General features: G+C 48.2%; 5 protein-coding genes across 9 annotated transcripts; 2 read left to right on the plus strand and 3 right to left on the minus strand.

The window, feature by feature from the left end:
• Positions 1-19,715: 19,715 nt before the first annotated feature.
• Positions 19,716-22,516, minus strand: LOC123082441 (agamous-like MADS-box protein AGL66). Of its 4 annotated transcripts, none has more exons than XR_006439033.1 (11): positions 22,226-22,516; positions 22,039-22,092; positions 21,925-21,943; positions 21,775-21,836; positions 21,620-21,647; positions 21,480-21,541; positions 21,294-21,393; positions 21,153-21,206; positions 20,849-21,009; positions 20,343-20,755; positions 19,716-19,976 (listed from the first exon to the last, which is right to left on the minus strand). XR_006439033.1 is itself a non-coding variant. In XM_044504767.1 (10 exons), exons 1-10 carry the CDS (start codon positions 22,408-22,410, stop codon positions 20,419-20,421), a joined length of 1,062 nt encoding a protein of 353 aa, XP_044360702.1. In that variant the 5' UTR covers positions 22,411-22,515; the 3' UTR covers positions 20,186-20,418. The 4 variants fall into 4 exon arrangements, 2 of the variants coding, with proteins under 2 accessions (XP_044360702.1, XP_044360703.1); XR_006439034.1 differs by having other exon boundaries at positions 19,716-19,979; XM_044504767.1 differs by lacking the exon at positions 19,716-19,976 and having other exon boundaries at positions 20,186-20,755; positions 22,226-22,515.
• Positions 22,517-34,380: 11,864 nt separating this feature from the next.
• On the plus strand, positions 34,381-35,017 carry LOC123082443 (uncharacterized). Its single transcript, XM_044504769.1, has one exon. It carries the CDS (start codon positions 34,474-34,476, stop codon positions 34,816-34,818), a length of 345 nt encoding a protein of 114 aa, XP_044360704.1. The 5' UTR covers positions 34,381-34,473; the 3' UTR covers positions 34,819-35,017.
• Positions 35,018-37,063: 2,046 nt separating this feature from the next.
• LOC123082444 (glycine-rich protein 2) lies at positions 37,064-37,895 on the minus strand. Its single transcript, XM_044504770.1, has one exon. The coding sequence runs from the start codon at positions 37,797-37,799 to the stop codon at positions 37,308-37,310; it is 492 nt and encodes a 163-aa protein (XP_044360705.1). The 5' UTR covers positions 37,800-37,895; the 3' UTR covers positions 37,064-37,307.
• Positions 37,896-48,248: 10,353 nt separating this feature from the next.
• On the minus strand, positions 48,249-49,572 carry LOC123087301 (thymocyte nuclear protein 1). 2 transcript variants are annotated; one of them, XM_044509291.1, is made up of 2 exons: positions 48,690-49,572; positions 48,249-48,566 (listed from the first exon to the last, which is right to left on the minus strand). In XM_044509291.1, the coding sequence occupies exon 1, from the start codon at positions 49,507-49,509 to the stop codon at positions 48,709-48,711; it is 801 nt and encodes a 266-aa protein (XP_044365226.1). In that variant the 5' UTR covers positions 49,510-49,572; the 3' UTR covers positions 48,249-48,566; positions 48,690-48,708. The 2 variants fall into 2 exon arrangements, with proteins under 2 accessions (XP_044365226.1, XP_044365225.1); XM_044509290.1 differs by having other exon boundaries at positions 48,249-48,560; positions 48,690-49,565.
• A 6,700-nt stretch (positions 49,573-56,272) lies between these two features.
• LOC123082445 (uncharacterized) lies at positions 56,273-58,442 on the plus strand. The gene is made up of 2 exons (XM_044504772.1): positions 56,273-57,791; positions 58,025-58,442. The coding sequence occupies exons 1-2, from the start codon at positions 56,390-56,392 to the stop codon at positions 58,057-58,059; spliced, it is 1,437 nt and encodes a 478-aa protein (XP_044360707.1). The 5' UTR covers positions 56,273-56,389; the 3' UTR covers positions 58,060-58,442.
• The last annotated feature ends 12,572 nt before the right edge of the window (positions 58,443-71,014 follow it).

Consider the following 71,014-nt stretch of genomic DNA (forward strand, 5'->3'; position numbering starts at 1 on the left):
CCTGCTCCTTCCTTGTTTGACTTATCTGCAGGCAAGTACCTTGTTCCACCGGAGGCCATTCACGCCTACCAAAACCCCACATCAGCTACAGAGCCAGAGCCGGAACCACAATTTGATCCTTCACGACAGTCTGTTTACCAGTGGGATCTGGAGGAGATTGCCAACCAGTGGCAACCCGAGGCTCCTTCTCAGTACGACCCCAACTATTACTTTGGATATCCGCTAGGCCAGCTGTGGCCATAGACCAACTTAGGCCAAAAGCCTAAGCTTGGGGGAGTACATATTTCTCACCGACATTACATTCTTGGTCACACACTCATGCTAGTTGTTGGTGCTCATACTTTTTCACTATATCATCCATGATAGTTTATTTCCTTTTTAACTTTCTCCTTGTGTGCCTTAATAAACCTTAAGAAAAACCAACAAAAATTACTTGTAGCTTTTAGTTAGTTTACTTTCCATGCCTGTACTAGTAGTAATTAAAAAGAAAACCCAAAAAGATTTCTCGTTCTTCTTTTACTTGTTGAGAGCTTTCCCGTGTAAATAGTTTTGTTTCTTTTCTTTGGGGGTCGAGAGGAGAAGACCATAATGAAAATGTTGAGTGGCTCTCATATGCATTATTGTTGATCTAACAAAGAGCCCATATTACCTTGTCTTCCCTCTTGAATTGAATGCTTGCAGATTCCAGCTTAGTCCAATGCACGTGCACTATTATTATTATCCACACTATTCGGTCGTGTAAGTGAAAGGCAATAATGATGATTATATGATGAACTTATTGAGATGAGAAAAGCTGGTATGTACTCGACCTCTCTTGTTTTGTACATATGATTAGTTCATCGTTCCTGATTCAGCCTATTATGAAAGGAACATGTTTGCAATGACAATTAGAGATTATAGTTGCTTATGCCATGCTTAAGTAGCTAGGAGCTTATAATGGTTTACCTTGCGTGCCAACATGCTATTAAAATGGTTGTGATGTGGTATGATAGGGTGGTATCCTCCTTTGAACGATTCGAGTGGCTTGACTTGGCACATGTTCACACATGTAGTTGAAAAAAAAATCAACATAGCCTCCACGATATTTATGTTCATGGTGGATTATATCCTACTCATGCTTGCATTCGGTGTTGATTAATTTTAATGCATGTTCATGACTGTTGTCGCTCTCTAGCTGGTTGCTTCCCATTCTTTTTCTAGCCTTCACTTGTACTAAGAGGGAATACTGCTTGTGCATCCAACTCCATAAACCCCAAAGTTGTTCCATATGAGTCCAGCATACCTGCCTATGTACGGTATCTACCTGCCGTTCCAAGTAAATTTGCATGTGTCAAACTCTAAACCTTCAAATAAACATTCTGTTTTGTATGCTCGAATAGCTCATGTATCAACTAGGGCTGTCTGTATCTTCCATGTTAGGCGGGTTATTCTCAAGAGGAATGGACTCCGCTCCTCACTCACAAGAAAATGGTTGGTCACTGGGATGCCCAGTCCCATGCTTTATGCAAATCAAATCAAAATAACTGCAAACAAAACTCCCCCGGGACTCTTGTTAGTTGGAGGCAGTCGTTGTTTCGAGCAAGCCATGGATTGATGCTTGTTGGTGGAGGGGGAGTATAAACTTTACCATTCTATTTGGGAACTGCCTATAATGTGTGTAGCATGGAAGATATCGAGATCTCTCGGTTGTTATGTTGACAATGAAAGTATACCGCTCAAAATATTATTCATACCTATTAGAAAACTGAGCTCTAGCACCTCTACAAATCCCTGCTTCCCTCTGCGAAGGGCCTATCCATTTACTTTTATGTTGAGTCATCATCCTCTTATTAAAAAGCACTAGTTGGAGAGCACATCTGTCATTTGCATCCATTACTGTTAGTTTACATTGAGTATGACTTGACTGGATCTATTTTACCATGAATTACAATGTCTAGTTAGTCCTTGATCTTTAAAGGTGCTCTGCATTTATGTTTCGCGGTCTCAGAAAGGGCTAGCGAGATACCATCTTGTTATATCATATTATGATTGTTTTGAGAAAGTGTTGTCATCCGAGATTTATTATTATTGCTCGCTAGTTGATTATGCCATCGACATGAGTAAACATGAGACCTAAATGTTATTGCGAATGTGGTTAGTTCATAATCTTTGCTAAAAATTTGAATGCTGGCTTTACATATTTACAACAATAAGAGCAAATGGAGTTTGTAATTTTGAATTTTGAATGCCGAGACACCACGTGATGATCGGGTGTGATATGCTCTACGTTCACATACAATGGGTGCAAGCTAGTTTTGCACATGCGGAATACTCAGGTTAAACTTGACGAGCCTGATACGTCTCCATCGTATCTACTTTTCCAAACACTTTTGCCCTTGTTTTGGACTCTAACTTGCATGATTTGAATTGAACCAAACCCGGACTGACGCTCTTTTTAGCAGAATTGCCATGGCATTATTTTTCTGCAGAAATAGAAGTTCTCAGAATGACCTGAAAATCAACAGAGATTATTTTTGGAATATATAAAAAATACTGGAAGAAAGATCCACGTCAGGGGGCCCACACCCTGTCCACAAGGTTGGGGGGCGCCCTACCCCCTGGGCGCGCCCCCTGCCTCATGGGCCCCCTGACGCTCCACTGACCTCAACTCCAACTCCATATATTTGTGTTCGGGAAGAAAAAAATCAGAGAGAAGGATTCATTGCGTTTTACGATACAGAGCCGCCGCCAAGCCCTAAACTCTCTCGGGAGGGCTGATCTGGAGTCCGTTCAGGGCTCCAGAGAGGGGAATCCGTCCCCATCGTCATCATCAACCTTCCTCCATCACCACTTTCATGATGCTCACCGCCGTGCGTGAGTAATTCCATCGTAGGCTTGCTTGACGGTGATGGGTTGGATGAGATTTATCATGTAATCGAGTTAGTTTTGTTAGGGTTTGATCCCTAGAATCCACTGTGTTCTGAGATTGATGTTGCCATGACTTTTCTATGCTTAATGCTTGTCACTAGGGCCCGAGTGCCACGATTTCAGCTCTGAACCTATTACGTTTTCATGAATATATGTGAGTTCTTGATCCTATCTTGCAAGTCTATAGTCACCTATTATTGTTGGAAATATGCCCTAGAGGCAATAATAAAATGGTTATTATTATATTTCCTTGTTCATGGTAATTGTCTATTGTTCATGCTATAATTGTGTTATCCGGAAATCGTAATACATGTGTGAATACATAGACCACAACATGTCCCTAGTGAGACTCTAGTTAACTAGCTCGTCGATCAATAGATAGTCATGGTTTCCTGACTATGGACATTGCATGTCATTGATAACGGGATCACATAATTAGGAGAATGATGTGATGGACAAGACCCAATCCTAAGCATAGCACAAGATCGTGTAGTTCGTTTGCTAGAGCTTTTCGAATGTCAAGTATCATTTCCTTAGACCATGAGATCGTGTAACTCCCGGATGCCGTAGGAGTGCTTTGGGTGTACCAAATGTCACAACGTAACTGGGTGACTATAAAGGTATACTACAGGTATCCCCGAAAGTATCTGTTGGGTTGACACGGATCGAGACTGGGATTTGTCACTCCGTATGATGGAGAGGTATCTCTGGGCCCACTCGGTAATGCATCATCATAATGAGCTCAATGTGACCAAGTGTTTGGTCACGGGATCATGCAATACGGTACGAGTAAAGTAACTTGCCGGTAATGAGATTGAACGAGGTATTGGGATACCGACGATCGAATCTCGGGCAAGTAACGTACCGATTGACAAAGGGAATTGAATACGGGGTTGATTGAATCCTTGACATCGTGGTTCATCCGATGAGATCATCATGGAACATGTGGGAGCCAACATGGGTATCCAGATCCCGCTGTTGGTTATTGACCGAAGAGTCGTCTCGGTCATGTCTGCATGTCTCCCGAACCCGTAGGGTCTACACACTTAAGGTTCGGTGACGCTAGGATTGTAGAGATATTAGTATGCGGTAACCCGAAAGTTGTTCGGACTCCTGGATGAGATCCCGGACGTCACAAGGAGTTCCGGAATGGTCCAGGGGTGAAGATTTATATATAGGAAGTCCAGTTTCGGCCATCGGGAAAGTTTCGGGGGTAATCGGTATTGTACCGGGACCACCGGAAGGGTCGCGGGGGTCCACCGGGTGGGGCCACCTATCCCGGAGGGCCCCATGGGCTGAAGTGGAGGGGAACCAGCCCCTGGTGGGCTGGTGCGCCCCCCATGGGCCTCCCCCTGCGCCTAGGGTTGGAAACCCTAGGGGTGGGGGGCGCCCCACTTGGCTTGGGGGCAAGTCCCCCTTGGCCGCCACCCCCCTTGGAGATCCCATCTCCTAGGGCCGGCGCCCCCCTTAGGGGCCCTATATATAGTGGGGGGAGGGAGGGCAGCCGTACCTAAGTCCCTGGCGCCTCCCTCTCCCCTCGTAACATCTCTCTCTCTCTCTCTCTCTCTCTCTCATTGGAGCTTGGCGAAGCCATGCCGAGATCACCGCTGCTTCCACCACCACGCCGTCGTGCTGCTGGATCTCCATCAACCTCTCCTTACTCTTGCTGGATCAAGAAGGCGGAGACGTCTTCCCCAACTGTACGTGTGTTGAACACGGAGGTGCCGTTCGTTCGGCACTAGGATCTTCGGTGATTTGGATCACGACGAGTACGACTCCCTCAACCCCGTTCTCTTGAACGCTTCCGCTCGCGATCTACAAGGGTATGTAGATGCACTCCTCTCCCTCATTTCTAGATGACTCCATAGATTGATCTTGGTGATGCGTAGAAAATTTTAAAATTCTGCTACGTTCCCCAACAGTGGCATCATGAGCTAGGTCTATGCGTAGTTTCTATGCACGAGTAGAACACAAGTTATTGTGGGTGTTGATTTTGTCAATTTACTTGCCGTTACTAGTCTTATCTTGATTCGGCGGCATCGTGGGATGAAGCGGCCCGGACCGACCTTACACGTATGCTTACGTGAGACTGGTTCCACCGACTGACATGCACTAGTTACATAAGGTGGCTAGCGGGTGTCTGTCTCTCCCACTTTAGTCGGATCGGATTCGATGAAAAGGGTCCTTATGAAGGGTAAATAGAAATTGGCATATCACATTGTGGTTTTGACGTAGGTAAGAAACGTTCTTGCTAGAAACCTATAGCAGCCACGTAAAAAACATGCAACAACAATTGGAGGATGTCTAACTTGTTTTTGCAGCATATGCCATGTGATGTGATATGGCCAAAAGGATGTGATGAATGATATATGTGATGTATGAGATTGATCATGTTCTTGTAATAGGAATCACGACTTGCATGTCGATGAGTATGACAACCGGCAGGAGCCATAGGAGCTGTCTTAATTTATTTATGACCTGCTTGTCAATATAAACGTCATGTAATTACTTTACTTTATTGCTAAACCGTTAGCCATAGTAGTAGAAGTAATAGGTGACGGGACAACTTCATGAAGACACGATGATGGAGATCATGGTGTCATGCCGGTGACGATGATGTTCATGGCGCCCCGAAGATGGAGATCAAAAGGAGCAAATGATATTGGCCATATCATGTCACTATTTGATTGCATGTGATGTTTATCATGTTTTTGCTTCTTATTTGCTTAGAACGACGGTAGTAAATAAGATGACCCCTCACAATAATTTCAAGAAAGTGTCCCCCCTAACTATGCGCTGTTGCAAAAGTTCGTTGTCTCGAAGCACCACGTGATGATCGGGTGTGATAGATTCTAACATTCACATACAACGGGTGTAAGCCAGATTTACACATGCAAAACACTTAGGTTGACTTGACGAGCCTAGCATGTACAGACATGGCCTCAGAACACAAGAGATCGAAAGGTCGAACATGAGTCGTATGGAAGATACGATCAACATGGAGATGTTCACCGACGATGACTAGTCCGTCTCACGTGATGATCGGACACGGTCTAGTTGAGTCGGATCATGTATCACTTAGATGACTAGAGGGATGTCTGATCTGAGTGGGAGTTCATTAAATAATTTGATTAGATGAACTTAATTATCATGAACTTAGTCTAAAAATCTTTGCAAAATGTCTTGTAGATCAAATGGCCAACGCTCATGTCAACCTCAACTTCAACGCGTTCCTAGAGAAAACCAAGCTGAAAGATGATGGCAGCAACTATACGGACTGGGTCCGGAACCTGAGGATCATCCTCATAGCTGCCAAGAAAGCATATGTCCTAGAAGCACCGCTAGGTCAAGCACCCATCCCAGAGAACCAAGACGTTATGAACGCTTGGCAGTCACGTGCTGATGATTACTCCCTCGTTCAGTGCGGCATGCTTTACAGCTTAGAACCGGGGCTCCAAAAGCGTTTTGAGCAACACGGAGCATATGAGATGTTCGAAGAGCTGAAAATGGTTTTCCAAGCTCATGCCCGGGTCGAGAGATATGAAGTCTCCGACAAGTTCTACAGTTGTAAGATGGAGGAAAATAGTTCTGTCAGTGAGCACATACTCAAAATGTCTGGGTTGCACAACCGCTTGTCCCAGCTGGACATTAACCTCCCGGACGAGGCGGTCATTGACAGAATCCTTCAGTCGCTCCCACCTAGCTACAAGAGCTTTGTGATGAACTACAATATGCAGGGGATGGTGAAAACTATTCCTGAAGTATTTTCAATGCTGAAATCAGCGGAGGTGGAAATCAAAAAGGAACATCAAGTGTTGATGGTCAATAAAACCACTAGTTTCAAGAAAGGCAAGGGTAAGAAGAACTTCAAGAAGGACGGCAAGGGAGTTGCCGCGCCCGGTAAACCAGTTGCCGGGAAGAAGTCAAAGAATGGACCCAAACCTGAGACTGAGTGCTTTTATTGCAAGGGAAAGGGACACTGGAAGCGGAACTGCCCCAAATACTTAGCGGACAAGAAGGCCGGCAACACTAAAGGTATATGTGATATACATGTAATTGATGTGTACCTTACCAGTACTCGTAGTAGCTCCTGGGTATTTGATACCGGTGCGGTTGCTCACATTTGTAACTCAAAACAGGAGCTGCGGAATAAGCGGAGACTGGCGAAGGACGAGGTGACGATGCGCGTCGGGAATGGTTCCAAGGTCGATGTGATCGCCGTCGGCACGCTACCTCTACATTTACCTACGGGATTAGTTTTAAACCTCAATAATTGTTATTTAGTGCCAGCTTTGAGCATGAACATTGTATCTGGATCTCGTTTAATACGAGATGGCTACTCATTTAAATCCGAGAATAATGGTTGTTCTATTTATATGAGAGATATGTTTTATGGTCATGCTCCGCTGGTCAATGGTTTATTCTTAATGAATCTCGAACGTGATGTTACACATATTCATAGTGTGAATACCAAAAGATGTAAGATTGATAATGATAGTCCCACATATCTGTGGCACTGCCGCCTTGGTCACATTGGTGTCAAACGCATGAAGAAGCTCCATACAGATGGACTTTTGGAGTCTCTTGATTTCGAATCATTTGACACGTGCGAACCATGCCTCATGGGTAAAATGACCAAGACTCCGTTCTCCGGAACAATGGAGCGAGCAACCAACTTATTGGAAATTATACATACTGATGTGTGCGGTCCAATGAGCGTTGAGGCTCGCGGTGGCTATCGTTATGTTCTCACTCTCACTGATGACTTAAGTAGATATGGGTATGTCTATTTGATGAAACACAAGTCTGAGACCTTTGAAAAGTTCAAGTAATTTCAGAATGAGGTAGAGAATCAACGTGACCAAAAGATAAGATTCTTACGATCAGATCGTGGGGGGAGAATATTTAAGTCACGAATTTGGTACGCACTTAAGGAAATGTGGAATCGTTTCACAACTCACGCCGCCTGGAACACCTCAGCGTAACGGTGTGTCCGAACATCGTAATCGCACTCTATTGGATATGGTGCGATCTATGATGTCACTCACTGATTTACCGCTATCATTTTGGGGATACGCTCTAGAGACGGCTACATTCACTTTAAATAGGGCACCGTCTAAATCCGTTGAGACGACACCGTATGAATTATGGTTTGGGAAGAAACCTAAGCTGTCGTTTCTAAAAGTTTGGGGATGCGATGCTTATGTCAAGAAACTTCAACCTGAAAAGCTCGAACCCAAGTCGGAAAAATGCGTCTTCATAGGATACCCTAAGGAAACCATTGGGTATACCTTCTACCTCAGATCCGAAGGCAAGATCTTTGTTGCCAAGAACGGGTCCTTTCTGGAGAAAGAGTTTCTCTCGAGAGAAGTAAGTGGGAGGAAAGTAGAACTCGATGAAGTACTGCCTCTTGAACCGGAAAGTAGCGCAGCTCAGGAAGATGTTCCTGTGGTGCCTGCACCGACTAGAGAGGAAGTTAATGATGATGATCAAGGTACTTCGGATCAAGTTGCTACTGAACTTCGAAGGTCCACAAGGACACGTTCCACACCAGAATGGTATGGCAACCCTGTCCTGGAAATCATGTTGTTAGACAACGGTGAACCTTCGAACTATGAAGAAGCAATGGCGGGCCCAGATTCCAACAAATGGCTTGAAGCCATGCAATCCGAGATAGGATCCATGTATGAAAACAAAGTATGGACTTTGACAGACTTGCCCGATGATCGGCGAGCGATAGAGAATAAATGGATCTTTAAGAAGAAGACGGACGCGGATGGTAATGTTACCATCTATAAGGCTCGACTTGTCGCTAAGGGTTATCGACAAGTTCAAGGGGTTGACTACGATGAGACCTTCTCACCCGTAGCGAAGCTGAAGTCCGTCCGAATCATGTTAGCAATTGCCGCATACTATGATTATGAGATATGGCAAATGGACGTCAAAACGGCATTCCTTAACGGCTTTCTTAAGGAAGAATTGTATATGATGCAGCCGGAAGGTTTTGTCAATCCTAAGAATGCTAACAAGGTATGCAAGCTCCAGCGCTCCATCTATGGGCTGGTGCAAGCATCTCGGAGTTGGAACATTCGCTTTGATGAAATGATCAAAGCGTTTGGGTTTATGCAGACTTATGGAGAAGCCTGCGTTTACAAGAAAGTGAGTGGGAGCTCTGTAGCATTTCTCATATTATATGTGGATGACATACTTTTGATGGGAAATGATATAGAACTTTTGGACAGTATTAAGGCCTACTTGAATAAGTGTTTTTCGATGAAGGACCTTGGAGAAGCTGCTTACATGTTAGGCATCAAGATCTATAGAGATAGATCGAGACGCCTCATAGGTCTTTCACAAAGCACATACCTTGATAAGATATTGAAGAAGTTCAATATGGACCAGTCCAAGAAGGGGTTCTTGCCTGTGTTGCAAGGTGTGAAATTGAGCTCAGCTCAATGTCCGACCACGGCAGAAGATAGAGAAAAGATGAGTGTCGTCTCCTATGCCTCAGCCATAGGGTCTATCATGTATGCCATGCTGTGTACCAGACCTGATGTAAACCTTGCCGTGAGTTTGGTAGGAAGGTACCAAAGTAATCCCGGCATGTAACACTGGACAGCGATCAAGGACATCCTAAAGTACCTGAAAAGGACTAAGGATATGTTTCTCGTATATGGAGGTGACGAGGAGCTCGTCGTAAAGGGTTACGTCGATGCTAGCTTCGACACAGATCTGGATGACTCTAAGTCACAAACCGGATACAAGTATATTTTGAATGGTGGGGCAGTTAGCTGGTGCAGTTGCAAGCAAAGCGTCGTGGCGGGATCTACATGTGAAGCGGAGTACATGGCAGCCTCGGAGGCAGCGCATGAAGCAATATGGATGAAGGAGTTCATCACCGACCTATGAGTCATACCCAATGCGTCGGGGCCGATCATTCTCTTCTGTGACAACACTGGAGCTATTGCCCTTGCCAAGGAGCCCAGGTTTCACAAGAAGACCAGGCACATCAAGCGTCACTTCAACTCCATTCATGAAAATGTTCAAGATGGAGACATAGATATTTGCAAAGTACATACAGATCTGAATGTCACAGATCCGTTGACTAAACCTCTTCCGCGAGCAAAACATGATCAACACCAGAACTCTATGAGTGTTCGATTCATCACAATGTAACTAGATTATTGACTCTAGTGCAAGTGGGAGACTGTTGGAAATATGTCCTAGAGGCAATAATAAAATGGTTATTATTATATTTCCTTGTTCATGGTAATTGTCTATTGTTCATGCTATAATTGTGTTATCCGGAAATCTTAATACATGTGTGAATACATAGACCACAACATGTCCCTAGTGAGCCTCTAGTTAACTAGCTCGTTGATCAATAGATAGTCATGGTTTCCTGACTATGGACATTGGATGTCATTGATAACGGGATCACATCATTAGGAGAATGATGTGATGGACAAGACCCAATCCTAAGCATAGCACAAGATCGTGTAGTTCGTTTGCTAGAGCTTTTCCAATGTCAAGTATCATTTCCTTAGACCATGAGATCGTGTAACTCCCGGATGCCGTAGGAGTGCTTTGGGTGTACCAAACGTCACAACGTAATTGGGTGACTATAAAGGTATACTACAGGTATCCCCGAAAGTATCTGTTGGGTTAACACGGATCGAGACTGGGATTTGTCACTCCATATGACGGAGAGGTATCTCTGGGCCCACTCGGTAATGCATCATCATAATGAGCTCAATGTGACCAAGTGTTTGGTCACGGGATCATGCATTATGGTACGAGTAAAGTGACTTGCCGGTAACGAGATTGAACGAGGTATTGGGATACTGACGATCGAATCTTGGGCAAGTAACGTACGAATTGACAAAGGGAATTGAATACGGGATTGATTGAATCCTTGACATCGTGGTTCATCCGATGAGATCATCGTGGAACATGTGGGAGCCAACATGGGTATCCAGATCCCGCTGTTGGTTATTGACCGGAGAGTCGTCTCGGTCATGTCTGCATGTCTTCCGAACCCGTAGGGTCTACACACTTAAGGTTCGGTGACGCTAGGGTTGTAGAGATATTAGTATGCGGTAACCCGAAAGTTGTTCGGAGTCTCGGATGAGATCCCGAATGTCACAAGGAGTTCCGGAATGGTCCGGAGGTGAAGATTTATATATAGGAAGTCCAGTTTCGGCCATCGGGAAAGTTTCGGAGGTAATCAGTATTGTACCGGGACCACCCGAAGGGTCCCGGGGGTCCACCGGGTGGGGCCACCTATCCCGGAGGGGCCCATGGGCTGAAGTGGGAGGGGAACCAGCCCCTGGTGGGCTGGTGCGCCCCCCATGGGCCTCCCCCTGCGCCTAGGGTTGGAAACCCTAGGGGTGGGGGTGCCCCACTTGGCTTGGGGGGCAAGTCCCCCTTGGCCGCCGCCCCCCCTTGGAGATCCCATTTCCTAGGGCCAGCGCCCCCCTTAGGGGCCCTATATATAGTGGGGGGGAGGGAGGGCAGCCGTACCTAAGTCCCTGGCGCCTCCCTCTCCCCTCGTAACACCTCTCTCTCTCTCTCTCTCTTGTTGGAGCTTGGCGAAGCCCTGCCGAGATCACCGCTGCTTCCACCACCACGCCGTCGTGCTACTGGATCTCCATCAACCTCTCCTTCCCCTTGCTGGATCAAGAAGGAGGAGACGTCTTCCCCAACCGTACGTGTGTTGAACACGGAGGTGCCGTCCGCTCGGCACTAGGATCTTCGGTGATTTGGATCACGACGAGTACGACTCCCTCAACCCCGTTCTCTTGAACGCTTCCACTCGCGATCTACAAGGGTATGTAGATGCACTCCTCTCCCTCGTTTCTAGATGACTCCATAGATTGATCTTGCTGATGCGTAGAAAATTTTAAAATTCTGCTACGTTCCCCAACAATTATGTGTTATGATCCGTTAACCCCGAAGTGACAATAATCGGGATACTTACCGGTGATGACCGTAGTTTGAGGAGTTCATGTATTCACTAAGTTTTAATGCTTTGGTCCGGTACTCTATTAAAAGGAGGCCTTAATATCCCTTAGTTTCCAATAGGACCCCGCTGCCACGGGAGGGTAGGACAAAAGATGTCATGCAAGTTCTTTTTCATAAGCACGTATGACTTTATTCGGAATACATGCCTACACTACATTGATTAAATGGATCTAGTTCTGTGCCACTCTATATTATAATTGTTGCATGAATAATCCGCATCCGGCATAATTCTCCATCACCGATCCAATGCCTACGAGCTTTTCATATATTGTTCTTCGCTTATTTACTTTCCCGCTGCTATTGTTACAATCACTATAAAACCAAAAATATCACTTTTGCTACCGTCACTACTACTATCATATTACTTTGCTACTAAACACTTTGCTGCTAATATTAAGTTTCCAGGTGTGGTTGAATTGACAACTCAGCTACTAATACTTGAGAATATTCTTTGGCTCCCCTTGTGTCGAATCAATAAATTTGGGTTGAATACTCTACCCTCGAAAACTGTTGTGATCCCCTATACTTGTGGGTTATCAATTATAAAGATGCTCTACAGGTATCTCCGAAGGTGTTTGTTGGGTTGGCATAGATCGAGACTAGGATTTGTCACTCCGAATATCGGAGAGGTATCTCTGGGCCCTCTCGGTAATACACATCATAAGAGGCCTTGCAAGCAATGTAACTAATGAGTTAGTTGCAGGATGATGTATTACGGAACGAGTAAAGAGACTTGCCGGTAACGAGATTGAACTAGGTATGAAGATACCGACGATCGAATCTTGGGCAAGTAACATACCGATGACAAAGGGAATAACATATGTTATCATATGGTTCGACCGATAAAGATCTTCGTAGAATATGTAGGAGCCAATATGGGTATCCAAGTTCCGCTATGGTTATTGACCAGAAAGGTGTCTCGGTCATGTCTACATAGTTCTCGAACCTGTAGGGTCCGCACGCTTAACGTTCGTTGACGATATAGTACTATATGAGTTATGTATGTTGGTGACCGAATATTGTTCGGAGTACCGGATGTGATCACGGACATGACGAGGACCTTCGGAATGGTCCAGAGGTAAAGATTGACATATGGGATAATAGTGTTTGGTCTCCGGAAGGTTCCGGAATTCACCGAAAGGGGTTCCTGATATTTCCCGAAATGTTTGGGTATGAGAACACTTTGTTTGGGCCAAAGAGGAAAGCCCACGAGGCTTTTGAAAAGTGCAAAAGGGAGTTTTGCGGAGACCAGAGGCTAGCACCTGGGAACCCTGGCGTCTAGTCCTGGAGTGCGAGAAGGACTCTTGCCTTTCAGGCAAAACCGACTTTGAGGAGGCTTTTACTCCAAATTTCGACCCCGGGGCTCAACATATAAATAGAGGGGCAGGGCTAGCACCTGGAACACATCAAGAAACACCAAGCCGTGTGCCGGCAACCCTGTCCTCTAGTTTATCCTCTGTCATAGTTTCCGTTGTGCTTGGCGAAGCCCTGCGGAGATTGTTCTTCACCAACACCGTCACCACGCCGTCGTGCTGTCGGAACTCATCTACTACTTTGCCCGTCTTGCTTGATCAAGAAGGCGAGGACGTCATCGAGCTGAACGTGTGCTGAACGTGAAGGTGTCGTACGCTAGGTACTTAATCGGGACGGATCATGAAGGTGTACGACTACATCAACCGCGTTGATAAACGCTTCCGCTTTGCGATCTTCAAGGGTATGAAGATGCTCTCCCCCTCTCGTTGTTATGCATCTCCTAGATAGATCTTGCGTGAGCATAGAATTTTTTTGAAATTGCATGCTACGTTCCCCAGCAGGTATGCGCCGCGCCGTCTCCCTCGGCGCAGGAACACCACCGTCCAGGCCGGTCTTCGTCACGTTGTCAGGTTCCTCGCCTACTTCGAGCACCGCCGCCGCGCGCCGCTCTTCTTCAGTCGCCGCTGCTGCTACCTCCGTAGCCGCTGCCGCTCGTCCACCCTGTTCGTCTTCATCCAGCACCAGCTCGTCGTCAGCGTCGCCGTCATCTATCCCGACCACTTCGTCTACTCCGGCCACCATGGTGACATCGGCCACCACGTCGATTGGCGCCACAACCATCGTCGAGTCTTCTTCTCTGCTGGCCCTCCAATTCCTCGACATGGCGTACAACTCGTGCAGGTCCCTCGTCTATGCATGCCCGGTGCTGGCAACACCGATGCGTGGCTTCGTCCACGACGTGTCCCCGGGCCTGGCAAGCCTGGTGCGATGCTTCGTCAATTTCGTCTTCATCCGTCTACGCATGCTCGGTGCTGGCAACACCGATGCGTGCCTTCGTCCATGATGTGTTCCCGGGCTTGGCAAACCCAACGCGGCGCATCGTCAACATCATCTTCTTCCCGGCGCACCACTACTTCGACACCACCGCGCCCATGACTGACTCGGCGCCTCCTTACGCCCGCAGCTCCACGGCGACTTCCTCGACACCGGCTACCCCGACTCGACATCGACCACATCATTCTTCGCACGACTACCTCGACCACGGCTCCACCACCCACGCTATCGGCTACCTCGACAAACGGCACAAAGGGCTACCGCCTTGTTTGAGCAACCTCGTCGGTTTTCACTCCAGCCACGCCTTCCGCGATGCATCGACCGTTACGTCTGTGTGTGTGTGGTGTGGGTGTCCATCGGCTTGCCTTCGGATTCTTCTCCAGTCTCACAGTCTACGTCGCTACCAGTGTGACTGCGGGGGGATATTGAGTATATTAATTATTAGGAAAGACGGGATAGGCTAGGATTTGTTGGGACTTGTCTTGTACTCCAAATTGATCATTGTACTTCTATATATATGCCCATGAGGCTCAAGCAATACAACAACTATTCCACCAATCTCTTTCTCCCTTTTAACAAAGAGGCTTGATCCGACAAATAGGTCTTGATCTGTGATAAAAGAATGAACAGCAGTGTTGTTTCCCTTCCAAGCAGCATCTATAAATAGGAAGACCAAGTTTTCAATACAAATCCTACAAATTGAAACCTGGGGTTGCTGGGAAGTTTGATGTATAAATCACTGTAAATTTAAAATCATCATTGCTCCATTTCAAAAGAAAAAAAATCATCACTGCGAGTTTAAGTGACTGATCCACAACATCTGTGAATTTTATTAAGCATTTATTATGAATATGATTCCGCCCTAGAGTTATTTTCTTACACGCGTGTAGATTTAAATCATCACTGCTCCGTTTCAAAAGAAAAAAAATCATCACTACGAATTCAAGTGACTGATCCACAGCATCTGCGAATTTTATTAAGCATTTATTATGAATAAGATTTCATTCTAGTACTAGAGTTATTTCCTTATTATTACATGCGTGTGATGCGTGCGTCACCACTAACACAGTAGCCCTACGTAGCTTACAGTCGATTGAGCTTGATCGCCATGCTTAGGTCCGGAGGATATATAGATGTAGATAGGACCAGTGGCAATGCATGCATGTGAGATCAGTCGACGTTGGGCGGCGGAACGCCACCGCCGCCGTCGTAGGCCATGACGGTCGTGCCGCTCTCGTCGCTGGTGGGCATGTTGTAGGAGCAGCTGGCGGAGGCCTCGAGCTGGTCCTGCGCCGCCGGCACCATCTTCGGCAGGTAATTGCCGTCGTCGGGGCCCAGGCGGTGCTGCATGAGAGGGAAGGGCGTGTTGGGGATGAGCGTGGAGAGCAGCTCGGTGCAGCTGAATTCCTGCTGCCATGGATCTGTCGTCTGGCTGCTGCCCCCGACGTCGCCATCGCCGTCGTGCATCCCCGCCAGCTGCAATTTGCCGTCGTACACGTCCGAGATTGGATCTCTCTGATTTCCATCTGTTTCTGCGGTCCTTAATTCTGTCCTTTCACTGTTTCTTAAATTTTTAAAGATCCGTAATTTTGATTAGGCTGAAATTTTGACATAATTTTTATCCGGATATTGGCTTTCTTGCAGCGAAAGAAGGGCACCAACCGCTTTACGGAGTGGCCACGAGGGGCGCGTCCCTCACCCTCGTGGGCCCTTCGGGCATCGTCTCGTGTTGATTCCACTTCCCAAAATTCACATATATTCCAAAAAAATCTCCGTAAGTTTTTATCCCGTTCGGACCCTGGTTGATATGAATTTTCTATGAAACGAAAAACATGCAACAAAAAGGAACTGGCACTGGGCACTGGATCAATATGTTAGTCCCAAAAATAATATAAAAAGTTGCCAAAAGTATATAAAAGTTGTAGAATATTGACATAGAATAATAAAAAATTATAGATACAATGGAGACGTATCAACCGCTGCCACGCCGTCGTGCTGCCAGAGGACTCGAGCTACAACTTCATCGTCGCTCGCTGGATCGAGGAGGTGAAGGGGTAATCAAGCTGTACGTGTGTTAAACGCGGAGATGCCGTCTGTTTGACACTTCATCGGGAGTTCGTGGACGGATCGTGAAGACGTACGACTACATCAACCGCTTTTCTTAACGCTTCCGCTTAGCTATCTACAAGAGTATGTAGATGCAATCTCTCCTCTCGTAGATGTTCATCTCCTATATTGAACTTGACGAGCGTAGAATTTTCTTTTGTTTCTCATGTAACGTTCCGCAACATCTCCCTCCCCTTGCAGCAGCTCGTGTCGGAATTTATAGCATCCCGATCATCTAGCTGAAGTAGCCAACAGTTGTGGCTATCATCTTCATGGCCTACGGTAACCGCAGTGCCCCCTGGGTTGCAATAGCGGCACTACCAACACGGGTGACTTAGAGCATCTCCAGCCGCGTCCCCAGAAAGGCCTTCCCAGGCTATTTTTTCGCGCCGGCGCCGAAAAAACGGCCCAGTCGCGCTCCAGGTGCCCGATTTTTGCCGGCCTGGGCCGAAATCAGCGCAGGCGGACCCAGGCCGGAACCGGCGCGCTGGGGGCGCCGGGGCGAGTTGTTTTCGCGCGAAGCAGCCACGGGCCCGCCGAGTCAGCGAGACGGGTGCTTCGTCGCCCTCATCGCCTCGATTCCCGCGGGAATCAATGCCAAGGCTGCCGCGCAGCCGCCGCCGGTTAGTCTTGCCATTGATTCCTCACGGGCGACGCGCCACGGGGCGGCGCGGCGACGCCTCCCCTCCCGCGCATGCGTACACACGGGCGCGGCTATATAAGCCGGTGGCCTGCCTCGCCTCTGGCCACACCAGCCCTAGCCGCCGAGTTCTCCCCCTCGCCTGTTCGCCGCCGCCGAGCCCTTCCTCCCCCTCTCCCTTGCCCTCTCCCTCCCCCACCGACAGCCTCGATGGTCGAACGTTTCCCCAGTGACGAGGCGGCGGCCAACGGCTTCGGCCGCCGCTCACTGCGCGGGCAGGAGTCGTGGCTCCTGTTCGAGGCCAACATCCCGGCGCTGCCGGACATGCGCGCCGGGCCGATGGGGTGGAGGCTCAGCAACGGGGGAGTGCCCATTCCCCCGTTGCCCGACGTCGTGGCACGCGCCCCCTACTTCGCCGTCGAGGTCGAGATCGTACGCGTCTCCCTCACCGACGAGCAGCTCGCCCTCCCCCAGTACGCGCCGACAACCACGCGACGTGGGCGGCGTACTTCGAGCGCCGTCAGGAGCAGAGGCTGGCGTCCACCAACGGGGCGCCGGTGGTGGGAGGCACAAAGAACAGCGAGGGGCGCCGTGTGTGGTGGGGCGTCCCCGGCCGCACGCTCGAGGGCATGCTGACGCACCTTGAGGACGACAACAACCCGCCGCTGGCATACCCTCAGTCGGCGGCCGCCCCCGCCCACCGCCGATGCGCCGGGCAATGGATGCCCAGGAGGTTCGGCTCCTCCTCGACGTCCTCCTCGCACTCCTCCTCGTGTTCTTCCTCCCACTCCTCCGGCTCTCCGGCGCTGCTCGGCGTCAAGGCCGAGCCCACAGCGGAGACGCCGCTCGGCCGACGCACTCGCAGCGCCGGCATCGTCATCAACGAGGGCGGTCGGCGCGCCTCCTCGTCGGCTCCTCCGCGCTCGTCAAGCCAAAGACGGAGCCAGGGCTCGCGCCGGTGAAAACGGAGCCGGGGCTCCCCGCCGTGAAGATGGAGCACGGCGACGGGGAGCTCGACGATGATGCGGCCCTGAAATGGGCGCGCGAGGACTTCCTGAGGATGGAGAGGGAGCGCCAGTGCGCCGCCCTGCGGTGCTTCGAGCAGCGCCGCCGGGGCCGCGACGAAGGAGGAGTCGTCGTCCTCGAAGACAGCGACGACGACGACGCGCCACCGCCGCCGCCACCAGTCCGCCATGGCAACACCGGGCAGGGGTCCAGCAGGGACCGCCGCCTCAAGGAGGAGAAGGCCGACGACGACGAAGGTGGCGAGGATGGCGGCGACTACTCCGCGTTCAGCGGTTTCTTTTTTTAGTTTATATTTGCTATGTACCACGTCGCGAACATGTCTAATATATGCCAAAGTTTGCCGAAATTTAGCCGTGTTTAACCGAACTTCGCCGAACGTTTTTTTTTTGAAAAAATTAGACGCGTCTGGGGGCGGCCCTGGGGCCGGCGACTGGGGACCAACTCGCCCCCAGGCCCTTTTTTGCGCCGGCGACTGGGGACCAACTCGCCCCAGGCCTTTTTTTTGCGCCGGCTAGCCCCCAGGCGGCGATTTTAGGCGCCCCCTGAGGGGCCAACGGCTGGAGATGATCTTACACGCGTGGTGGTCAGAGAGCGGTGACAGTGGTGGCGCAAGGCCTTGTGTGTGCTGGTAGAGAAGGAGAAAGGAGTAGGGCGATGGGGAGAGGAGAGCTTTGAGATGATTGGATTGACATAGAAGACAACAAAGTGAACTAGGCTCTCGTAGAGGGGGGAAGCGGTGTGTGGGTTCCACGGGACATGTGTCCAGTATGCAAGACGGTTGACGCATCATCTAAAATCGGTCAGTTGAAAAGAACTAATTTCCTACACTGAACTAATGTTTCGACGGGATATGGTTTGTCATGATGGCACAAGGCTCCAAGAGCCATCGTTCGACAACAGCCAACGCTACATCCGAGGTGCAAGCCTATCGAGAGAGGAACCAGCTCCTCTAACATATGAGAGGAAAGGCCGGGAAGCTACAATGCTACTTCCTTGTGTAAAATAGTGAAGGCAAATCACAGAGGTGCAACGGGTAATGTGGATAATCACCATAGATAAAATAATGTTTTGGTTGCTTTTCCGAGTGTAGCGAAGACAAGTCAAGGTATTTGTAGGTCCCCTGACTTTACTTCGTACGTCACAAATTATAGATCCACCGAGATATGGCTTGTTGTGACCAAGGTCTTGGATTTCAGCCAAGAGAAGTGAAGTGCGGCTGAAATTTAACAATCTTGTGTCATGAGGGTTATGTTGGACTGTTAAACCTTTGATGCTGATTTTCAATCCCCAGTGGTAGGCTGCTAAACATTATATTTATTTGTCATCCTAATGTACATGAGTTTGATATATGTTTTTGTTCTACTTGATTTTAATTTATGACCAAATTACCCCTTTTCATTCAAAATTCAAATTTTGGTTTTGCCAGTTTTGCCAGACATTTTGTCTGACCTTTTAAAAGGGCCGAATATCAGCTATCTGGTTCAGATGCGATAAAAATACAAACCTTGGTCAAGACGAGCGTCAGCAACTTCATGTTCCACTCCTACCCATTACCATTAATGCGCCAACAGTTTTTCATTTACTAATTCATTTGTTTATTACTCTATTCATCAATTTTTTCTGTTTTTTTGAAAATAACTCTATTCATCAAGGTTCGTAGAGAAGACAAACTACTGAAACCAGTATGCAGTCTTGCACAGTTGCCTTTGACATGATTCAGAGTCTTTGCTCATCCTGAATACTTCTGTACCATTTGTAATTTTGGATGTGTCTGGTCACTACTGAACCTGGTTATGTAAAGTCTCAGCGCCCAGTGCCCATGTTGAGCCTGTGGAGCCCTTTCTGCTGCACGATCGCCAAGGTTTCATTGTCGGTGAGGAAGTTAACCACTTCACCCAGCCCTGTTGAAGTTCAGTCTTGCAGCCTGGACTGCCACTGCCAGCAACGACACCTTGGGCTTCACACCCTGCTACAAAGCAGATTGCTCCTCTGTTATTACTCTCTGGAATTATTATGTATACTACTTACTCCTATTATAATATATAAAAAAGAGGCCTAATCCCTTCCAAGCAGCATCTATAAATTGGAAAAAGATTTTTTCAATACAAATTCTGCAAAAAGAATGCTGTCTGGTGTTGCTGGGAAGTATGATGCATGTATAAAGCACTTTAAATATAAATCATCACTGCGAATTTAAGTGAGTGATCCACAGCATCTGCGAATTTTATTAAGCATTTATTTTGAATATGATTTCGTTCTAGAGTTATTTTCTTATTATTACACGCGTATGATGCGTGCGTCACCACTAACACAGTAGCCCTACGTAGCTTACAGTCGATTGAGCTTGATCGCCATGCTTAGGTCAGGATAGATGTAGATAGGACCAGTGGGCATGCATGCATGTGAGATCAGCCGACGTTGGGCGGCGGCACGCCACCGCCGCCGTCGTAGGCCATGACGGGCGTGCCGCTCTCGTCGCTGGTGGGCATGTTGTAGGAGCAGCTGGCGGACGCCTCCAGCTGGTCCTGCGCCGCCGGCACCATGGCCGGCAGGTAATTGCCGTCGTCGGGGCCCAGGCAGTGCTGCATGAGAGGGAAGGGCGTGTTGGGGATGAGCGTGGAGAGCAGCTCGGTGCAGCTGAACTCCTGCCGCCACGGATCCGTCGTCTGGCTGGTGCCCCCGACGTCGCCGTCGCTGCCGTGCATCCCTGCCACCTGAGATTTGCCGTCGTACACGTCCGGGTCGCTGCCGAAACAAAATAGAAAATGACGTGTGAGGTTGCGGTGTGCCCGTGTGCGTACGCAAAGTAGTACACGTGGCAATTATATGTGCACGTGCCTGAGGTAGATCATCGGGTCAGTCCCGCCGAAGATCTGGTGGCCGGGGTTTTGCCCGTCCTCGGAGCCCCACAGTGCGGCGGCGTCGCCGGCGAACGCGCCCATGCCGCCGCCTTCTTCTGTCTTCATCGCGTGCACGTACATCTGCGCCCCGTTCCCGCCCTACAATGCACCGCCAAACACAATCTTCATTGATAAAATGCATAAATCCTTTTACATTGATAGCATTGCTCCTACGTAGGATCCCGAGCATTTGTAGCTTCGGGATCCTGCGCATTTAAATGTGATCTCGAAGATCGCCGTACCTGCATCCCGGGCGCCGTCGGGTCGAACGGGGCCAGGTTGCTCAGCAGGTAGTTCTGCAGCTCGATAGTTGCACAGACCAAATTATTCGAGATGAGTTGCAGACGAAACCGCAACAAGTTTGTACCTGACATGATATGTACCTTCCTCTCGACGACGCGGGTGAGCATTTCCATGAGGAACTTCTCGCAATTGTCGATGTCGCCCGTGGAACCGAACGCGGCGGGGTCAGGCTCGAACAGCATGCGCGCACACAGAAAACAGACGAACACGATCAAGGTCGCGACCGCACGAACAAAGTGCTAAATGGCGCGGGTCTTGGTTTGTACCTGAGGCGTTCCTCGGAGATCTGCAGCTGCTGCTGGCACGCGTATATCTCCTTCTGAATCTCCTGCAATTCGAAATCGGCTAGTTAATATGATGGTTTCATTGTCACTGGTTAATAAGGTTACAAAATGCAAAAGCTCACCTCTATCTTCTCGTTCAATGCCCCCGGGCTGAAATTTGCGAGCAGGAAAAGGAAACATGCACAGTGACGTGAAATACAAGAATTTGAGCCGGTTTGATACGTGAAATCAACGAGAATATATAGAGGAAAATGGAGCGAGGTAAAATGCATAGTACTTTGCTAGCTGTGTCGCCATGTCGCTCTCGCGCTTGAGCCTCTGGAGCATGCTGATTAGGTACTGCATCGGATTTGTCACACGAGCCTCTGGACTCCTATTTTCAGTTTTTAAAAGATGATGAAGACGAGCTAGTTCTTGCTTCTCTTACCTCCCGGTTCTGGATGGGCCTGCGGTGGTGAAACGAAGAAACCAAAATGTTTGAGAAAGGAGATCGATCGAAGTTCATTACACGGTGCATATATATGTGAACTCTGGCACTCACTCGCCCCGGTCGTTGTCCGACATGTTGAGGTACCGGAGAAGCACATCCTCCACCCTGGAGGACGACGAACGATCGACGAGCGCGCGCGGCCATGCATGCATGCACGCACGAGTCTCAGAAACGGAAACGAAAAGGGGGTTCAATCAAGCAAGCGCTGTGGCAAAGGAGAGAGGAGAGGAGGACGGACCCGTGGCGGCCGGAGAAGGGGCAGAGGCGGCGGGAGGGGGAGAACATGAGGAGGGCGATGTCGATGTCGCAGAGGACGGAGAGCTCGTAGGCCTTCTTGATGAGGCCGTTCCGGCGCTTGGAGAAGGTCACGTGCCGGTTCGTGTTGTTCTCGATCCGCTTGATGGCCAGCTTCACGCGCCCCATCGTCGTCGCCGGCGGTCAGCGAGGTGAGGTGGGCGGGGCGGGGCTAGGGGCGGGTGGTAGGAGGAGGTGAATGGCGGTGGCGATGGTAGGAGCGTACGTGGCCCGTTGAGGGCGGGGGTTGGGCGGGCGGGAGCGCTCGTAGGAGCGGCGGAGACGGATCTGCCCTGGCGCATATGCCGAGAACCTGTAATAAAGATCTGACGCAGCGGCGGCGATTGCCCTGTGATTTGCTTTGCTTGCATGCAGCGTGCATGTCGTCCCGTGCCGTGCTCATTGATGCGTCGCTTGCGGCTTCGGGCAACCAGGGCATTTTTTTTGGCAGCACTTTGCGCCGGTGCGCCGGCCCAAACTTTGGGCCGGTCCAACCCTGGCCGTTAGATGCGCCCCGCATAACCGTCGGATCGCGCCTTTTTCGGCGCTTGTCACCCTGGGACGTTTTTCAGATCTGAAGAAAGCACCGCTGCAGGTCATGGCGGCCGCCCCCTGTCGCCTTCCCTGTTTGCCTTCACCGTCGAAAGTCGCCGCCGTGCTCGATGGCATCGCTCTCTGTCGATGCTTGCAGACAAAAAAAGTTGTCGAAAAAATTGCTCTGTGTTGCCGCCCCTGTGGAATCAATTGAAATCCTTGGTTCCAGCAAATTGAAAGATAAGGTTGTAGCAAAAAGTCGCTCATCCAACAAAGAACCAAGAACTAACTCTGATGAAAGCATTTTTGGGTGCTGGTTCCAACAACAAAAAACGTGGTTGTAGCAAAAAAATCGATGGTTTAGAGAAAACAAACTCTGGTGGAAGCATTTTTTGGTGCTGGTTCCAGCAAAAATCGATGCGGGATGTAGCAAATTACATTGCTGGATGCAGCTCCTCCGCGCCTACTTTCAACTGATTCCAGCAAAAAAAGATGCCGACAGTAGCAAATTGAAGCACCGGTTGTAGCATTTCCCCCCTGGTTGTAGCCCCGTCGTGCGATGGTTGTGTGGCCGACGCTCGTGCTGGTTCCAGCAAAATTTGATGATGGATTTACCAAAAAAATCGCCAGATGCAGCTGATTCCCATCACATAGTCTTCTCCGATGTAGCAAAAGCAAAGGTTGGTTCCAGCAAAAAAGATTGTTGGTTCCAGCAAAAACAATACATGGCGGCCATGTTGTTGCCGCCGAGCACTATCATCTCCCTGTTGCAGCAAGAATGCAAGTAGGTTCCAGCAAAAATCAAACACGGTTCTAGCAAAAACAAATCAAGAAAAAAGCAGCTTATTCTCCGCCACCGCCATCGCCACCAGCCACCACCATCGCCGGCTGAAGCAAAAATCCTGCTGGACGGGGTTCAGCGCCGCATATCGTTGGGTTCCCGCATACTAGGACTAGATGGGGGGTGTGGTTATATAGCAGCGCTGCCGTTGTGGTGGGCTGTAGGTGCGCCAGCGCCGTGGAGACGGGGAGGTCTGAAGAGAGAAGAGGAGGCGAGCTCGGTGGAGAAATCAGAGACGGAAGTAAAGACGAAGGAACGAGTGAATGAGGTCGCGAGTTAAGAGATAAGGGAATAAAAAAGAAAACAGTGTGGTTTGGCCAGCGTGACGTGGCATCTGTGCGCAACCCCAACACGCATCGCTAGCGAGGCGACCGGCCGAACTTTCGGCCGGCTCGCCAATTGTTAACATTTCTCTTTTTCTTAGGGGTTGTGCAAGGGCACATCTTGCTTAATGCGAAATATACCCTGGCCTCCCCTCTGGCGACCGGGGTCAATGGCGGGCGCATTACTGTACATCAGGTTTTCTACTTCAACTGTTTTGAACGTTTTTCTGCGGCAATCAAGGGAAATACGTTACTATTGTTAATGAGATTCTTCAGAGAGCTGCTACTTTTAGTTGTCATTTTATGTTTGGGAGCTGAGATTCGAACAGCGAAGCTCATAATCTAGCCAAGTTTGCGCATTTTTTAGGTCAGGGCCATCATGTGTGGCTTGGTCAACCCCATGATCCGAGGTGTATACCCCATTTTCTAAGAATTTTTTTACACATTTTCTGAACAAATGTTGAACATATTAAAAATACACATCAAACTTTTTGAAAGGCAATAATCAGTTTAAAACTACGTGGTCGTTATATTCATTTCTTTTCATATTTTTATTTTTTTCAGACAAAAGAGTATAGTTTGCATATGCATAGTACATTTTTCATATATATAAGAAACACTTTGTTATTCAAGTTTAATATTTTCCAAATACATGATTAACATTTTACTCGAACACATGTTTTTATGTCTATTTTTTATTAAACAATGTACTTTTTTGTATAAACCAAACAAAAATATTTAATAATTTTCAGATAAAGTATTACTTTTTTTTCAAACATATGTTAATGAACATTTTTTCTAGTACATGTAAAACATTTTTATATACGTTGAAACATTTTTCACAAGTGATATAAAACATTTTTATAAACTATGCCAACATTTTTTAGATTTTATAAACATTTAAAAAAATGGCATGGACATATTTTTCAATGCCTGGATATTTCATAAAATTTAATATACTCCAACATTTTTTTGATATAAAACATTTTTCTAAATTACACAAACATATTTTACATTTTAAAAGTGTAAAATACATTTTGAAACGTGTTAATGTTTTTAAAATGTTAGAACATTTTTTTATTTCTATCTATTTTGTTTTTTGAATTAAGTTAGCATATTTTTATAATGTGTTAATGTTTTTCTAAATTCAAGGTATATAACTTTTTATATGGTTTTTTGGAATATAGTAATTTACAATATTTCCGAAAATAAGAACAACAGAAAAACGAAAAAAATGAATGAAAAACAGGGAAAATCTTTATCTTCTCTACTGCTTAAAAAGAACGTAAGGTTCCCATTTCACCTTTCTTTCGACCACCCTTTCGTCAAACCTTCCATGTATATGTTAATCAATCATTTTAATTTACTTACCTTCTGAGCCAATTCCATTTTAATTTACTTACCAAATTTTTAATCAAAATATAAAGTAATTCATGGTTAGAATTTGATGAACATTTATTTACATAATCGCATTATTATTGACAGGTAAATCACAAGCTAACGTACTAGAGTATTTATATCATGTTGCAACGCACACGCATTGTTCTTGTACTAACTAAGATGAAAGCTACCTGGGTCGGCCCGTTTATAACAACACCTTATGCGGGCTCACACTCGGTCTCGCACTAATCGGCCCACCCTTGATATTATTGCCTCAAATACAATTTCTTTTCCACCACTTTGCAATTGCAAGAAAAGAGGTTGTCATGCGCTGCAGACTAGTAGTATCTTTATGTATTTAGAATGGTTGATCCAGCAAACTAGAATTTGTTCAGAAATAAATCACTGACGGCCTAGTCAATTCATACATGAGGGCCATGTAATTAAGTGAGTGAATCTAAAGAACGTAATGAAGTGAGTCAAGGCAAATTATCTGGTAATACCATCCATTAAATGCTCACACGATCCCATCCTCCAAAAAAAATTAATTCACAAAATTCTGATTCTTTTGTGAATGTTCAGAAGGCATGTGTCTACCAACCATAACAAATTTACATTTTTAGTTTCTCATTTAAAAAAAGACAAATCCATATGTGAATAGTGGCTTTTTTAAATATCTGCCTTTTAGTTTCTCAATGTGCATTTTGAATTTGTATCTAATTTTTTTTTGGGGGGGGGGGGGTTGTAGACACATTAGCTGCGATCATTCATATGTTTTTTCTCTAATTATTGACACATTTATAATCATTTTTATAAATGTGAGCATGCGAGCGTGTGAGGGTTGGAATTACTGAATATTCTTCTGTGAGTGAAGATAACTGGTACGTATTAAATGTTTGCAAAAGAAAAAAAAATGACAACTGCATACTCCATTCGTTCTTTGATTGCATATGTCTCTCTACTGGTGTTGGGAAACGTAGTAATTCAAAAAAAATCCTATGATCACGCAAGATCTATCTAAGAGATGCATAGCAACGAGACGGGAGAGTGTGTCCACGTACCCTCGTAGACCGAAAGCGGAAGCGTTTAGTAACGCGGTTGATGTAGTCGAACGTCTTCACGATCCAACCGATCCAAGTACCAAACATATGACACCTCCGTGTTCAGCACACGTTCAGCACGATGATGTCCCTCGAGCTCTTGATCCAGTAGAGGGTCGAGGGAGAGTTTTGTCAGCACGACGGTGTGGTGATGGTCTTGATGATGTGATCCGCGTAGGGCTTCGCCTAAACACTACGACAATATGACCGAGGTGGTAAACGATGGAGGGGGCACCGCATACGGCTAAGACAATTGATGTTGTGCCTTTGGGGTGCCCTCTGCCCACGTATATAAAGGAGAGGGGGGAGGCCGGCCAAGGGGGAGGCGCACCAAAGGGGGGGGTCCTACTAGGACTCCAAACCTAGTAGGATTAGCCCCCCCTTTCCTTCCAACAGAGAGGGGGGAAGGGGAAAGGAGGGAGAGGGAGAAGGAAAGAGGGGGGCCGCGCCCCTCCCCTTGTCCAATTCAGATTGGGGCAAGGGGGCGCGCCCCGCCTCCTGTGGTCTGCCTCCTCTCCTCCACTATGGCCCATTAGGCCCAATAACTTTCCCGGGTGGTTCCGGTAACCTCCCGGTACTCCAAAAAATCTCTGATCTTCTTCGGAACCATTCCGGTGTCCGTATATAACCTTCCAATATATCAATCTTTACCTCTCGACCATTTCAAGATTCCTCGTCATGTCCGTGATCTCATCCGGGACGTCGAACAAACTTCGGTCATCAAAAACACATAACTTATAATACAAATCGTCATCGAACGTTAAGCGTGCAGACCCTACGGGTTCGAGAACTATGTAGACATGACCGAGACACATCTCCAGTCAATAACCAATAGCGGAACCTGGATGCCCATATTGGCTCCTACATATTCTACAAAGATCTTTATCGGTCAAACCGCATAACAACATACTTCATTCCCTTTGTCATCGGTATGTTACTTGCCCGAGATTCGATTGTCGGTCATACCTAGTTCAATCTCGTTACCACCAGCAAATCCCTTTACTCGTTTCATAATGCATCATCCCGCAACGAACTCATTAGTCCCATTGCTTGCAAGGCTTATAGTGATGTGTCTTACCGAGAGGGCCCAGAGATACCTCTCTGATACACGGAGTGAAAAATCCTAATCTCGATCTATGCCAACTCAACAAACACCTCCGGAGACACATGTAGAGCATCTTTATAATCACTCAGTTACGTTGTGACGTTTGATAGCACACAAGGTGTTCCTCTGGTAGTCAGGAGTTGCATAATCTCATAGTCAGAGGAATATGTATAAGTCATGAAGAAAGCAATAGCAATAAAACTAGACGATCATAATGCTAAGCTAACGGATGGGTCTTGTCCATCACATCATTCTCTAATAATGTGATCCCGTTCATCAAATGACAACACATTGTTAGAAATATGCCCTAGAGGCAATAATAAAGTGGTTATTATTATTTTCCGTGTTCATGATAATTGCCTATTGTTCATGCTATAATTATATTAACCGGAAACCGTAATACATGTGTGAATACATAGATCATAATATGTCCCTGGTAAGCCTCAAGTTGACTAGCTCGTTGATCAATAGATGGTCATGGTTTCCTGACCATGGACATTGGATGTCATTGATAACTGGATCACATCATTAGGAGAATGATGTGATGGACAAGACCCAATCGTAAGCGTAGCACAAGATCGTGTAGTTCGTTTGCTAAAGCTTTTCTAATGTCAAGTATCATTTCCTTAGACCACGAGATTGTGCAACTCCCGGATACCGTAGGAATGCTTTGGGCGTACCTAACGTCACAACGTAATTGGGTGGCTATAAAGGTGCACTACAGGTATTTCCGAAAGTATCTATTGGGTTGGCATGAATCGAGACTGGGATTTGTCACTCCATATGACGGAGAGGTATCTCTGGGCCCACTCGGTAATGCATCATCATAACGAGCTCAATGTGACTAAGGAGTTAGCCACGGGATCATGCATTACAGAACGAGTAAAGAGACTTGCCGGTAACGAGATTGAACGAGGTATAGAGATAACGACGATCGAATCTCGGGCAAGTAACATGCCGATGGACAAAGGGAATTGTATACAGGATTGATTGAATCCCCGACATCGTGGTTCATCCGATGAGATCATCGTGTAACATGTGGGAGCCAACATGGGTATCCAGATCCCGCTGTTGGTTATTGGCCGAAGAGGTGTCTCGGTCATGTCTACATGGTTCCCGAACCCGTAGGGTCTACACACTTAAGGTTCGGTGACGCTAGAGTTGTTATGGGAAATGGTGTGTGGTTACAGAATGTTGTTCGGAGTCCGAGATGAGATTCCGGACGTCACGAGGAGTTTTAGAATGGTCCGGAGATGAAGATTTATGTATGGGAAGTCCTTATTCGGTCGCCGAAAGTGTTCGGGGGGTTACCGGTATTGTACCGGGACCACCGAAGGGGTTCCGGGGGTCCACCAGGAGGGTCCACCTGCCCCATAGGGCCCTATGGGCTGAATATAGAGGGGAACCAGCCCCTAGGTGGGCCGGGTGCCAACTCCCCCCAAGGGCCCATGCGCCTAGGGTTGGGGGAAACCCTAGAGGGGGCGTCCCCCACCTGGCTTGGGGGGCAAGCCTCCCCTTGGCCGCCGCCCCCTCCCCCCTTCTAGATGCATCTAGGGGGGTGGCCCCCTCTCCCTTGCCCCTATATATAGTGGGGGTGGGAGGGCAGCCACAACCTTCCCCTGGCGCAGCCCTCCCCCTCTTCAACACCTCCTCCTCCTCCTCCGTCGCGCATGGCGAAGCTCTACCGGAGAACCACGAACTCCATCACCACTACACCGTCGTGCTGTAGGAGTTATCCCTCAACTTATCCTCTCCCCTTGCTGGATCAAGCAGGAGGCGACGTCCCCGGACTGTATGTGTGTTGAACGCAGAGGCGCCATTGTTCGGCGCTTAGATCGGAATCGACCGCGATCTGAATCGATGCGTGTACGACTCCACCAACGGCGTTCTTGCAACGCTTCCGCTTAGCGATCTCCAAGGGTATGAAGATGCACTCCCTCTCTCTCATTGCTAGCATCTCCTAGATTGATCTTGGTGACACGTAGGAAATTTTTTAAATTATTGGTACGTTCCCCTACAGTGGCATGATGAGCTAGGTCTATGCGTAGATTCTATGCACGAGTAGAACACAAAGCAGTTGTGGGCGATGATTTGTTCAATTTGCTTACAGTTACTAGTCTTATCTTGATTCGGCGGCATTGTGGGATGAAGCGGCCCGGACCGACCTTACACGTACGCTTACGTGAGACTGATTCCACCGACTGACATGCACTTGATGCATAAGGTGGCTAGCGGGTGTCTGTCTCTCCCACTTTAGTCGGATCGAATTCGATGAAAAAGGTCCTTATGAAGGGTAAATAGCAATTGGCATATCACGGTTGTGGTTTTGCGTAGGTAAGAAACGTTCTTGCTAGAAACACATAGCAGACACGTAAAAAAGTGCAACAACAATTAGAAGACATCTAACTTGTTTTTGCAGGCTATGCTATGTGATGTGATATGGCCAAAAGGATGTGATGAATGATGTATGTGATGTATGAGATTGATCATGTTCTTCTAATAGGAATCATGACTTCCATGTCGATGAATATGACAACCGGCAGGAGCCATAGAAGTTGTCTTAATTTATTGTATGACCTGCTGTCAATGAAAACGCCATGTAATTACTTTACTTTATTGCTAACCATTAGTCATAGTAGTAGAAGTAATAGTTGGCGAGACAACTTCATGTAGACACGATGATGGAGATCATGGTGTCATGCCGGTGACGATGGTGTTCATGCCGTGCCTCGAAGATGGAGATCAATGGCGCAAGACGATATTGGCCATATCATGTCACTTTATGATTTGCATGTGATGTTTGTCATGTTTACATCTTATTTTTAGAACGATGGTAGCATAAATAAGATGATTCCTCACTAAAATTTCAAGAAAAGTGTTCCCCCTAACTGTGCATCATTGCGAAGGTTCATTGTTTCGAAGCACCACGTGATGATCGGGTGTGATAGATTCTAACGTTAGCATACAATGGGTGTAAGCCAGATTTACACATGCAAAACACTTAGGTTGACTTGGCGAGCCTAGCATGTACAGACATACCTCGGAACACAGGAGAAAGATATGAGTTAGAGAGAGACCGAGGGGACGGGATGCGTTGGTATTTTATACACTGCTGTTGTAGTTACAGCATAGCTGGCGACAAAATAGTAGTAGCGCGGTGTGTTTCACCTGCGCTACAACTATCTAGTTAGTATAGCGCAGGTTTTGCACCCCCCCCCCCCCCGCTACTACTACAACATGTCCGGGTGGTACAATGGGAATCACTTAGTAGTAGCATGGGATTTATACCCAACGCTACTCCTATCAACTTAGTAGCAATGTGGGTTTATATCCCGCGCTACTACTAATTATCAGTAGCGCGGGGTAGATAACCCACGCTACTACTAAGATTCTACCTATAAGGTATTTCCTAGTAGTCCTCCAAACTACCTTCCGTATACAATCATTTTGATTTTCTAATGTATGTGTCAACTCAAAACTTTCCCTTATTTTTCTGACTCTTTTGATTGGTCATGACCTCGGGAAAGCTAATACTTGGTGTTGCAAATATCTAACTGAACCAGTTGAAGCATTAAGCATGTATGATCAGTTTTATTATGGAGAGCAACTTGAGTTGAATGATCATGATTCATCAAAGCATCACATCCTTTTGCTGCTACATTATGAAACTATTAACATTACCCTTACACATGGGTATCTAGTGTGCTTTTCTTGTACTAACCGTAGCAACCCTTAAGTGCAAATGCATCACTCTAAGCTTTTTCCCTCGTTATAGTCTCTGAAAAGGTAGCAACATAAAAAATAATCTGTATGCACCTTGTCACTATAGTCAAGCCACCATATTCACTGAACGATTCTGGATTGAATATTCATTGAGCGACTCCAATTCCCCTCTTTGGATAATCAATGTTAAGCGGTGGCATGTATAGGTCCCATATGTTTAAGTATCTTTGCTTAATCTTAGGTTGTTTATTAGGACTTCTTGTATACTATGAAATTCTCTTTTGACCAGTCAGATCATAACACAACTCATCTGAAATAATTTCTCCCTAAATAGAAGGCTTTGGGAGATTGCTTGCATCTAGGGGCGGAGCTTTGTTGGGGCTAAAATCGGCCCATGGCCCGCCCAGGTTTTTCAGACATTTTTTATACCTATACGTGATGCTTCGTAACTGTTACGATCGATCAATCTATCCAATCCAAGCCGCCATGTTATGTGCGCACACAACACGAGCAAAGGCCGCCAACCTGCCAGGACTCGTGTCGACAACCGGCCCCCACCAGCCTCGACCTCATAGATAGGATGATCTCCTCACTGCTAAACGCATGCTTCCTGCTGCTTGCTCTATGGCTCCTCCGCCTCCACGTGACCTCGTCGTGGTGCCATCCTCCCTCCCCTCCGGACTCCATCCTCCGCACTTGCTAGTCTGGCCCCAGCCATCGGGATCCTGTCGTTGTGCCGCCCAAATGCCTCTGACCCCTGCCTCCGCTGACCACTGCAACCTGCTCGCTACCAACCAGTACTGTGAGACTGCTGCCGACGCTGAGCACCGTGTCGCCGGTCATTTTTTCTAAATGCCTAAAAAAAGCTATTGAGTGTTCACAAATTGATTGTAGGAAATTCAATGAGAACAAAAGCTATTGAGTATTCACAAATGCCTAAAAAAATTGTGATCTTTAGTCTGGCCCGCCCAACTTTTTCTTTGAAGCTTCGCCACTGCTTGCATCAACGATGCATTTTGCCTATGTCTTACGAGTGGACTTGAAGTGCCTGCATCATTATCTGGCGTTGGTCACCGATTTCTCTTTGTCAACTATTGTTCCATAGCCTATTAGTCAAAATAAAAGGAATAAGCAAATAGAAGACTAGGGCAAAAGGCATTGTCGTAGTAGTCTACTAGGCTAGATAGGATATGCACAAAAGAGAGGAGACATGGTAATCTCATCTTACCACCTCGAATTTGGACTACAATTCTTGTCTTGTCATTGGCGCCTCACGACTGATCCATGGGAGAACAAGAGAGGTGTGAAATAGATCGCCTAGTCAAGGAAGCGAATAACCAACACTAGTGGAAGAAAATAGTGTCCACAGGCCATCACAACCACTAGTGAAAGAAAAGCTCAGTTGCTAGTGGCACACAGATTTAGGCTAAGTAAAACAAAACTATAGTGTTCATGGAATACATCATGATTGCTAATGGGAAAAGGAGAAAATGAAAAGATTAGTGCTCATGATATATAACTAAGAACGAACAAAGTATTATTCAAAAACGTAGTTTCTTTATTGGCTATGAACTAATCATGCCCACTGAAACAAACGTATAGGTATGTGAAACATTTTTGAGTATTTTGTAACAAACCAATGCTCTATTAATGCAAGTGCTAAGCCATGCCACATAAGCAAAGAGTTGATGTGACATATTATTAAGGAGGAGTGAGAGAGATGATTTTGGCATTGTCAGAAGAGCGAAGGCATCTACAAGGCTTTGTGTATATTTCAATCATGTGTAGCTCTGCTCATCCTTGTAAGCGCATAATTGCATAAGATCCCGCAACTGATTAAATTGATAATTCAACTTGTAATAAAATATACACATGTGCATTAATGAGTTTTGTTTCCAAGCCTTCTCATTATCACACAAGGTCCTCCCATTGCATTCTCTCAGAAAAAAAACTTTAGGTTGGGAGCGGTCTTATAGCAGTTAGTTGTTATTACTTAGCCGTGTCACTAACTCACTTCCAATAACAATTATACTTGTAGCATCAACCTACCTCTTGACGGCTACGCGGAGTGACATACATTCGACAACTTATATAAAAGGACCTAAAGAAAAAGTCCCAAAGCATGTCATACGGTCATGGCAATTATAGTTAAAGAATCCAACAACCATCCACCAAAGATATAAGGCCATATGTATATATGTCAATCACGTACTATTTCGTGTGCGTTTTTAGGAACATGATATAGATGCAAACATTCTTTTCTCCCTAAAAATGCGCATAATAGATAAGGTTGTACAATTGATTAAACATAAAAAAATTAACTATGACAAACCACACATTCAAGGGGGTTTAGTTCCTAAGCCTTATTCACATGCTAATCATTTGCTCGAAGCAACTTGCAATTAGGAGGGTCGTATAGAAGACCCCGATGTCATTTTTATTATGTTTGAGGCCTTTGTACTTCCGGTTAATCCTTATAATAGATCTGATTCTTTTCACAAAGAAAAAGAAAGTGGCACAACCAACAACAATTAGTTTAGCAAGTCCTGGTGCTCGTATTTATACTGCATTCATCTTAGGATTTCCGGCAATGCACATTTAGTGGGAGGAGACGTTACAGTCCACTATAAGGCGTCTATCATGACTTCATAAAATCTCAAAATGTTATGCCGGATCAGTCTGTCAGAGGTGTTTTTGTACTAGTGTTAAAAGAGAAAGAAAAACATCGAGCTACCCCCTGCCGGCTACGCAGCGTGACATGAATTTCAACAACCGATATAAAAGGACCCGAAGAAAAAACCCCGAATCACACGGTCACATCCACACGAGCTACATAGTTAAAGAATCCAATAACCAATCCGCCGATCCCAAGTCTGCATACGTGATGGCATACGTGTCGTCGCGGCTCGATCGGCTAGGCAGGCGCGCACGGCACGACCGGCCGGCCCCGTTCCACCACCCATTGACCGCCCTTTTCCACGTGTTCCTACCATTCGCCCGTGCGCTGCACCCGGCCAGCCAGCCCACCCGGCCGCCAAGTCCCATTCAGCTCTGACCAGACCAGAGCGCGCGCCTGCCTACATATGCAGCGCGCGCGCCCGCCGTGTCTCCTTGTCTGACAGCGCTGGCCGATCAAGCTCGCTCGCTCGCACCGACGACGACGACTAGGAAGAAGAGGAACGGCCGATGGAGCACGGCGAGGGGAGGCACGAGGCGGCGCTGAGGGCGGTGCAGAGGGCGCCGGCCAAGCCGTGGCGCGGCGCCGGCGCCCCGCCGCCGCCCAGGGTGTACCGGGTGGAGCCCCGGGACTTCCGGGAGCTCGTGCAGAGGCTCACCGGCGCCGGCACGGCCACGACCGGCTCGCCGGCCGTGGGAGCGAGGAAGGCGCCGGGTCATGCGGCCGCGGCGCACGGGCGCAGGGAGGCCGCCCCCGTGGAGCAGTTCGACTACTCGTCGTGGTTCTCCGCGCCGCTGCTCAGCCCCGCGTCCATGCCGGCCGGCATGGACGCCCACCATGGCGCTCTGCTGTAGGAGAGTTGTGCTACGGTCGCCGCTCGCCGCCACTCGGCACTTGTAAAATCGAGCTACATGCCACAGTTCCATCGCTTCTTCCCTCCTCGTTATTTCCTTTCGAGGGATGATGACACATGACAGTGCTTTCGCTCGTGTACGTAATTGAGTATAGTTCTTTTTATGAATATAATAAATGAATTATTAGTTTGCTCTGCAATTCTCTGTTTCTTCCATGGGAATGGATGACACATGACAGTGCTTTACTTCATGTATGTTAAGGTCCAGTTCTTTGGGGGTTTATTGGGTGGTTGTCAAAATAAACTTAAGTCCTTTTCTTCGTTTTTATTTAGGGTCTGTCTAGGACACATCTAGATGTGACATAGTTATGTCACATCTAAGCTGATTTTCACTTTGTTTGTGATCTATTTTTTTTGTCTTAGTTTTTTTTGTTTCTTATTGCTTCATTATATATTTGTGGGAGGTTAGATGTGACATCCTTAAAAAACATCTAGATGTGAATTAGACAAACTATTTTATTTATTCTGCATATTAGTTTGACCTAAGTCAAATTTTATGAAGTTTAACCAAGTTTTATCAAAAACAATCTCAACTTTCGTAATAAAAGATATACATGGGATGAAAATATATGGAATGATGGTTCTAATGGTATTGATTCGTACTGTGGATGTTAATTTTTTTTAATGTTAACTTGATCAAAGTTTAGAAAGTTTGGCTCGAGAAAAAGCTAATATGCCACAGAGGGAGTATATATTCTCATGAATAGTAGGTGAACTAGTTTGCTATGGAATTCTCTGTTTCTTCTGAATCCCAATGATGGCAGATGCTTTGCTTCCAGCACGCGCGTGATTATTCCCGACATCATTAGCTAGACTTTATTAATTATACTTTTCATTAGCGAGATGAAGCAGTCGTCCTCTCCTTGCAGATAGAGAATCTAGTTAGGTGCCCAGAGTGTGGCATGTGGAAATTGTGTTCATAGGTGGCGTGGTTAGCGCCTACCCCCTTTCTTCCTCTTTCACATTTTCTCCTATTTACATTTTTAGACCAGGAAGTCATTTTATATAAAACAAATTTGTTTTACCAAAACATCCCTTTACGAATAGGCCCAAGAAAAATATGTCGCCGCCTTTGACTTGCACAAGTCCATGGCACGGCGAGCAAGCGATGTTGCACGTAGAGCCTTTCTGGATTCTGCCTAGGCTGGCCGCGCCAATGCGAGGGCGAGCCAAAATATTTGCGGCCGTTTTCGCCGCCCACACTAGACACCCCTGGTCATTACAATATATCAACCACATGTATACATCACACTATCTATGAGCTTGCAAATGTCCAAAGAACTTCGATAATGTTAGAAATCCTGACATCGCTAATTTCATCTCTAACATTTTGGGGCATTGTGAAAACTCAAAGCATCTGACTTGTCGACGATGGATTCATCTTGTGGTGCCCCATCATCGCTAATAAGGCAATGACGAACCATCCACCCCAAAGGCACCATCTTTCCTCCGGCCGACAGCATAGAGACCCCTCCATTTCAAGTACCAGTTCAAGTTTATCAACAGAAAAAGGTACGAATTCAAGTTGATCTGGTGTTGGGCCATGCTACAAGAGGGGATTGTGCAACACACACAAACAAATTGTACGGACAAGTAAAAGAAACCTTCTAGTTAAGGGCTCCTTTGGTTCAAAGAAAAAGTAGAGAAAAATTGTAGTAATAGAAAAAATTCTATAGTGGTATTTTTCATGTGTTTGGTTTAAACGAACGGGCAAAGAAAAAAAATAGAGATTTTTTATTCTTTGAACCCAGTTTCAAAGGAAAAACGTAGGATTTCTAACATCTAATTGACATCTTTTTCAAATTGCTATGCAAGAAGAATGAGGCTAAGAACCTTAGTAATAGAAAATTTTCTATAGTGGTATTTTTCATGTGTTTGGTTCAAAGGAACGGGCAAAGGAAAAATAGAGATTTTTTATTCTTTATTAAACCCAGTTTCAGAGGAAAAAAACATAGAAATTCCCTCTTGCATACTTGCATACTTTTCACATTTTTCCTTTGTAGTAACATTTAAATGTGACATACTTGCATACTTGTATACTTGCATACTTTTTCACATTTAAAACCAGAAGTTTGAATTCTGAAATTTTCAGAAAAAATCGAGCTCCATGGAGCCCGGTCACCAAAACACCCCACTCGCTCATAATCTTGTGAAATGTACTGCATTTGAAGAAACAGCAAGACCCAAGAGTAATATCTCTATGTTTATTTGCTCATACACTTCATAGTTCATAGCAATTCTGACACCCATGAGGCGACGATATTACAGCCGACTAGAACGACATCGGGGAGGAAACATACAGCCGTATGCGCCTCCTCTGCGTATCACGCAAGATAGCTACGTATAATGTGGTGCTCACCGGCGCCATCGATGACCATGGAAGCCAAGGAGCCGCCGAGCTCCCCGTACGTACGTACGATCGATCAGCACTCAGCAGTAGGCGATGCACTTGGTCTTGCAGTCGACGGTGCAGCCGCCCCCGCCGCCGCCGCCGCCGTACCCCTTGCCGGCGCCGCTGTAGGAGGAGAAGCACTTCTTGGGGCACGTCAGCTTCTTCTTGTAGCAGGGGCCCTTCTCGGAGCAGACGGTGGTGGAGGCCGCCACGCCGCCGCGCGAGTACCCGCCGTCGGGCCCGCCGTAGCCCCCGCCCCACCCGCCCCCCATCCCGGGCACGGTGAACCCGGGGATGGTGCCGAAGCCGGGGATGGCGGGCATCCCGCCTCCGTCGACGGCGCCCGACCCGGGGGGCTTGGTGGCTGGTGGCACGTACGGCTTGGCCGGCTTCTTGCCGGGCGCCGGGCCCGAGGGGTACTTGGTCTTCGCCTTGGCGGCGCTGCTGGAGACGTCGCGCGCGGCCAGGGCGGGGGTGCACGCGAGGGCGAGCAGCAGGAGGAGCGCGGGGGCGCGGCGAATGCCGGCCATCGTGGGCTCGTGTTCTGGCTCGAGCTTGTGCGCTTTTGATGAGTTTCTGCCGACTTGCCGCGTCAATGGTGTGGTATGGTACCATGTGGGCTACCCGGGGTCGCCATTAAGTAGGGGAGGGACGGGACGAGATGATCGAGCGACGAGGCCTCGGAGGAGAGCGACGGGTCGGCGAGGCCGCGAGATGCGCATTGAAGGAGCGGTGGACGTGTGAGAGACGATCAGGGGGAGGTTGGGGCACTGGCAGCGTCAATAGTAGTGGCAGTACACAGAGCTGCACCGTACTACCACCAGTGCATAGGCTCAGCGGAGTTATGGTCGCTGCAAGCTGCGCCGCTGCACGCCGTTTGGTTCGAACCAGAACCACCATTTTGAGGGAGCCCGAACCACAAACCAGATGCAGTGTGAGAGCATCTACTGCCGCGACCTGCAAATCCGTACCCTCAAACGCTCACAGACGCGTCCATTCATCAGGCACTTCTCAAATCCTGTTGTTCACATTCATGTGTCTTATATTCGGTCCCTCAAATCCATACTAGCATGCAACATAGATAAGCAGAACGTAGATCATCACGCAAACATAGAATCGAACAGAGGAATGCACATTCAATGACCAAAAGATCACCGACGGATGTCCGAAAGATCGACAGTTCACAAAATTCACATAAACAACAGACCAATTTAAACTAGATTACTAGAAACTTGAAGTTGAAGACGTAGACGGCGGAGATTCACCATTTCCTCGCCGGGCCTTTGCCCTTTCGGTCGTCGGCGCAGCTGTAGGCATCGGCGACTGGTGGCGGGTCGTCCGAGGAGGAGCCGTGGTCATCGTTGGCAACAGAGGTGTCGGAGAGGATGGCGGGCGCCGCCGGACCTCCCTATCCGAGTAAATTGCACAAAACCACCATTTCAAAAGGCAATACATTTTTTTGCAAAAAACACCATGTCTTCAGTAATGTTTTTGCAAAAAACACTGATCGGCACATATGGCTCATTTAAATGCGTTTATGACAGATGGAATCTGTTTTCCGCCTACGTGGCATAACTGTTTAGCTTTAATACGAAAAACCTCCTAAACTTTTTCCCCGCTTCCCAGGCCCATCCCGACCACGGTCACACACACGTCCCACGACCGCCCCCATCCCGATTCTGGCAGAGGCCCCCATCACCATTCCGGCACCGGTGCGCCCCAAGGTCTGCATCCCCTTGGGCACCGGCGTGCTCGAGCTCGGCGACGGAGCCGATGCTCCACCCTCCCCCCTGCGCTGCCTCGCTCCGGCCAGCCGCCCTTCGCGGTTCCCCGTGGCTGCCGCAGCCCATGTCGCCGGCGCTGCTTGCCGCTGCTCTCCGCTGTAGCCCTGCCGCTGCTGCTTTTCCCTACCACTGCACCACAGTCGACATGCGCCTCCGCCTTCCTGCAGTGGCCTCGTGCCTGCTCTCGCTCCTCCGCTCGCGCGCGCCGCCCATCGAGGTCCCCGTCCGCCTGTGCCGCTCCGGCGCTCGGCCATCGGGTCGCCCCGCGCCAGCTCCGCCCACGCCCCGGCGAATCCCCTGCGGCTCTTGTCCGCGGCACTGCGGCGGATCCCCCGCGCCTTCCTCCCGCCTCGCACGTGCAGCGCCTCACCACAGCCGACGTGTGTGACGCCCCGATTCAATCGTACACTAATCATGCACGCAAATGTGTACGATCAAGATCAGGGACTCACGGGAAGATATCACAACACAACTCTACAAATAAAATAAGTCATACAAGCATCATAATACAAGCCAGGGGCCTCGAGGGCTCGAATACAAGTGCTCGATCATAGACGAGTCAGCGGAAGCAACAATATCTGAATACAGACATAAGTTAAACAAGTTTGCCTTAAGAAGGCTAGCACAAACATGGATACAGATCGAAAGAGGCGCAGGCCTCCTGCCTGGGATCCTCCTAACTACTCTTGGTCGTCGTCAACGGGCTGCACGTAGTAGTAGGCACCTCCAGTGTAGTAGTCGTCGTCGACGGTGGCGTCTGGCTCCAGGGCTCCAGCATCTGGTTGCGACAACCAGGAAGAAAGGAAAGGGGGAAAAAGGGGGGGAGAAAGCAACCGTGAGTACTCATCCAAAGTACTCGCAAGCAAGAAACTATACTACATATGCATGGGTATATGTGTAAGAAGGCCATATCAGTGGACTGAACTGCAGAATGCCAGAATAAGAGGGGGATAGCTAGTCCTATCGAAGACTACGCTTCTGGCAGCCTCCGTCTTGCAGCATGTAGAAGAGAGTAGACTGAAGTCCTCCAAGTAGCATCTCCAAGTAGCATCTCCAAATAGCATCTCCAAGTAGCATCTCCAGATAGCATCTTCAAGTAGCAACGCATAGCATAATCCTACCCGGCGATCCTCTCCTCGTCGCCCTGTAGAAAAGCGATCACCGGGTTGTCTGTGGAACTTGGAAGGGTGTGTTTTATTAAGTATCCGGTTCTAGTTGTCATAAGGTCAAGGTACAACTTCAAGTCGTCCTGTTACCGAAGATCACGGCTATTCGAATAGATTAACTTCCCTGCAGGGGTGCACCACATAACCCAACACACTCGATCCCATTTGGCCGGACACACTTTCCTGGGTCATGCCCGGCCGCGGAAGATCAACACGTCGCAGCCCCACCTAGACAAAACAAAGAGGCCAGCACGCCGGTCTAAACCTAAGCGCGCAGGGGTCTGGGCCCATCGCCCTGAGCACACCTGCACGTTGCGTGGGCGGCCGAAAGCAGACCTAGCCTAGTGGCGTTCCAGTCCAATTCGGCGCGCGCCGCTCCGTCGCTGACGTCTGAAGTGCTTCGGCTGATACCACGACGTCGGGATACCCATAACTACTCCCACGTAGAGGGTTAGTGCGTATAGGCTCGTAGCCGACTCAGATCAAATACCAAGATCTCGTTAAGCGTGTTAAGTATCCGCGAACGCCGAACAGGGCCAGGCCCACCTCTCTCCTAGGTGGTCTCAACCTGCCCTGTCGCTCCGCCACAAAGTAACCGTCGGGGACCGTCGGGAACCCAGGCCCACCTCTACCGGGATGGAGCCACCTGTCCTTTCAGCCCCCAACTCCGAACAGTATCACAGGTAATGTAACAGTGTAAAGTATATAGTATATGCCCGTGATCACCTCCCGAAGTGATCACAGCCCAATAGTATAGCATGGCAGACGGACAAGAGTGTAGGGCCACTGATGGAACACTAGCATCCTATACTAAGCATTTAGGATTGCGGGTAAGGTATCAATGACTGTAGCAGCAATGACAGGCTATGCATCAGAATAGGATTAACGGAAAGCAGTAACAAGCTACACTACTCTAATGCAAGCAGTATAGAGAAGAGTAGGCGATATCTGGTGATCAAAGGGGGGGGGGGCTTGCCTGGTTGCTCTGGCAAGAGAGAGGGGTCGTCAACTCCGTAGTCGAACTGGTCAGCAGCAGCGTCGGTCTCGTAGTCTACCGGAGAGAAGAGGGGGAAGAAATAATGAATACAGAGCAAACAAAGCACCACAAAATATATCAAGGCAATACGCGGTGTTCGGTGTGCCCTAACGCGGTAGTAGGTGATACCGGTGAAGGGGGAAAAACCCCCGGGAAAGTATTCCCGGTGTTTCGTGTTTTCGGGCAGAGGAGCCGAAGGGGGAAAGTTGCGGGTTCGATAGGTTAGGGGTGTGTGGCGGACGAACGGACCGTGTATCCGGATTCGTCTCGTCGTTCTGAGCAACTTTCATGTTGAAAATATTTTAATCCGAGTTACTGATTAAAAGATATGATTTTCTAAAGATTTTATTAATTTCTGAAATTTAATTAATTATTTAATTTAATTCGAAAAATGGATTAATGACATCAGCATGATGTCATGCTGATGTCAGCAGTCAACAGGGTTGACTGGTCAACCTGACCAGTGGGTCCAGGGGGACCCACCTGTCATTCACTATGATTAACTAAAACAGATTAATTAGTTTAATTAGTGATTAGATTAATCTAATCAGGATTAATTAACTTAATTAATTACTTAATTAATTAATTAATATTTTAATTATTATTATCTATTTATTTTATTTTTATTATTATTTTTCTTTTCTTTTTTTTATCGTCCTGGGGGCGGGCCCCTCTGGTCAGTGGCACAGGGGGTTAGTGGGTTTGGGCATTCGGGTGCGGGCGTGCGCCCGAGGGGCGTAGCGGGCAACGGGCGCCGTGTGCAGGGGGGCAGGCGCCACTCGGGCGGGCGTATGCCCGAGGGCACTGGGCGCGCGTGGCGCACGCCGGCGCCGGCGATCAGGCAAAGGGAGGCGGTGGAGGGCCGACTGCGGTGGCGGCGGGTGCGCGCCTGGGCACGTCCAGGGAGCGGCGTGCACGACCGGGGTGCGTCCGATGCGCGAGCATGGCCGCCGGGCGCGTGCGGGGCGGTGACCGCAAGAGGTGGCCGGAGCGGGGGGGTGCGGGAAGCGACCTACGTCGACCGGATCACAGGGGAACGGAGCAAAGACGGACGAGGCCTCACCGGGGCCTGTAGTTGTGCAAAAGTCGGCTCGGGGAGGGGCCGGGGATGCGTTTCCGGCGACGAGGACGTTGGTCGGCGACGGCGAGGCAGAGGCCTCAGGCGGGCGTCGCGCGACGGAGAAGAAGGGGCAAGGAGGCGACGCAGATGGGCACCAGCGTCGGGGGCGCGACGGTGACGAGGCACTCGAGTGGCAGCGTCATGGCGAGGGCGACAGGAGGTGTTGGGGCCGAGCCCCAGTTCAGATCGGGGGAGGGGGAGGGGCGTGTCAGCGAGCGAGAGAGGTGGGGGGGTCGCGCGCGGGGCTCTCCCCTGGCGGCGCTGGAGGAGAGGGTGGAGATCGTGGGGAGTGGGGGGTGAAGTGGGGAATGGGTTAGGGTTTGGGGGAGTGGGGGGGGGGTTAAGGAGGGGTAGGGTGGGCCGGTCGGGTAGCCTGGTTCGGCGGCCAGTTGGGCCGTTCGGCCCAGTTGGCCAGGGGGGTTTCCTCCTTCTTTTGTTATTTTTTTTGCTTTACCTTTTATCCATTTCTCTTTTATTTTAGTTGCACTATATTTTTGGTTTAGTAAAATATGAAAACAGCTCCAAAAATAGTGTGTCAAATTAATCCACTGTTCTAAGAAGTTTTACCTCAGAATAAAAATAGTTTAGTATTTGGTAAAATATATTAGGAGTATAACTAATTGTTTTGATGTTGTTTTAATCACTTAAGGGTATTTAAATATTTTATAATGACTGTTGTTACTCCACCAATAATATCCATGATTTATTTGTCACATTAATAACATTTTAGTTTTGACTTTTGAAAACTTTAATCGTTTGACTTGATTTTAAATTTGAATTCGAACCGTTTTTGAACCATCGCGAGATTAATAACAGTAACCGAGGTGACGTGGCATCATTAGCGTGGAATTACTGTAGCATGATTACCCGGGCGTCACAACGTGCCTGCGCATCTGCATCGCGGCGGGTCTCCTCCCCACCGGCGCCGCCTCCCCAGACCAGCTCGCGCCCGCATCCCGGCCCGCCAGCGTCGCCTCTGCTCCGCGCCGGCTCCGCGTCCCGCGCCGTCCGGCTTGCCGCTGCCGCCTCCTGCACGCTGGCTCCACCCGGGCCGAGCCCCTTGTTCGCCCCCTTCGCAGGCGTCCGCCTGCCAGCGTGGTCGGTTCCTCGGCCAGCCCGGCTCCGCCTCCGTGCGCCGCGCCCGCCGGGTGCGCCCGTGGCCGCCTGCTCCACCGCCGACTGCCGACTCCCTCCCGCGTCGCCCCGGCTCTGTCCGCGCGGCCGGCTTCGCCAGCGCCCGGCCGCCAGGTCGCCGCGCCCCTCTGCTTCGCCCTGGCCGCATCCCGGCCCCGGGTGGTCGAAGCGGGGGCTAATTGCTTTTTTGTTTTTGATTTAGGGGTGTCTATGTAAAATTCTAGGGTCTAGTTTGTAATTTTAGATTAAAATCTACCTGGCACAAAAAGTCATGCCACGTAGGCAAAAAACGGGCCCCACTTATTATAAACTCACTTAACTAAGCCCGATCCGCCGATCAGTGTCTTTTGCAAAAAGATTACCGAAGACATGGTGTTTTCTGCAAAAAAAAAGTATTGTAATGGTTTTCGCAAACCTTGCCTTCAAAATGGTGGTTTTGTGCAATTTACTCTCCCTGTCCTGCTGCCGCTTGAGCTTTGCGAGCTGAGCCGCCTCCCCCGCTGCCTCTGCCCCCTCGCGCTCGGACTACTCAATGGTAATCCGGAGCGCCATGGCGTTCTTCCGTCGGACCAGCCGCGCGCCCGTCTCTGCGATCGTAAGCGAACGGCGGTAGACCCACTCGAGGAGCGTGCGTCCCCATCGGGCTCCGCCTCCATCCCGCGCCGGGGCGGCGCACGGACTGCTTCGCCTCCCTCCTCTCCCTTTGCCGCTGCCGCTCGCCTTTGATTCTGGTGTGCGCGTTCGGGCCGGCGGGGCGGGCACAAGCACCCCCCGCTGCCCACGTGGGGGGGGGGCAGTAGGGGAGGCGCGGATTGCGCACGGGCCGGGAGGGGCCAGCGCCGGCGTCTGAGCTACGCCGACCGGGAAGCTGCGTCTGCGTCTAGGCTGCAGATCTGGAGTTGTCCCCGGTCTCCACCTTGGACCGCTCAAAAGTGATGCGGAGGGCATTGCTCATAGTCCGGATCCGGTCGGAGTCGGAGCGGCCGCCGAAGCTCGACATTGCGCCGGATTCGATCGAAAACGGTGCAAACAGCGAAGAGGGCGGAGCAAGAGAGGAGAGTGGGTGAGTTAGAATTTCGGGGCGATGAGCCGGATGTGGTTTTTTGCGGGACCACCGTGAGGTCAATGGTGAGTCAGGCTTGTCAGGCGGACGTGGCTGGGTCACCCTATATCGACTTCAGGTACCGGTTAGCCCGGGCGTTTGAGACCTGTTTGAGGCGTCCGTCTAGGTCAAAAAAATCAGTGACCGGACGGGCAGATGTTCTCACCCAAAGCTTGGCCAACACCTGTCTGTTTGGCATGTGCACATTGATGGCGCTCGCAGGGTGGCGACCGTTGCGTCCATCTCCCTCGGCCACCGCCACCGGCGGCTCCTCCCGTGGTAGAGTACCGCCATGGGACGTGTCCATGGATGTTGGTTCCGGAAGGGGAAATGGAGCGTGCGAGTCGCCGACAGGGATCATGGGAGGAATTGAAGGCGAAACAGATGACGGATGGTTCAGAGCGATCGGTGCTGGCACTGCGTGATCTCGCAGGCTTCCGCACGACCCTTCAGGTCTTGGCGCATTTATTGGTAAGGCTTTTATCTGAATCTGGATGGATGGGTGGGTGATGAGATGAGGTTGGAGGAGTTCAAGTGGTCAAGCAAATCCTATCTGCTCCCAGCCCATCATCCGAGTTCAAGGTGCATATTTCTAGAAGAATCCGTCGACAATGTTAGCGTAACCTTGTCTTCTCTCTCTCTTTTTTGGAAATTTGCTTAATTTTTTTCCTCGATGAAACTTTCGATATATTCATCTTCAATCATCATAGTACGAAGAACACAAGAAATAATAAAAATTACATTCAGATCCACACCTAGCAACAACTACAAGCACTGAAGCCTCGCCGCCGTCATCGCCTCTCCCTCGCTGGAGCCGAGCAAACTTGTTGTAGTAGACAGTCGGGACGTCGTCGTGTTAAGGCCTCATAGGACCAACGGAACAGAATAGTAGCCGTCGCCGATGAAGAGTAGCGTACATAAGAAGAATCCAACCTGAAGACACGCGAACATAAACAAAAAATGGCTAGATCCGAGCGGATCCATCAAAGACGCATCACCGGAATGAGACTAGACGCGGAGTACATTATTTCATCTTCAGAGAGCCGCCGCAGTCTCGCCTTCCTAAGCAGGACATAAACCCTGACAAAACTCGAAGAAAGAACTAAAAACGGAGCCCTCCTAACTTAAATGAATTGGGTAGTGCTCCTGCCTTTCTCTTCCAAAAAATAAGCACGTCCATAGAATTGTCAATAGGGGACTGATGTTCCCTCTCTTGAACTTTCGCTGCGGTGGGCTTCAAGCGTGACCCTAAAGTTGGCCCAAAGAGCACACGTGAAAAAGGACTAATCCCAGTTAATTACTTCTTGAAGAAAGAATGCCATTCACAAAAAAAAAAATTGTGAGACAGAAAAGGCTAAGAAACATAAATTTTCAATTGTCATGCTCTAGTTTATAGAAATAGCCATGCTATACTTTGTAAAATTGTCATCCTCTAATTTATAAATTTTCATGGCAACATTCAATAAATGTGACATGTCATCTACAAAAATAAAATTGTCATGCTCTAATTTATAAACAAACGGAATGTGCTGATTGGAACTATAACAGAAAATATGTTTACTAGATCATGACAAAAAATATAAACATTAGGGAGTTTCACAAAGGTAGACTAAGAAAAAAAAGTGGTTTCTCTAAAAATCATGAAAAAATTATATATGTCCACATTGCAAATTCCGCATTACAAAAAAGATTGTAGTTGTGAGCAGGCGGAAATTTTGGATGACAATAAATCTGATATTATACAAAAATTATTTTACCATGATATATATAAAATGTCATAACATGCACAATAAATTTGCCATGGTTTTTTAATCTGAAAATGCCATAATGAAAGGGGAAAATAAAAATGTTAATTGACCATGTGCCTAATACAAACATGATCCTAGATGCCACACTGTTTTATAAAACCAAAAATTCTAAAACTTTGACATGTGAACATTACAAAAATGTGTAAATTCAGCACAAAATATATAAAATTTTCCTTGTGATAAGTTAACAAATTCACAAAATTGCCATGTGGACATTATGAAAAAAATATAAGTATGTCATTTTTGAATATTTTTTTTGAATTTTTCATGTGACCAGCGGAAGATTTTTCAAAATTTGCAATGTGTACAAACTGTTTTTTTAGAAAATGCATAAAAACATGTAAAATTGCCATGTGAGAAAGTAGAACACATTTCCAGAATTGCCATGAATAAGGGAGCAAAATTCCTAAAGCTTGCCATGGGAGCATCAAAAGGACCTAAATTTGCCATGTTTGGAAGACAAAAATGTTACAAATTTGTCATGTGAGTAGGAGAAAATATTTCGAATTTGCAATATGTAGAAAATAACTTTTTTATAAAAAGGCAAAAAAATCTCAAATTTGCCATGTGACTATCAATTTTTTTAAAAAAATTGCCATGTCTTATACATCAAAAAGAGCAATTTTTCTATTTAAACATGATTATAAGCCGAATCAAGAGTCGATCGAACTTATAAAACAACTCAATAGAGAAAGCGGGGCGGAATCCATCAGACATGGTGGCAGCTGAGGTACACGAAACGCGGGTATGTGGTCAGGCCGACCTTGACGAGGATGACATTGAACCAGACGAGGAAGTCCACTGACGAAGGGTATCACGAGTGGGCACGAGCACCACACGTCCCCGGCGATCACTCCCCCGCACCTCGTTCCCCTTCCTCTGCTTGTCCCTTCGCCGCCGCTACAAACTCCCGCGCCAGTCTTGTTCCTTCCCCTCCTCCGCGGGTGGTACATCGCTTCATACATATGTTGATCACAAACATTCATACATAGTTTCATTCATCACAAAGAGACCAACATGTGCTAAATGAGAGTTGCATGATCATGGGTACCGGAAAGGCACCCAACGTGCCCCGGTAGCTAGATCTAAAGAAAAGCCAGCCTCACTCCTCGCCCAACGGGTGATTTGCTCATATGTTCGACTGGGTCCACATGGGATCACACGCTCAAGCTCATCGTCATTATAGTGCTCCATGATCTTGTTTGATAGTCGGTGCCTATACTCGAAGGTGTAACCGCTCTGCGTCAATGCCCTCTGCGCCAATGCTCTCTGCACCCGCACCCTGGCCGCCCTCACCTCCACCGCCTTCTTCTCTTCCTCCGTCAGCTCACCGAGCCCTGGATCTATCCTACTAGGGATTTGCACACCGAGCGCTGGATCCATCCTACTAGGGCTTTGCACAGTAGGGTGGCGGCTTAGGGTAAATAGGGGAGTGGCTGGACTGATTGGGAGGGATGGGATTCTATTCACAGCCTTTGTATTGCTGCACTCTGATGTAAGAACTGGTTATGTATCCGTTGAGCGATTATATTGTAGAAAGGGGTGAAAGCCCGGTTGTTATATCAGACACCTGTGTTGTGTTCTAACTCGCTGGCTTTTTGCCTGCATACAGATTATGATGAATATAAAAGCCACGCAGCTAGATGATGATGAATGATGATGTTATATCAGACTATGCGGCTTCTGCTGAAGCCTGTAGCGATGCTACTGATCGATGGTTGCAAAGGGGTCCGTTGAAACAGCGTGTACACAGCTACAATACACTTCCTACTTTAGTCACGGCATCCATATGATCATCATTTAACACACTACCTAATACAGGACATCCATAAAACTGTTGTGTGTCATACCATCCACGGCATGAAACCAACTGCTCGAAAATTCAGTGAACATCATATCCATACAGCCACAAAGAACATCATATGACCCAACCGTTCTTGCAAACATTGCCAACATCAACCAGTGAACTTATAAGTACTTACTAGCTAGAGAATACACAATTGGCCAGGCCGCGATGCAGAGACAGCAAACGTTAGAGAGGATACACAAAATGTCACTGAAATGCTCCTCAGAAATGCCATCTATTGCACTTGCAGGTCAAAAGACACCACAAAATGATCCTTCCCACGGCATTATGTCACCTGCATCTAGAACGATTTCACAAGATTAGCGGACAATTTTCATGGGAGAAATGTGAAGTGCAGAGTCAAATTAGCCACAGATTGCTCCGGGGAACAATTTTGCGTTTGCAGGAATGTTAGATTGTTTACCTTCAGAGTTCAGAGCATATCAAGCCTCTGTTTCTTCTTCTTCTCCCACCTCCCCGTCCTGCACGAAGCCACCACCCATCTCACAAATCCAATCCCAGACCTCCACCGGCACGGGCATGACCGACAGCCGGGCCTGCCGGATGAGCGCGAAGTCCTTCATCCCCTCCATCTCCCCCGCCGCCGCCGCCTTCTTGATCTCCTCCAGCGACACGGGCCTCCGGAGCTCCCCGACGGCGCGCACGTCCACAGCGCCGCCGGCCGTCGCCTCCCCCTCCTGGCCCTCGTACCACTCCCTGGCGACCTCGACGACGCCCACCACGCGGCGCGACGCGGCGCCGGCGCCCGAGTGGTAGAAGAGGCAGCGGTCGCCGCGGCGCATCGCGCGGAGGTTGTTCATGGCCTGGTGGTTGCGCACGCCGTCCCACGGCCCGACGCCGCCCGGCGCGCCCGCCTGGTCCGACCACGACCACTCCCCCGGCTCCGTCTTCAGCAGCCAGTACTTGCTTGCGGCCGGCGCTGCTCCTTTCTTGCCGGCCGCCGGCGCGGCTTTTTTGCCGGCAGCGGTCGTGGCGGGCACTGCTTTCTTGCCGGCCGCGGGCGCGGCTTTCTTGGCGGCAGCGGTCGTGGCGGGCACTGCTTTCTTGCCGGCGGCGGGCGCTGCTTTCTTGCTGGCGGCGGTGGCGGCGGTGGCGCCGCGAGCTGCTTTCCTCGGCATCCTGTGAGGGTTCAGGGCTGCGGCGATCGCCGGAGCAGGCAAGGATCTTATATTGGCGGGAAATTGGGCGCTAGGGATTGAGAACGCGCGGGGAATCCCTACCATGGCGATGGCTCCCGCTTCCCCTGCTCTCAAAGCCTAAAGCGAAACAGGCAGTCCAGACTAGGCCGTGCCGGGCTGGGCTGACAACAAGCCCTCCTTTCTACGGGCCACAAAACTTGCCAAGTAAAGCCCACTAGGATAACCAGGCCGAACAAGCACTGACAAGGTTTGGCGACGCTAGGCAGCTGGGGTTTGTACCTTGCCTAAAAAATACGGGTTTGAACCGACGAAATGAAACTGAATTCAAACAAAAGTATGACCAAAATGATGGATTGGATTCGAATTCATTCTGTACATGGTACAAATGATACCTTCCAGTACCAAAGCTACGGCAGCTAATTCAAGCAAAGCTAACAAAAAACGAGGCTATCGAATAAACCCAAGTACACTTCACATCACTGTATTTAGTTTCAGAATTGTTTCTCTGCGATTGATCAAGGGAAGTATGGCGACATTGACTCAGCGAAACATGAAGATTCCTCCGTTAAGTCGACCCAGTTTGGCCTTCTTTTGCCGCCTGATCTTGCTGCTGCTTCTCTGCCCAGTACTTCTGGAGCGGCGGCCCAAATATCACATTCCCAGAAATCACTCCGGCCCTGAGGCATTTGCAAGGCAGAATGACCAAGTTAGAAGCGGGTATGCGACGATAATGAAGTACCAGCACTGCACATCGCAAAATAACACTTGCACAGAGCAATGATATTCAATAGCTACAATGGAAATAACCACAGTTTTAGGGATGTAACACTTGCACAGACCGATGACAATTCATGAATGTGTGACAGCATCTGACCAGATCATTGATGTAAGGTGCAGTTCTAGGGATGCAACCTTAACAATGTGATGCCTCGTGTTATCAACAAACCACATTTTACAAGCAGTTTTCATCCCAATCTACACATTAAACCTTGTGCCAGCCACATTACTGCAAAAAGACACATTCCACTACCAACAGCTACTGAACAAAATAATGTTATTGCAGCATATAACCCAAGACATGCATTTTTGTACTAGGGCAGTGGAAGTATCTGCAATCTTTGAACAAAAAATTGGGACTTTGCCTCAAGGAAATTAACACAAGTTCAAGACAGTAATTAGGGTGACCAGGTATTCTAATGGCAGCTATGTCACATGATTAGGAGAAGAGGGGAGAGAACTCATAAGGGGGAATATGGCCTTCAGAAAACTTCATTTCTTGATTACCATATCCAACAGGTCCTCTATAAATAGATGTAGCATCCTAACCCAAACAAAGTGTAGCAACCAGATCATCTCCCCGATTGGCTTAAGGTAAAAGCTACTCCCTCCGTCCCATAATATAAGACGTTTTTGCAATTCAATTTGAACTGCAAAAACATCTTATATTATGGGACAGAGGTAGTAAAACATAATATAGAGACCATATGGTTATTCGGTTGCACGGGCTGGACAACTGGAGCTACGGCCCGACTGCTATGGCGCCTAATGCTGGGTATCTTAGGCCGTGCGGTATAAGGCATTCCCCACACAACAGCAAGCCAGCACTAAGAAATGCTTACTGATGCTGCTACCATGGAAAAGTCCTATTTCATGGCAAATTCTCAATCAGAGAGCAGAAATACCAATAGATTGTCTTTGACAATTCTGCGATGACACCAGACTGGGTGTGACCGTATTATACTTTTGTACTAGAAAACAGGGACTGAAGCCCCAATTCTCAGCACTGCTTATGGTTCGACTCGCAAAGCACTAGCAGCAGGATTTGAAGATAATTATCCCTTACACAGAGGGTTTCAGGAACAAGCCTCCCAATGGCGATTCGATCATGCTACCTACAGTTGTTGCGCACTTGCACAGATAATGCCATTTGTGGTGTCGCAACCCCATCTGCATCTAACACATGCTCGAAACAAATTGGTTATAACCCTCCCCACCAGCACGCAGGAACTTCGATCCTGGGGGAAAATCAAGCTATTTCTCTTCACAAGAGCAAGACGGAGGCCAATCACAGAAACAAAATCGCATAACCACGGCTCCCAAGGCTGCAACTTGCAAAAGGGATCAAGAACGGCGCGTAATATAGGGTCAGCGCTCAAGCTCAAGAACGCATCTAAACAGCGTCAGACTGGTAGGATGCGGCGACGCCGCAGCAGATCTATGGCGAGAAAATAAAGGGGGGGGGGGGGGGGGGGGGGGGGGGGACTGAGCCTGACTCACACGACGGCGCCGGCGACGAGGGGGAACGAAAGCCGCATCTTGATCCCCTCTTCTCCGCTCGTGGATTTCCTTCGCCCTCTATTTTTTTTCTTTGGTCTGCGGAAGAAAGGGGAGAATGAGCTTGGGAGTACGGATCGCCTTCTGCGCCGTTGGATTTCAGCGTTGGTAGATTGGACCTGTGTGGGCCGTACGATTGAAGTCAGGTGGGTAATCAGGCCTCATCTAGTTATCCTATTGTTTATTTTTGACGGAGAGGAGAAGAAAAAAATGCATTGGTTCGCCTGGTGGAAAATGTGTGTACCGAAGAAAAAAGGTGACATGGGGTTTAGAGACCTTCACAACTTTAATCTTGCTATGTTAGCAAAGCAGTGTTGGCGACTACTCCAAAATTCTGATTCTTTGTGTGCACGAGTTCTGAGGGCAAAATATTATCTCAATGGAGATATTCTGAAATCTGGCCCCAAGAAAGGTTCTTCGTTCACTTGGCAGAGTATTGTAGCTGGTATTCAAACTTTCAGAAGGGGATGCATATGGCGTGTGGGTTCTGGTTCACACATTAATATTTGGGATGACCCGTGGATACCCACTAGTATGAACAGAAAGCCTATTACCCCTAGGGGGTATTATGCTAACAAAAGTGGAAGAGATAATTGACCCCCACACAGGACAATGGGATGAGGCACTTATTTGCAGCGTCTTTTTTTCAGTCGATGTGCATAGGATTCTACAAATTCCTCTTCATGTCGAGGCCGTTGAAGATTTTGTAGCTTGGCAACATACAAGGACTGGAACCTTTTCCTTGCGTTCGGCATACCATGTTGAATTTGAGCATCAATTCGGACAACACTTGAATCGGACTAGCCCAAGTAGTGCCTCATTAAATGGAGTTTGAAAAGATCTTTGGAAACTGCGACTACCAGGGAAGATTAAACACTTTGGCTGGAAAGTGTTGAAGGGGGTTCTTCCATGCTATGATGTCCTTGCTAATAGACATATTCCTCTGATCCCGCAATGTCCGATCTGTTCCACCGGATTAGAAGACATACAACATTGCTTTTTCACTTGTACCGGGGCGCACGCAATTTGGACGGAGCTAGGGCTATCACAGGAGATTAAACGGGTGGTTTGCCAGGACCGATCGGGCTCTATTAACCTTGACAGACTGATCCAGATGCAGTCGTCGGTACATAACATTCCTATAGCTGAGCTCGCCCTTGTAGCAATGTGGTTTATTTGGTGGCAAAGGAGAATCCATACAAAAGGTGAGATAGTTCAGATGCCTCAACAAGCAGCTATGACGATCCGAGTGTTAGCAACAAATTTTTTACGAGCAAACACTCCAAATCAGCCTACTCGCAAGCGGGACCATGTATGAAAGAAGCCTGCGGTGGGAGCTGTTAAAATAAATGTCGATGCTTCTTTTCATGCAGATAGGTTCGCGGGATCTTGTGGTGTCATTGTCCGTGACGACCACGGTAAGTTCCTAGGTGCAGCGACTCATCTATTACCGCATGTGGCGAGTATAGAAGTAGCAGAACTAATCGCTATTCGATGTGGGTTAAATCTTGGAGCAAATCTGGGGTGCACGAATTTGGAAGTTGAGTCTGACTGTCTCAATGCACTTGAGGCCATCTCTGATCCAAACACATATATGGGAACAGGCGTACCAATCATTGCCGAGTGCTCCCTCCTGGCACTGGAGTTTGCTAGTATCACTTTTGATCACTGTAGTAGAGAGGCCAATTTGGTCGCGGATAATTTAGCAAAACATTGTATTACTTCTGGCATGTCTGAAGCATGGGAAACTGTCATCCCTGACTTTATTCTTCATCATTATGTAAACGATCTAGCTATCATATGATGAATTAAGTTTGTGATGCTAAAAAAAAACTTGTGTTTGGTTGTTTAACATGTTCTCTCAAAATAAAAAACAAGACGTTCAAAACATGTGAAAACCCATTGAGCAAATACAATCAAAATCTTGCTAAATTCACTTAAGGATTACTTCGAAGCATGAAACTTCTTTCTCATTTCTTATATGCGGGGTAGGTGGATGCGCGTACGTGGGAGGTAGCACTCATTGAGGCGGGCATGGATGTGGACGGCGGGTGTAGCGCAGGGCCATGCGGATATGGCTTGGGCAACGGTGAATGGCACGATGGAGCTCCTCAAGAGGATGGATGGGGCGATTTAGATGAGCTCCCATGTAGATCTAATTTTGTATCGGGTATCAAACGAGGAAAGCAAAAAACTAGATTTGTTTTATCCGGTATCAAACGAGGAAAGCAAAAACCTAGATTTGCTTTATCGGGTATCAAACAAGAACTCCGAGCAAATAAAACACCTTTCAAAAGTAGGCATGAGCCAAACCTTGCCATATGGTCCGTGCTTCGCGGGCACGGATTTTCGGCACGACACGAGTCCAACACGGCATGCGAATAAAAGGGTTGGATTGGCCTTCAGCCCACCACAGAACAAGGCCGATCCTCGATGCCAAGCCTTAAGGCTGACACGACATGACACTTTTATGGTCTCGCATGACACTTTTATTCGTGGGCCGGCAGGGCACCACCTAGAGCCGACGCGACATGCGGTCGGTCTATATGACACTTTGCCTCTTTCATATTTCATTTAAAATTATATTTTTGCATTCTTTTTCTAAAAAATAATTTTTTTGTATTTTTCTTAACTTTTTAGTTCTTTTTTTTAATTTTTAAAGCGCGGAAGGCCGAGAAGGCGGAAAAACGAACGCGGACCGGCTCGCAACCGTGTCATGTCAGGCCTACCCTTTTAAGTCACGTGTCAGGCCAATCCCCGAGCTCAGGCCTTCGTGTTGTGCCCTTTTATAAAAGGGTCGACACGGGTCGTGTCATGTCAGGTCTTTTATAGGCGAGTTGTGACAACCCATATAGTCAGGTTTGGCAGGAGGGAGGTGAAGGATGGAGCTGTGGACGTAGTGGTGGGCACAATTTAGGGTGATGGATTGTGATGTTCTCATGTTCGCTCTTCTTGTTGCTGATTGAATAACCAAGAGACAGAGATTGAGGGGAATTTGTGCATTGTGTGTATACCTACTACTATTTGCGCCCCCAATCTAGGTGTGAGTTGATGTTGGATCACTACCGAGCTTGAAATCCTGCAACAACAAAGGCAAAGCATCAAACTCACGGGAGGTGACCAAGGTTAGACGACCACGGCAATTCGCAAGTAACCCATTTTTCATGATAGAGAGGCTAAAATGTTTATGTATGTGGCATGAAAAAATGTTTAGAAGTGGTTGACAAAGGTTTTCTCGATGAGAAAAGCCATGTGTCTAGACAAAAGAAGGTAGTTGTTCCATCGTTTGGGAGGAGAATGGAGTTCTTTTGGAGGGTTTGAAGCTGGTCATGGATAATTTTGTGGATGTAAGAAGGTTGTGGTGAAGTCGTAGTTGTGGAGTTTGGGTGTTCTAATCTATATACCACTCTAAGAAGGGCATGGAGGTGCGAGAAACAAGTCCAGCAGCGAATTTCATGAGAGCATCTACATCTACAGGTTGCAAATTTGGGTAGTCAAATGTCTGCCGACGCGCCCGTGGATAATGACCAGGTGGGCCTCAAATTTTACCATTTTCAACCACATACCTAATTTTCAAAACATCCATTACATACAGGGCCATGCACGACAACCATGCCGTCTGTCTTGGGCCGACTGACCTGTTAAAACACATAAACATTTGCTCATACTGGCGGACGTGCCCAGACGCCTTCATATCCGCCTCATATTTTGACAGGATATGAGGGGTACCGGTCAGCTCGGGCGTTTAAGGCCCGTTTGGGGCACGCGTCTGGGTCGAACTTTTGTAACCGGTCACTGATCAGGCCGTCCGCCCGAGTGTTTGAGCCGGGTTTAGAGCATCCGGCTGTAGATGCTCCGAGGCACATGTTTAGGTGTGAATATTTTGTGTGTCTATAAACCACCAAAAACTTTTTGTTTCCAAACGTCTTCCCAAGCGAGTATTCACTCAGCTCATGTGCAACAAAAGGCGAATATAGGGAAGATTCTTAGGGTAGGGGGGCCGCTGGATCCGGCTTGCCTGCTCCCTCCTCATGCTTCCATCCGTGCTCCCACTTCATCCTATGGTTGCTTTTTTCTTTTCTTTTCTTTCTAATCTAATCATCTCTCCTCTGATTTTAAGAGGGTGAGGCCGGACCTTATTTTGTTCCAATCAAATCAATCCACATACGCAGGAGCATGGATGGGCACACGCCGGAAGAGCAGCCAAGTCTCGTCCGGGCCGATGGAGTTGAACGGAAATTAGGGAAGGATGTTTGTAGGGGCCTTTTTTAGTCCACGAAGTTTACAATTAGGAGAACCTAGGCCAGCCCTGCCAACGGGCTCGAGGTTCAGGTCCATCGCTTTCATCAGACTTATAACAAAGGATCAGGTCGTTCCCTCTTCCTGTGATGTGCATCCCTGCAGTTTTTCGTGCCGTGCCTGTTGACTGTAACTCCTCGTCCTCCATGCATGCTTGTACGTGCCCCATGCATTAACCCCACGATCCTCCCTCGCATGCGCACGCCGCGCCTCTGTAACCTCTCGCGCTCATGCGCTCTATTGTAACACAGGCTATATAGCCTCGAGTAATACACACAGCGACACCTCAAGGTGCATCGCTTCCTGCTTTCTCTCGTATACATGGTATCAGATGCCGGCATCGTCCAGCGCCTGTAGATCGCTTCCGCTGCCGATCTCTCCTCGCGGCGCCATGGCTACGCCTCCGCCGCCACCTCCACCCCCTCCCCCTTCCTTCTCTGGCCGTGGTCTTCACGGCGCCTTCGCGGCCGCCGCCGCTGCCGCGGCCACCCCCAACCGCACCGAGCTCCTCACCCCGTCGGCCCTTGCCACCGCCTCGCGCACTAACGCGCTCGTCCACGGCTCCGGCGGCCCCTCTGCGGCGATCACGCCGGCTCCATCACACCTTGCGGCCGTCTACATCAACCAACATGTGCCGGTCGTCCTCAACCTCAACCCGCCCAACTTCTCTCAGTGGCGGACGTTGTTCGAGGTCACCTTCCGCAAGACCGGCGTGCTCCCTCACATCACTGCTCCGGCGCTCCCCGACGACCCCGTGTGGCTCCAGGACGACGCCTATGTGATCTCGTGGCTCTACAACCGCATCAGCCCCGAGATCTTCGGGCTCGTCCACCAGCGCGACGCGACCATCGCCGAGCTCTGGGCGGCCATCTCCTCCATCTTCCTGGAGAACCGCGAGCACCAAGCCGTCTTCCTCGCCACCGACTTTCGTCGCATCGAGCAAGGTGCCGGCTCCGTCCTCTCGTACTTCGCGCGGCTGAAGGACTGCGCCGATAGACTGGCGGACCTCGGTGAGCCCGTCGGTGATCGTGAACAAGTGTTGAACATGTTCCGCGGGCTGCACCCCCGCCTTCGCTATGCTATTCCCATCCTCACAATGCAGACCCCGTTTCCTTCGTTTCTCCGCTGCCGTGCCTTCCTCCTCCTCGAGGAGAGCCGCCTGGCGCCGGAGAGCTCCAACGAGATGGCTCTGCATGCTGCGCGCGCCCCCAACTCCGGCGGGGGCTCGTTCACGGGCGGCAACACCAACCGCCGCCCGGGTGGTAACGGCGGTCGCAACAAGGGCAAGGGCAAGGCCGCCGCTGATGCCGGTGGCGGTGGGAGCTCCTCCGTGCCGCGTCCCGCAGGGCCGCCGGCGCCTGCAACTACGCCCTGGACTGGGATGGTCCATGCGTGGCCCATGCCCTGGCGCCCCCACACACCTGGCGCTGGTGTGCTCGGGCCCCGTCCGGGCGCTCCTACTCCGTTCCCTGGCCACGCCGCGCACTACGGCGCACCTCCACCGATCCCGCCCGACGCCGCCCCGACGCACTGGACCCCGGGTGTCGTCCTTGCTCACCCACTGTACAACACGGGTGTCTCGTCTTCGACTACGCCCCCGCCGCCCATGTGGGACCAAGCCGCCCTCGTCCACGCGCTGAACAATCTCGGACTCCAGCAGCAGCAGGGCGCCCACTCCGGCGGGGACTGGTACCTCGACACTGGGGCGACTACACACATGGCGTCCTCATCAGGTTTGCTCACCACATCTCAGCCCTATAATTCTTCACGCATTGTTGTAGGCAATGGCAACACGTTCGCGGTCACGCACACCGGCTCTACCTCCATTCCCACCTTCAGTGCCCCCATCCACCTTCAGAACGTCCTAGTCTCCCCCCACCTAATCAAAAACTTAATCTCTGTCAAAAAGATTGCACGTGATAATCCTCTTAACGTCAAGTTTGACGATCTCGGTTTTTCTGTTAAGGATCGAAGGACGAAGCGGGTGATCCTCCAGTGTAACTCCGATGAGGATCCGTATCCAGTCACGCAGCCGCCATGCCACACTGCCCTCTCCGCCACCGTCGTCCCGGCCAAGGTGTGGCACCAACGCCTAGGGCACGCCGGCCACGACACCCTCTCCCACACTCTGCGTGCCTGCTCCATCCCTCCGCCGCCATCGTCTTCCGAGCTCTGTCATGCTTGCCAGTTAGGGAAAAGTGTTAGGTTGCCATTTTCATCTTTAGAACATGTTTCGTATTTCCCTTTTCAGTTAATTCACTGTGATGTGTGGACTTCGCCTGTATCTAGTGTCTCTGGCAAGCAATATTATCTTGTTTTACTCGACGACTATAACCACTTTGTATGGACGTTCCCCCTCGATCGCAAGTCTGATGTGTACCCCATCCTCCACTCGTTTGCCGCCTTCGTTCGTCGTTAGTTTAACCTCAACGTTCTCACTGTCCAGTGTGACAATGGACGTGAGTTCGACAACGCCATGGCACGCACATTCTTCTCCATTGAGGGCATTGTCTTACGTATGTCCTGCCCTTACACGTCGCCGCAAAACGGGCGCGCTGAGCGGATCCTCCGCACACTGAACGACATCGTTCGCTCGCTGCTCATTCACACGTCCATGCCATACACCTACTGGGCGGAGGCCCTCAACACTGCCACATTTCTCCTTAACCGCCGTGCATGCCACACTCGTCATGGGCATACCCCGTTCTACCTCCTGTACGGTGCTCACCCGGACTACACTCATTTGCGTGTCTTTGGATGCCTTTGCTATCCCAACATCTCGTCCACGATGCCACACAAGCTCGCACCCCGTTCCACTCCGTGTACCTTCCTCGGCTACTCTATCGACCACAAGGGTTACAGGTGCCTTGATCGCGCTACGAATCGCGTCCTTATACCTCGCCATGTGGTCTTTGACGAGACGCAATTCCCGTTCAGTATCGCCCTTCGCACCCCTCCCACCATAGCCGACGAGGACCCACCCCACCTCCCTGTCGTCCCACGGCGACCGCGCTCCACCCGGCCACCACCCGCCGCCCACACCACGACGATGCCACCCACATAGGGCTGGACCAAAAGCTCGTAGCTCGTGAGCTTAATGAGCGCTCGATAGTTCGGCTCGTTAAGCTCATAGCTCGCTTCTTAATGAACAGAGCCAATCATTAATTATAGCTCATTAAGCTTAACGAGCTTAACGAGTGAGCTAACGAGTTTCACGAGTAGCTCGTTAAGCTCGTTAGCAACAACACAACACATATTTTTATCTTATGTGACAAACTTTTTGTAGCATCTCAGCCCATCTATTTAATCTAATCGACATATGAGGCAACAAACTACTTCATTTCTTTTTGTAGTCACCATATTTCATCTTGAAAACCATACCTACACATTCATCATGTATATCATAACATATTATAATCTGTTAACGAGCGCTCGCGAGCACTCACGAGGTTAACGAGCTTCAAACGAGCCGAGTCGAGCAGGGTTTTCTGCTCGTTAATCTTAACGAGCTTAACGAGCCGAGCCTTAACGAGCACGAGCTTAACGAGTACGAGCTTAACGAGCCGAGCTGCTCGTTAGTCCACCCCTACACCCACACCTGTAGTGGCTGCTGAGCCTAGCCACTGACACCTCTCTGCTCGCCCACAAACACTGTCATGGCAAACCCAGCGTCAGTAGATCATACTCGCACAGGCGCATCTGCCATCGCGAGCCGCTCCCCGACCCCCGACCCGTCCGAGCCCCCGGCCCGTCCCCTTGCTCCTACCCACACCATGATCACACGCGCTCGCGCCGGCAAATTCTTTCCCAACCCCAAATACGCTGAAAACAACTATGTCTCGACCACTCCTACCATCTCACCCATCCCCAAATCCGTGCACGCCGCGCTACGTGATGTCAATTGGCTAACAACTATGCAGGATGAATTCTCGGCGCTGATAGTGAACAGGACCTGGACGCTTGTGCCCCGACCGCCGGGTGCCAACATAGTCACTGGTAAGTGGTTGTTCCGGCACAAGTTGAAGGAGGACGGCAGCCTCGAGCGCTATAAAGCACGATGGGTGGTCTGGGGGTTCTCGCAACGCCCCGGCGTCGACTTCGACGAGACGTTCTCACCGGTCGTCAAGGCCGCCACCATTCGCACCGTGCTCACCGTGGCTGTCAGCCGAGGCTGGCCTGTTCACCAGATGGACGTGAACAATGCCTTTCTTCATGGGCATCTCGCGGAGCGCGTCTACTGCCAACAGCCGGCTAGCTTCATCGACAAGAACTTCCCCAACCACGTCTGCCTGCTTGACAAGTCTCTGTACGGCCTGAAACAGGCCCCTCGCGCCTGGTTTGCGCGGTTCGTGGCCTTCCTCGGCATCCTCGGCTTCACGGTGTCCCGGGCAGACCCGTCATTGTTCGTGCTACATGGCGACACCGGCTCCGCCTTTCTTCTACTCTACGTCGACGACATCGTTCTTACAGCGTCCACGCCGGCGCTCCTCCGTCAACTCCAACAACGCATGTTCGCAGTTCTCCATGAAGGACCTGGGTGCCCTTCACTACTTCCTCGGGATCAGCGTGATGCGCACGGTCGACAGGTTCTTCCTGTCCCAGCGCAAATACGCGGATGAGCTGCTGGATCGCGCTAACATGATGACTTGCAAGCTGGCCTCGACACCCATCGACACCCGCTCGAAGCTCTCCGTTGCCGACGGTGCACCTGTCCAGGATGCCTCCGAGTACCGGAGCCTAGTGGGTGCCCTTCAGTACATCACCCTGACCCGCCCGGACATGGCGTACGCCGTGCAACAGGCGTGTCTCTACATGCACGATCCTCGGACGCATCACCTCGCGCTGGTCAAGCGCATTCTCTGCTACCTACGCGGCATGACTACGCACGGGCTGCATCTCCGTCGCTCCCCCGAGCTCACCCTGGTCGCCTACTCTGACGCCGACTGGGCCGGCTGCCCGGACACGCGGCGCTCTACGTCGGGCTTCGTCGTCTACCTCGGTGATGCGCTGGTGTCCTGGTCCTCCAAACGCCAGCCCACCGTCTCGCGCTCGAGTGCCGAGGCCGAGTACCGCGCCGTCGCCAATGTGGTAGCTGAGTGTTGCTGGCTTCGTCAACTTCTCGGGGAGCTGCGTATTCCGCTACCTGCCGCCACGGTCACCTACTGCGACAACATCTCCTCCGTGTACATGGCGGCCAACCCAGTCCACCATCGGCGCACAAAACACATAGAGCTGGACATCCACTTCGTCCGAGAGAAGGTGGCCTTGGGGCAGCTTCGAGTCCTTCACGTGCCCACGGCTCAGCAGTTCGCCGACGTCATGACGAAGGGCCTCCCGACGCCGGCCTTTGAGGAGTTCAGGTCCAGCCTGTGCATTCGGCCTCCCGATGCTCAGCCTGCGGCGGGGTGTTGACTGTAACTCTTCGTCTCCCATGCATGCTTGTACGTGCCCCATGCACTAACCCCACGATCCTCCCTCGCATGCGCACGCCGCGCCTCTGTAACCTCTCGCGCTCATGCGCTCTGTTGTAACACAGGCTATATAGCCTCGAGTAATACACACAGCGACACCTCAAGGTGCATCGCTTCCTGCTTTCTCTCGTATACAGTGCCCATTAGACTATTGGTCCAATTCGAAACCTGTCGCTCACACACTCTAATGCTGACCCCTAAATTCAGGGAAAAATGTACATGAAACTTTTGCTGGCAACTGGCAAAGATGCATGCATGATGGAGAGCTCCTCCTCCCGCCCTTTTCCTCGGGGCACCAGCACCACCATCATGCGTTCATGTGCTACCTCCGGCCATGATCCACACCCGTGACATTATTTATGTGTACCTAATGCGACCCCATCCCTTCTCCTACTACAAAGGGAGACAGCAAAGGACACTAATGGTCGCTAGCCTTGCAACTCTTACACGGGCAAACTTTTCATAAGTACTAGCCACCAAATTGGATGCCGACCCCTTGTGCTGGCTCAGTACCTGTAATGTTTATGAGGTCAAAAATGGCTAATTAAAGATTGCACCCTTCCTTGGTGATAGGGAGGCGAGTTGGTGTAGATGACATGTGGGGTTGAATCCACTCGACAGAGATCATACTCAACAATGTGATATTACAAAGGATCGCGAGCCAGAGATGATGAGAGGTCGAGACCATCCGAAGCAGTGTAGATGACATGTGTGTTCGGGTCCACACGGCCGTGATCATACTACACAAGCGATATTGTAGAGGATCCGAAGCCAAAGATGAGAGGTCGAGACCATCTGCAGTAGTGTAGATGATATGTAGGTCGAGTACACACGGTAGGGACTATACTGCGCGATGCGCTACTGCAGAGCATCCCAGCCCGAAGGCTATGAAGTAGTTAACTTCAAAATGGGCAAGCGTTGACAAGTGCCAAGAAAATACTCCCTCTGTCTCACATTTTTGGGACGGAGGGAGTACTATATTCGACCGAGAGAAAATTATTTTGCAGAGTGTCCAATTTCATGCCTCTGACCTAATTACTACTCCCTTCGTTCCTAAATATCAGTCCTTTTTGATAATCTAATATGGACAACGTACGGAGCAAAATGAGTGAATCTACACTTTAAACTATATCTATATACATATGTATGTAGTTCATATTGAAATCTCTATCAGACTTATGTTTAGCAACGGAGAGAGTAGTCATTAGCACATTACCTGCAGCAATTATCATTGGCAGTGATGCGTGCTTGCTTTTTACAAAGCTTATCAAGGGCAAAACAGGAATACAAAATTGCAGCATTGGAGTAGCTTTAAGCCCTTTAGCCATTGGCGCCAATTAAGAACCTTCGTGCGCCGCTCACATTTTCCCTTTTAAACAACCCACCAAAGAGTGGCCTCTGTTCCTTCCTTCTTCCCCTTCATCACATCGATCCACTGCTAGCTCAGCTCATCATGGCAACGACGACGCTCACGTCAACCACCATCGCGTCGTCCCCGCGGCCGCCCGCCCCCTTCTGCGGCCGCTCCGGCTGGCAGCGCGCGCGCCGCCCGCCGTCCTCATCTTCATCCTCCGGTCAGGGCGGCTGCGCGCGGCCGCTGGACCGCGTGGCCGGGTGGGTCGGCGGCGGCATCGCCGCGGCCTTCTTCGCCTCCCTGGAGCGGTGCTCGTGCGTCAACGTCCGCACCCACGACGACCTCGACGACGACGAGCAGCGGGACTCCGTGGCGCCGCTCATGCTCGGCAACGACGGCAACGACGACGTCGACGAGGGCAGGGGGAGGAGCAGGAGGAGGTGCAGGGGAGGAAGCAGGAAGGGCAGGAGGAGTGGCGGCGGCGGCGGCGGCGGCGTGGGTTGCCACGGTGATCAAATCTGAACGACCGATCGATCAACGCTAATAAGAATCTGTAGCTTCTTGATGTTGATTCTTAAGCCCTTGTAAGTTTGATTAATGGTGTATGGATGATTGATTAACTGAGCCCAACTACATACTACCTTATGTACGTATAAGTGTAATTATAGGCTGTGAAATGTTATGCTTCAGTTGTATAGCAAAACAAAATAAGTGGACAAGATGTGAAATGTTATTTATTTTTTTTGCCGGAAAAAGTTGTTGTATGTTTAAGCTAGGATCGATTCTGATGCTCTCCTTGCACACTCTGCCTGATGTTTTTTGAGAATGCACTCGCTCCTCCGATGCCTTCGAGTTAGAAAAATGGAGTAAAATATGTAGAAGATCAAGTGGCCAGTATTAGTGGTACTGGTGCTTAGTGCTTACAATAAAATAGTGCTGATGACATTCAAATCTGTTTGCAGCATGCACTAGATTCGATACGGCGTTGTCTTGCTGAATCGCTGGAGTTCAGGTACAGCTACTCAGCTGGCGACTCTGCTTTGGCCTGGGTTCAGTCGGCACTCCGTTAAACAGGACCGTCCTGCCTTTCTTCAATGGTTTCTACCACCTGATCTCGGACGTGGAACGTTTCGACAGAGCCTTCATTTTTTTTTTGAGGGAATTCGACAGAGCCTTCATAGTCCTGCTCACAAAGTATGAGACTGACAGAACTCATGAGGCCTTTAGGCCCAAAATTGTCCCACTAAAGCCATTGCAAAACTCCTAACCAACAGACTCAAACTTCTCATCCCTCCTTTAGTCCACGGAAACCGACCCGGCTTCATTTCTGAAAGAAACATTGCTGAAAATTTATATCTACACCGTGGACATTCGAAGCTGCCACCATACTACAAAAGCTCCCACTATGGTGCTAAAGCTTGACTTTCGCAAGGCTCTTGACTCTACCTCGTGGGATTTTCTTGTAGACCACTATTTTCGCAAAGCTCCCACTATTTTCTTGTGCACATTATCAAATTCATAAGTTATTTTAAAAATTGATAACTTTTTTCAAACCACAAACTTTATTCTCCCAATTTGTGAACTTTTTCTAGAAAAGTCAACGATCAATCAAACAGTTGGTCAACCGGTCATCCGAACAACCGAATGGGAGACGACGTGAACGAGCCATCAGTAAGGCGACAGGAGGCACGTGTTTCTTCTTTTTATTTCCTTTTTCGTTTTTGATGTTCGAGATTTATTATATTGATATTAGTTCTAAAATGCATGCGCTTCATTTTTACACCTTTTGTTTTTGTTTTTTTATATTTTTATTTATACTTCCTGATATTTCGAATATATATATTACAAAAACCATTTTACATAAAAATGTTTGAAAAAATGTTAAACAAGCATTTGAAAAATGTTAAATATGTCAGAAAATGTTTATCATGTATACGAAAAATTTATATAAAAATATAAAATATTTTTGAAAAAACTTGATCATGTATATGAAAAATCATAATCAAGCATTTGAAACAAATCTTAAACAAGTATTTCAAAAAAATTAATCAAGCATTTGAAAAATGTAAAATTTGTATATAATTTTTTTGACCATGTATTAAAAATATCAAACTTGTATTTCAAAACTGTAATCATGCATTTAAAATGTTTATACAAAATGTTGACCATGTATTAGAAAATGTTAATCTTGTATATGAAATCTTTTAATCAAGCATTTGAAAATTTTTTAATGAGTACAGAAAAAATGTTGACCATGTATTGAAAAAATGTTAAACAAGCATTTGAAAAATGTTAAATGTGTATAAAAATGTTTCTCATGTATATTTCTTAAAAAGTCAAGCTCTTCAGAATTGGCCAAATTTATATTTTATTTCCATATATACACTATAAGAAAATGTCATTAGATACACCATAACATCTTTTTATACTGTATATTTATTTGGTATCATTAGATATTTTTCTCTATAATTTTTATTAAATATTATGATGTTTGTTTTTCAAAAGAGAAAAACACACTATGTTTTGATGTGGACGAGGTATTTTTGACAGGGGGGATGGAGGAAGTACAGACATAGCTTTTGTTTCTTTAAGAAAAAAATATCTTTCTTAGAACGTAATATGTCATTATTTTGTTGGTCCATCCTTCCTACTGTCTTACACACAAACTGTCTTGGGCCGACAATGTTCTAAGACGAGGGTGTCAATATTATTCGTTGCTACGGAGTAGTCCAATCCCATCCACCCATAGGCTAGTAGTATTCAAATTGAAGCCCACCAAGCTTGCTCTTCCATTATTTACAGTATATAGTTCTCGAATGCTTCCGCTAAAAAAAGTTCTTGAATGCACCTGCCATAAACAGTAAAAATCTAGCTATAGAAATGAACAGTAAAATATAGGAAAAGAGAAAAAAAATCAAAACATATCTGATTTTCCCCAACAAACATTGATCTACCTACATTCAAATTTCCGTGATTAAATGATATTCGTGGCAGTGTGGGCCAAAAAAACAATCAGTGCTCCAAAAACATTTAATAGCATTGGGTTTTTCCCAGGAGCATTATAAATGTTTTTTCTTCATGAAACTTTGCGCGCAGATGAAACACTCAACAATGATTATCACAAAATCTCTTATCTAGCAGTGACTACCGAGCGACTAGTGATTGTGGCACATGCGAGCATAATTTGCCTTCATGTAAAATTTTCCATCGCATGTTTTGGCAGAGACTATATTAGTAGTAGACAATAACCTAGGAGTGTATAACTTTGCTTTTGTGCTTTATTAACCGAATCAAAAATTAACCAGAAATGTAAAAAGCAGGCAAATCCCAAAGCAGACTCTCAAAAGAGGGCCAAAGAACCCGAAGTGCCCCTCGGCTGGACACCTGTTCCAAACCGCTCACATGCAGACCTGAAAAGCTCGACCACAACCATCTGGATTTGATCGAAAGTAGGAGGAACACGCAGCTTTATCCCGAAATTTGGATGCACCATTGCACCCCATGTGTTTGGCACTACAAAGCTAAAACCATGCAAAAGCATGGACCTAGCACCAATCATACGTACGTTCATGCATGCAAGATAGCTGCAACTAACTAACTCTACATAGCCAAAGGGAGCCATCTGTCCACTGCATGCAAGCTTGCTGGGAACATTAGTTTTGTGTGAGGCTTTCTTGTACCTAGGGGCTAAGGCTGTCCGTTAGAGGCACATCTCCTTAGCTACCCGCCACTAGTATTTGGAGATTTGATAAATAAAGAAAGAAAAGAGGAAGAGATACATTTCACTTCACCAACCTGGGCTAGCATGAACGGTGACACTCATCGCAGGTTTTGGCACTAGAAAATGAACGGTGCATGTTGGAATTTTGCTAGTAGGCCTTTGGCCCAAAGCCCAACTAAAATTCTAAAATTCTCTTGGCCCATTCATGCACACATGTGAGTGGAGTGAGTGAGGCTAGATGGTTATGTTTTCTAACCATAAACAAAAGAGTTGTTATTTGATTAATGGGATCACATCATTAGGAGAATGATGTGATTGACATGACCCATTCCATTAGCTTAGCACTCGATCGTTTAGTATGTTGCTATTGCTTTCTTCATGACTTATACATGTTCCTATGACTAAGAGATTATGCAACTCCCGTTTGCCGGAGAAACACTTTGTGTGCTACCAAACGTCACAACGTAAGTGGGTGATTATAAAGGATCTCTACAGGTGTCTCCAAAGGTACATGTTGGGTTGGCGTATTTCGAGATTAGGATTTGTCACTCCGACTGTCGGAGAGGTATCTCTGGGCCCTCTCGGTAATGCACATCACATAAGCCTTGCAAGTATTGCAACTAATGAGTTAGTTGTGAGATGATGTATTACGGAACGAGTAAAGAGACTTGCCGGTAACGAGATTGAACTAGGTATTAAGATACCGACGATCGAATCTCGGGCAAGTAACATACCGATGACAAAGGGAACAACGTATGTTGTTATGCGGTCTGACCGATAAAGATATTCATAGAATATGTGGGAGCCAATATGAGCATCCAGGTTCCGCTGTTGGTTATTGACTGGAGACGTGTCTCGGTCATGTCTACATTGTTCTCGAACCCGTAGGGTCCGGACGCTTAAGGTTTCAATGACAGTTATATTATGAGTTTATGAGTTTTGATGTACCGAAGGAGTTCGGAGTCCCGGATGAGATCGGGGACATGACGAGGAGTCTCGAAATGGTCGAGACGTAAAGATCGATATATTGGACGACTATATTCGGACATCGGAAAGGTTCCGAGTGATTCGGGTATTTCGGAGTACCGGAGAGTTACGGGAATACGTATTAGGCCTTATTGGGCCATACGGGAAAGAAGAAAAAGGGCCTCAAGGGTGGCCGCACCCCTCCCCTTGGTCTGGTCCGAATTGGACTAGGGAAGGGGGGGCGCCCCCTTCCTTCCTTCTCCTTTTCCCTTCCTCTTTTCCTACTCCATATGGGAGGTGGAATCCTACTAGGAGTAGGGAGTCCTAGTAGGACTCCACACTTGGCGCGCCCCCTCCTAGGGCCGGCCTCCTCCTCCCTTGCTCCTTTATATACGGGGGCAGGGGGCACCTCTACACACAAGTTGATCCGCGTGATCATATTCTTAGCCGTGTGCGGTGCCCCCTTCCACCATAATCCTCGATAATATTGTAGCGGTGCTTAGGCGAAGCCCTGCGACGGTAGAACATCAAGATCGTCACCACGTCGTCGTGCTGACAGAACTCTTCCCCGACACTTTGATGGATCGGAGTCCGGGGATCGTCATCGAGCTGAACGTGTGCTAAAACTCGAAGGTGCCATAGTTTCGGTGCTTGATCGGTCGGGCAGTGAAGACGTATGACTACATCAACCGTGTTGTGCTAACGCTTTCGCTGTTGGTCTACGAGGGTACATAGATCACACTCTCCCCTCTCGTTGCTATGCATCACCATGATCTTGCGTGTGCGTAGGAATTTTTTTGAAATTACTACGTTCCCCAACAGTGGCATCAGAGCCTAGGTTTTATGTGTTGATGTTATATGCATGAGTAGAACACAATTGAGTTGTGGGCGATATAAGTCATACTGCTTACCAGCATGTCATACTTTGGTTCGGCGGTATTGTTGGGCGAAGCGGCCCGGACCGACATTACGCGTACGCTTACGCGAGACCGGTTCTCCCGACGTGCTTTGCACAAAGGTGGCTAGCGGGTGACAGTTTCTCCAACTTTAGTTGAACCAAGTGTGGCTACGCCCGGTCCTTGCGAAGGTTAAAACAACACCAACTTGACAAACTATCGTTGTGATTTTGATGTGTAGGTAAGATTGGTTCTTGCTTAAGCCCGTAGCAGCCACGTAAAACTTGCAACAACAAAGTAGAGGACGTCTAACTTGTTTTTGCAGTGCATGTTGTGATGTGATATGGTCAAGACATGATGCTAAATTTTATTGTATGAGATGATCATGTTTTGTAACCGAGTTATCGGCAACTGGCAGGAGCCATATGGTTGTCGCTTTATTGTATGCAATGCAATCGCGCTGTAATGCTTTACTTTATCACTAAGCGGTAGCGATAGTCGTGGAAGCATAAGATTGGCGAGACGACAACGATGCTACGATGGAGATCAAGGTGTCGCGCCGGTGACGATGGTGATCATGACGGTGCTTCGAAGATGGAGATCACAAGCACAAGATGATGGTGGCCATATCATATCACTTATATTGATTGCATGTGATGTTTATCTTTTATGCATCTTATCTTGCTTTGATTGACGGTAGCATTATAAGATGATCTCTCACTAATTATCAAGAAGTGTTCTCCCTGAGTATGCACCGTTGCGAAAGTTCTTCGTGCTGAGACACCACGTGATGATCGGGTGTGATAGGCTCTACGTTCAAATACAACGGGTGCAAAACAGTTGCACACGCAGAATACTCAGGTTATACTTGACGAGCCAAGCATATACAGATATGGCCTCGGAACACGGAGACCGAAAGGTCGAGCGTGAATCATATAGCAGATATGATCAACATAGCGATGTTCACCAATGAAACTACTCCATCTCACGTGATGATCGGACATGGTTTAGTTGATTTGGATCACGTAATCACTTAGAGGATTAGAGGGATGTCTATCTAAGTGGGAGTTCTTAAGTAATATGATTAATTGAACTTAAATTTATCATGAACTTAGTCCTGGTAGTATTTTGCAAATTATGTTGTAGATCAATAGCTCGCGTTGTTGCTTCCCTGTGTTTATTTTGATATGTTCCTAGAGAAAATTGTGTTGAAAGATGTTAGTAGCAATGATGCGGATTGGATCCGTGATCTGAGGTTTATCCTCATTGCTGCACAGAAGAATTATGTCCTTGATGCACCGCTAGGTGACGGACCTATTGCAGGAGCAGATGCAGACGTTATGAACGTTTGGCTAGCTCAATATGATGACTACTTGATAGTTTAGTGCACCATGCTTAATGGCTTAGAATCGGGACTTCAAAGACGTTTTGAACGTCATGGAGCATATGAGATGTTCCAGGAGTTGAAGTTAATATTTCAAGCAAATACCCGAGTTGAGAGATATGAAGTCTCCAACAAGTTCTATAGCTAAAAGATGGAGGAGAATCGCTCAACTAGTGAGCATGTGCTCAGATTGTCTGAGTACTACAATCGCTTGAATCAAGTGGGAGTTAATCTTCCAGATAAGATAGTGATTGACAGAATTCTCTAGTCACCATCACCAAGTTAGTAGAACTTCGTGATGAACTATGATATGCAAGGGATAACGGAAACGATTCCCAAGCTCTTCGTAATGCGGAAATTGACGAAGGTAGAAATCGAGAAAAACATCAAGTGTTGATGGTAGACAAGACCACTAGTTTCAAGAAAAGGGCAGAGGGAAGAAGGGGAACTTCAAGAAGAACAACAAGCAAGTTGCTGCTCAAGTGAAGAAGCCCAAGTCTGGTCCTAAGCCTGAGACTAAGTGTTTCTACTGCAAAGGGACTGGTCACTGGAAGCGGAACTACCCCAAGTGATTGGCAGATAAGAAGGATGGCAAAGTGAACATAAGTATATTTGATATACATGTTATTGATGTGTACTTTACTAGTGTTTATAGCAACCCCTCAGTATTTGATACTAGTTCAGTTGCTAAGATTAGTAACTCGAAACGGGAGTTGCAGAATAAACAGAGACTAGTTAAGGGTGAAGTGACGATGTGTGTTGGAAGTGGTTCCAAGATTGATATGATCATCATCGCACACTCCCTATACTTTCGGGATTAGTGTTGAACCTGAATAAGTGTTATTTGGTGTTTGCGTTGAGCATGAATATGATTTGATCATGTTTATTGTAATACGGTTATTCATTTAAGTAAGAGAATAAATTGTTGTTCTGTTTACATGAATAAAACCTTATATGGTTACACACCCAATGAAAATAGTTCGTTGGATCTCGATCGTAGTGATACACATAATCATAATATTGAAACCAAAAGATGCAAAGTTAATAATGATAGTGCAACTTATTTGTGGCACTGCCGTTTAGGTCATATTGGTGTAAAGCGCATGAAGAAACTCCATGCTAATGGGTTTTTGGAATCACTTGATTATGAATCAGTTGATGCTT

Source organism: Triticum aestivum, chromosome 4A (genome assembly GCF_018294505.1).
Source record: "Triticum aestivum cultivar Chinese Spring chromosome 4A, IWGSC CS RefSeq v2.1, whole genome shotgun sequence".
Taxonomy (NCBI): Eukaryota; Viridiplantae; Streptophyta; class Magnoliopsida; order Poales; family Poaceae; genus Triticum; species Triticum aestivum.

Bases quoted from the DNA above. Each gene is read 5' to 3' on its own strand.
- LOC123087301 (XM_044509291.1), bottom strand. From the start codon at position 49,509: ATGGTAGGGATTCCCCGCGCGTTCTCAATCCCTAGCGCCCAATTTCCC.
- LOC123082445 (XM_044504772.1), top strand. From the start codon at position 56,390: ATGCCGGCATCGTCCAGCGCCTGTAGATCGCTTCCGCTGCCGATCTCT. The intron at 57,792-58,024 runs GTTTGCTCACCA...TTTTCTGTTAAG, and splicing joins ACACATGGCGTCCTCATCAG to GATCGAAGGACGAAGCGGGT.
- LOC123082441 (XM_044504767.1), bottom strand. From the start codon at position 22,410: ATGGGGCGCGTGAAGCTGGCCATCAAGCGGATCGAGAACAACACGAAC. The intron at 21,648-21,774 runs GTACTATGCATT...CGCAAATTTCAG, and splicing joins ATGGCGACACAGCTAGCAAA to CCCGGGGGCATTGAACGAGA. The intron at 21,207-21,293 runs GTACATATCATG...ATCGAGCTGCAG, and splicing joins CCCGCGTCGTCGAGAGGAAG to AACTACCTGCTGAGCAACCT.
- LOC123082443 (XM_044504769.1), top strand. From the start codon at position 34,474: ATGGAGCACGGCGAGGGGAGGCACGAGGCGGCGCTGAGGGCGGTGCAG.
- LOC123082444 (XM_044504770.1), bottom strand. From the start codon at position 37,799: ATGGCCGGCATTCGCCGCGCCCCCGCGCTCCTCCTGCTGCTCGCCCTC.